This window comes from Schistocerca nitens, chromosome 2 (genome assembly GCF_023898315.1).
Source record: "Schistocerca nitens isolate TAMUIC-IGC-003100 chromosome 2, iqSchNite1.1, whole genome shotgun sequence".
Lineage (NCBI taxonomy): Eukaryota > Metazoa > Arthropoda > Insecta > Orthoptera > Acrididae > Schistocerca > Schistocerca nitens.
The window spans coordinates 951,010,941-951,083,029 of record NC_064615.1 but is presented as its reverse complement, the minus strand read 5'-3'; positions in this window follow the sequence as shown (position 1 = coordinate 951,083,029).

Here is a 72,089-nt window from a genome sequence, read left to right as displayed (position 1 = left end):
GTCGCAGTAAGATGGATATGAATAATTTACTGACGAAGCGCAGTATCGTCTAACAGGTGTGCGGCATCTCTGCTGTGGTCCGAATACGGTAAAATAAGCATCTCACTACATCACATCAATCCTCTTTTGAGGCCTCAGTTTTTTATGGGAAATGGGAAACGGAAAACGGTGTTGCAGTGCGTGTATCACCATCAGAGACGTTGCAGTATCTGATTCAGTGTGATATTTTGCATAGAATACTTGAAATTGTGTCGATTCCTGCATAATATCCAAGAAAATATCGATAATTACAGTATCTCCAGGTACTGATTGCTTTTTTGTGTAAGTTAACGCTTTGTTCAGGCAGAAGGAATTATTTATAATATAAAGCGAAGTATGGAAATTATGCTATCTTTGTATGATCCATCTTGAATACGAGGAGCTGCTGATAAGTCCTTCGCTTTATAAAGAAAAAATTATGTTATGGGTTTGAAAAAAAATTGTTAGTTCAACATATTCCCATTTGAGCTCAGCCGGTTATGCCAACAAATCGATTGGGCGGAAAATCACTCATGCGTACCCTTTCTGGTTTCCTCAACGTTCACAGTATATCTTCCATTGAGATGTTGATCGCTGTTTGGGAACAGTTTATAGTCCAGGGGGCCAAGTCAGATGCATAGCGTGGACGGTTGAGTATTTAAAAGCGAAGATCTGCCCGTTTTTGCTGCGTAATGGCTACCTTGTGTGAAGGGGCATGTCTTGCTGAAACAAGATTCTTTTTATCAACTTTCCTCGACGTTTGGACACCAATTGTTGCTTCAGATTGCAGAAACGTTGAACATAGTACTTTTACATGATGATCTTACCACGTTGTAAATAGTCAATAATTAGGATCTCATCGTTATTTCAAAAGATGGATGCGATCAACTTTCTGTTGGTATTTGGGTTTTGAACTGTTTTAGACGTGGACAATCGCTGTGTCTCCGTTCTTTTGACTGTACTTTGTCTCTGAATTCTAGGTGCATATCCATGTCTCATTCATGGTGACGATACAATCCAAACATCCAACGCGATCCCGGCGATGTTGGACCAAATGGGCTGTGAAGCAACCAACCATCCACGAGTTTGGTTTGCATTGAGACGTTTGGGAACCCAGAGCACTCTTATGTCCAAAATATTATGGACAATAGGACCCACACGTTCTGGGGTCTCTGCTATCTTTCTAGCAGTTATCCTCCGATCTTTCAAGATCATGGAATGAATAGCACCCACGGTTTCCGGAACTTTGACTTGAGCTGGCCTTCCATCACGCTCTCCGGCTCCAGTGCTGAAACGCAGCAACCCAATTCTTGATAGTGGAGTAGGAGGGGCTGTTACCACCGAGCGTACCAAATATACCGTCATAGTGGTACACTGGGAAGGACCCCTTTTCTTAAAAAAAAAAAGAAAAAATGCACTTAATCAGAGCCGACTCTCTTTCACTGTGTATTTCTCTATTTTCTTTAGCCATGTTCATTTCAAACTTGCACAGAAAAATGAAACCAATGTTACCATTGCTATCACATGTAATGTAAAGAACAGGTTTAAATCCCAAACATTAAAACTAGTCTCCATCAGTTTTAACTAGGAAAAGCCAAGGACTAATGAGCACCCCCTTGGCATGAAATCAAACACAAACAAAAGTAGCAAAGCACAAACACGCCTACAGACATAAAAACATACACCTGGACGTAAACTTTATGCTACACACATGTGCAATTGTCCAAAGCCAAATTGTTTACGTAGTGAAAGGTGGCACCTACTTGAGCCATTATTTTTGTGGCACGTTGCTTAAAAAATTTTTAACGTTTCATTTACTTATTTTTAGTTTGCATGCATTTGAGTATTAGAACCATTTTTAAAGATGCGAGGCACATACTCAATGTCACTACTATTGAAGAGATCCGACATGCACGTGATATACAGCTTTTACCATTTGACTTATATTTCATTTATACTATGAAGATGCAGCAAACATGTTAATTCTCTCGTTACACGTTTCTAAGCATTCGATACTTCAATATTATTATGAGACAATGAAATAATCGAAGACATTGCATCGTACTGACTTTTTAAGTACTGAAACAAATATATCGGTAGTTACTTCTATTAGTAATACTGAAACGTCCCTAATCACCACAAAAATCCACAGCATACGACATAGATGCGCCAACGACGGCAGTTACGCATTTGGTAAAAGGAATTACAGATCCTTTTGAATTTGAATACGTGCGAACAGAATTTTAAGATACGGAATAAAAACAATTCTATCAGTTTTTTTGGATTTATAAACATAAAATTCTTTTGATAAGCGGATGAGAAGAATATTTTTTCGCTTTGCAATCGGATTGGATACAAATACTCGGGTGCTGGCGTAGTAACACAATCACTGTCCATTATTATTATTATTATTATTATCCTTTCTTTTCTCAGACGTTATGTCTGGTTAAAAGTGTAAAGTGACGCGGATCTTGATCAAGCGTGACTTCCTTTTAACTGTACGGTGTATGTTACATTGCATTTAGGAACTTTCGCGTAATTGAACATGTATCAATAATTACAGATTTCTGTAGTTGTATATATAAGTTTGGATGTAGCTGTATTGCGTTGATGTATTGGTGGATATTGTGTGGTATGACTCCTTTAGTTGATAGTATAATTGGTATAATGTCAACTTTATCCTGATGCCACATGTCCTTGACTTCCTCAGCCAGTTGGATGTATTTCTCAATTTTTTCTCCTGTTTTCTTCTGTATATATGTTGTATTGGGTATGGCTATTTCGATTAGTTGTGTTAATTTCTTCTTTTTATTGGTGAGTATGATGTCAGGTTTGTTATGTGGTGTTGTTTTATCTGTTATAATGGTTCTGTTCCAGTATAATTTGCATTCATCATTCTCCAGTACATTTTGTGGTGCATACCTGTATGTAGGAATGTGTTGTTTTGTTAGTTTATGTTGTATGGCAAGTTGTTGATGTATTATTTTTGCTACATTGTCATATCTTCTTGGGTATTCTGTATTTGCTAGTATTGTACATCCGCTTGTGATGTGATCTACTGTTTCTATTTGTTGTTTGCAAACTCTGCGCTTATCTGTTGTAGTATTGGGATCTTTAATAATATGCTTGCTGTAATATCTGGTGTTTATTGTTTGATCCTGTATTGCAATCGTGAATCCTTCCGTCTCACTGTATATATTGCCTTTTCTTAGCCATGTGTTGGATGCGTCTTGATCGATGTGTGGCTGTGTTAGATACGGGTGCTTGCTGTGTAGTGTTTTCTTTTTCCAATTTGCTTTCTTCGTATCTGTTCATGTTATGTGATCTAAAGGGTTGTAGAAGTGGTTATGAAATTGCAGTGGTGTAGCCGATGTATTTATATGGGTGATTGCTTTGTGTATTTTGCTAGTTTCTGCTCGTTCTAGAAAGAATTTTCTTAAATTGTCTACCTGTCCATAATGCAGGTTTTTTTTTATGTCGATAAATACCCTTCCTCCTTCCTTCCTGCTTAATGTGAATCTTTCTGTTGCTGAATGTATGTGATGTATTCTGTATTTGTGGCATTGTGATCGTGTTACTCCATTTCACTACTCCAAATGAGTAGGTCAATATTGGTATAGCATAGGTATTTATAGCTTTTGTCTTGTTTCTTGGTGTCAGTTCTGTTTTCAGTATTTTTATTAGTCTTTGTCTATATTTTTCTTCTAGTTATTCTTTAGTATTTGTATTATCTATTCCTATTTTTTGTCTGTATCCTAGGTATTTATAGGCATCTGTTTTTTCCATCGCTTCTATGCAGTCGCTGTGGTTATCCATTATGTAATCTTCTTGTTTAGTGTGTTTTCCCTTGACTATGCTATTTTTCTTACATTTGTCTGTTCCAAAATCCATATTTATATCATTGCTGAATACTTCTGTTATCTTTAGTAATTGGTTGAGTTGTTGATTTGTTGCTGCCAGTAGCTTTAGATCATCGATGTTTAGCAAATGTGTGATTTTATGTGGGTATGTTCCAGTAATATTGTATCCATAATTTGTATTATTTAGCATATTATTATTATTATTATTATTATTATTATTATTATTATTATTAGTTGTAGTAGTAGTAATAGTAGTAGTAGTAGTAGTAGTAGTAATAGCTGCAGTATTGTAATAGCATCATTATTGTAAAGCATCTACAGTCTGTAAACTCTTTGCTCTGCGTTCACAGCATTTTGCCAAATTTGTCTGTTTCTACTATACTCTCTGCTACAGCTAATTTACACTCCAGAGCTTTTTCCACAGCGACTAAAAATATTCTTGGCCGTCACGGTGATCTTCGCTCTCATAAGGATTCTTTTACCTCAGTTTTGTGCGGGTGTCTTCTTGTGGTCTCGTTAAATGTCCAACCTACTCATTGCTTTTACGCTGAGTAACAGAATTAAACGATAACATTTTCGAATTCCCGTAATTTTTTCCCATTGAGACGTGTAAACTTGCAGAACTGGTAGGTCTTAGACGGACCCTTTGCCGTTTTATTCACGCAGTGTCAATGTCCTACCACTCGCAGATCACGCCACATAAAGGCGCAAACAGGAGGGCTAAGAAAGCATAAGCACGTTCAAATTTCAACGAACGGGTTTGAATTGTCCCTTGTCGCTCCGCAATGTACACCAGAGAAGAAATTGCGGTTGCACTGCATTCGAAAGGGGTTAGATCACGTTCATTGGGATTGCTAGCGACCGATGTACACACATCAGAAAAAGTTTTCATCACCTCCGTTCCGAGAGTTCCGGAACATGTAGAGAAAATTAGAATAGAGATCAACATAAACATCATTTCGGCCCTTTTTATTGCTCATGGAAAACACACATTCTATGTTATACCACCATACTGTGAGACCTTCAGAGGTGGTGGTCCAGGTTGCTGTACACACCGGTGCCTCTAATACCCAGTAACAAGTTCTCTTGCATTGATGCATGTCTGTATTCGTCGTGGCATACTATCCACAAGTTCATCAAGGCACTGTTGGTCCAGATTTTCCCATTCCTCAATGGCGATTCGGCGTAGATCCATCAGAGTGGTTGGCGGGTTATGTCATCCATAAACAGCCCTTTTCAATCAATCCCAGGCATGTTCGACAGGGTTCATGTCTGGAGAACATGCTGGCCACTCTAGTCCAGCGAAGTGATTCTGACGGAAGTCATTCACAAGATGTGCACGATGTGGCCGCGAATTGTCGTCCTTGAAGACGAATGCCTCGCCAATGTGCTGTCGACACGGTTGCACTATCGATCGGAGGATGGCATTAACGTATCTTACAGTCGTTACGGCGCCTTCCAAGACCACCAGCGGCGTACGTCGGCCCCACATAATGCCACCCCAAAACAGCAGGGAACCTCCACATTGCTGCACTCGCTGGACAATGTGTCTAAGGCATTCAGCCTGACCGGGTCTCCAAACACGACTCTATTGCCTGGTTGAAGGCATATGCGACACTCGTCGGTGAAGAGAACGTGATGCCAATCTTGAGCGGTCCTTTCGGCATGTCGTCGGGCCCATCTTTACCGCGCTGGATGGTGTCGTGGTTGCAAAGATTGACCTCGCCATGGACTCGGGAGTAAGGCTGCGCATCTTGCAGCCTACCGCGTACAGTTTGAGTCGTAACACGACATCCTGTGGCTGCACGAAAAGCATTATTCAACATGGTGGCGTTGCTGTCAGGGTTCCTTCGATCCCCAATCCGTAAATGACAGTCATCCATTGCAGTAGTAGCCCTCGGCTGGCCTGAGCGAGGCATGTCATCGACAGTTCCTGTCTCTCGGTATCTCCTCCATGTCCGAACCACATCGCTTTGGTTCACACTGAGATGCGTGGGCACCTCCCTTGTTGAGAGCACTTCCTGGCACAAAGTAACAACGCGAACGCGATCGAACCGCGGTATTGACCGTCTAGGCATGGTTTAACTACAGACAACACGAGCTGTGTACCTCCTTCCTGGTGAAATAACTGGAACTGAGTGGCTGTCGAACCCCCTCCGTGTAGAAGACTCTGCTCATGTATGGTTGTTTAGATTGTGGGCGGGTTTAGTGACATCTCAGAACAGTCAAAGAGATTGTGTCTGTGATACAATACCCACAGTCAACGTCTCTCTTCAGGAGTTCTGGGAACCGAGGTGATGCAAAGCTGTTTTTGATGTGTGTATTTAGAGAAGGGTTGAAGTGTCCATGGGTTATCAGCAGTGTCAAAGATTGTGAAGAACGCCGTCCTTACTCATCACACTGCGAACTGTCGTTATCGACTGCAAAATGTGTTGGGTGTCAACGCCGCAAGGGAAGCGGTGGTTTCATTGATGTTGATTGTACCACCAACACAGGCATTTTCGTGTCGATTCAGAATTGCGGTGTGTCTGAAACGTTTTTCTCGGCCAGACATTAGGAAACGGCGTGATTTCAACGCTGGGTCTCGTGGTTCTAACGTCCATAGCGGTGGCGTCAAAAGAAGGGGTGAAAAAGTGGGTAAGAGGGAGGCTGTGACGACCTCCACAGCGTGTGACACGTCCACGGCGGTGCTGGGCAGAATTGTGACGAAATTTGGTGCCAATATGACATCATTAACCCACCTTACATCGAACATAAACTGAGCTGTGTCTGTATTTCCACATGTGTGGGCACCATGTAGTTTGAAGCGTTGCGCAGGCCGAGGCGCTATGCTTTTGCACCATTGCAGAGGAAGTTTTTAGCTACTTTTGAGGCAAATTTCAAACTTACACATCGCAGAAGGAAATAGCTGCAAGGATTCGAAAAAAATTATCCTGTAACTGTGTTGTGCTGTGTATTTCGACTGTAACGCGTGGTTCCTTACAGTGATCACGTGCTCATACATTTTTGCGCTTTTCCCATTCTCCAGTGATAGGCTCACTTTTTACTCTCGAAAAACGTAAGGGCTTTTTCTTTCAGGCTTGACGTATGTATGTTAGAAATGGTCGTCTAAGTGTGTTACAGATACATATTTTGGTTTTCCTAGAAAATTTTCTGCTGTTTAAGATACATGAGTGAGTATAACACGTTTTACTTGTGTTCAGAATTATAATTTTAATTCCATCTTTTACAGTATCTAAGGAAGTCGGCAGATACGATATTCCATTTCGTTTACTTTTGGTTCTTTAAGTTTGGTCTTACTCTATGAAATTTTTCCATCACTTAATTAAATAATGTCAAGCGGCTACTAATATATGCAATTTCAGCAAGTCTAGGGCCGAATCGTCAAAGCATTGTTACGTCCGCTTCCTAATCACCACGACGAAGTCGAGTTTGTTCGGCACACGGGGCGCCATCTGATCCGTGTCCATCAGCGAAGCTGGAGTGGGCTGGACAGGAATAACGCTGGCGTCGCGCCAAGAGGTGTGCAAGCAGACGTTGCCCAACGACGAGGATATTGTATGGCTGAGAAGGCGCGACGGAACCCATCTGTGGCAGTGATTAGTGGCGCGTGTAGCTCCCAGACAAAGCGGCCGTGGAGTTGTGGCGACACAACAGCAGGAAGGCGGGCAGCCGGGGCGACACGCCGGCTCTGGAAGATTTGCGGCTTCAGTGGCCACCACTCCCACAACTGTGCGGATTACCAGCCAGTTTGTGCTACAAATACAGGGCGGGCAAAACAGAACCGGCAAGGATACCAAACACCAGTCTCGAGAGTGGAGAATGGAATGCCCTACCACAAGAACTCCTTACCAACCTGTTGATACAATAGTTTACCAACAGCTGTGTGTATTGTGGAAATTATTTAATGAACTTCTTATGTGCACCCAGTTTCGGCATTACATTGATGTCAATCACATCGCGATTACGGGCAGCATGGGGTTCACACCTGAGCCTCAGGACGTGCGCTAGCAGCGCATGTCGGGTGTTTCAAGCGTCAGCTTCGCGTCTTAATATCTCGGGATGTAATGGGAATATTGCTATGCAATCAACGCCATTGTGTATGTCCTTTGTCATGCTATGGATTGCTGAAGAAAAAATATAGGAGCTCCATTAAAAAAAACATAAGTTTGTGTTAAAAAACACATATGCTTTCGTTTTAGAATATTTCCAAATATGAACGTTCATGGGCCCCAGCCCTACATTGATACCGGCGAAAGTCATTTTCCAATAGCTGTTATTGTTCCAGGGATATTTTGGGTGGACAAGATAGCTGGGACACCCTGTATATAGAGCAACTGTTAGACATTAAATCAAACCATAACTGACAACTATAACTACCATTATCTGTTGGAAACCTCAGAAACTACTAATGTAAGAAATAGACTTTAATTTTCTCAAACTACAGCCCATGTAACTGATAAATAAACAATGCTACTAAACGAAAGGCTGAGGACTAATACAAAAAAGTAAACTAGAAACACACTTACAGGCTCAGCTACTTTTCCAAAGTCTATTACTGCTCATGATGGTTTCCATGGATCTCTGAAATATTTGCTTCTCGAATAACCGTAACTCGTATCATATTCGGAAACAGCGAAATGTCTGTAACACTTAATTCCTCGTAAATCGAGTCATATTCTGAACTAATTAAAACAAGCTCACAACGAACAAATCGGTAACATTAAATCGTTATTATGCTGTCAGCCAGTGACAATACTCATTCATAGATGATATCAGCTGCAGCCTCCTACTAATAACTCGTAGCTGAACCACGTAGTCGGAATATTCGGCATAGTCGTAGATACAAATAGGATATTGCGAAGAGCATTATATATCACGACACACGATACAGATCAACCTGGTACCGTACCTTCGCGTTCGTATCCGTTTCCTTCGAAATCGGACCAAAATTTGCACATTACACTTAAAACAGACCTCTCGCTACACTACAGGTGAGTCTTTTTAACACATGTAGTTTTCTTGGCTTTAACGAGAAAATTGGTCAATTATAAACTAACCTAGATCGCTGGCTATGCCCCAGATCAGTCTGTGACCACAGAAAGCTTTTCCACTGTCAGACTCGTTGGCAACTCACAAACTGACGGTTACATTCCAACCTAACCGAGACCTCGGGCTACGCTACAGGTTGGTCTGACCCACAAAGTTTTTCCGCTGTGATATTCATTGGCTTGGCCAATTCACAATTAAACTATTACATTCCAACCTAACGTAGACCTCAGGCTACGCTACAGATCAGTGGGTCACCACAGAAATATTTTCCATTGTCAGATTTGTTGGCTCCGGTTATTCACAAACTAAGTGTTGCATTCTAGCCTAACCTAGACCTCGGGCTACGCTAAAGATCAGTGTGTCACCATAGAAATCTTTTCCACTGTCAGATTCATGGTCTGGCCAACTCACAAGTAAACCGTTACATTCCACCCAAACCTGGACCTCGGTCTACGCCACAAATCAGTGTTTCACAACAGAAATGCTTTCCCCTGTCAGATTCGTTGTCTTCGATAACTAACAAAGTGTCGCACTCCAATCTAAGCCAGATCTCCGGTTACTTCACAGATCAGTGTGTCACCACAGATACCTTTTCCATCGTAAGATTATTTGGCTTTGCCAGCTCACATCCGCTTCGCCACATTTTATTCTGACCTAGATCTCCGGCTAAACCAATCCATTATCGTGACATTAAGCCGTTGTATTGCCTCGCGAGATAACCACTCTCTCGAAAATTGGGAACTATAATATTTCCTAGACATACATCTCTCTTTCCACACCACCGTCTCCTCGACATTTATCCAATTGCTATCTACAAAATCTCTAACACGAACGTCCAACAATTGCCAACATCAGCACACATTGCAAGAGCCGCCACACAGTAAGTCACTGTTACACAAAACTAGCACAGAAATGGAAATTACGGTAATAGGAAAGGCACCAGTACTTACCAACTGGAGATTAGTATTTTCAATTGATTGACGTCCAAGAAATCAAGGCTATCTATGAACTACTTAAAAAAAAACCATCCTAGTACTTCAAAACCAAACATGAAACAAAATTAACGAAACAGAGATGATTACAAAAATTATAACAAAAAACGAAAAACGCCCCTTCATTTCAAAACAGAAACTTAACTCTATTTCTTTGGCACATACGTCCGCCCCACATCTTCCAAAAAACCTCAAACAAGCACCAATTTTGTGGAACATTCTTCCTCGAGACACACTCATCTAAACGGCTCTGTAGTACTTTTCCTACGCCCAATAATACTTTTTATTGTCCCCCAATACCCTTCAGTTGTGTTTCTGCATGCCCTGTTTTTTGTCCCTAAATTCAACGGAATGATTCACAGCCAAAATGCATGTGCCCATTGTAGTCTAATGCCTTATAACCAGTACATCCATCTGACATTATGATTGACCCATCTGCTATATAACGTATTACTAACTAAAACATGATACAAGCCGTCCTATGTTTAATTACCTTAAAAATCGTGCATGGAGAAGAGTGATTCCCTGAAACACCTGCCCCCCACACACATAGTCCAGCAACATCATGCCGTCATTCACTTTTGAGATTCGTCAGTTTCCGTAAGAGCCACCAGCCCACCAATTTTGCCACTTCTCACAACAAAATCCGAAGAAACTTCTCGACAAAATGAATCCCAGTACTTTTGACTTCGAATCAGAAAGATCGATACAAATCAAGTAAAACAATCCTAGTATTACCTACTAGAGTTTTTATTAGATTTATTATCCCAATAACTGTTATAATCCTCGCAACAATCCTATGAAAAACTAGTTGATGACCGAGAAAAAAGATCACCATTTGAATATGGATTCGATCCAAAAAGATCGGCACAAATATCCTTTACCCTCCGTCTCTGTCTAACGGTCTGTTTCTGTCTCTTCAGCAGCAAGCCAAAAAGGAGACCTCGAACACAAAAATATGAAAGTAAAAAATATATTTCATAGGAAGCCTTGTTATATTAAAGCATGTCCCTCTAGACAGTCACACACCATCTTTTGCACAGCGCCACATGTACAAATAGCTCGTGTGTTTCTTCGAAACCTTGCACAAAGTCATCTGCTTGCTACAAACACTACACTTACAACAGCAAGCAATTAAGCATTTAAATTGTACTCTCTAGCAAAACTGATGACATTAACTGTTTCCCTCAATTCATTAGCTAATTTCACAATAGTGAAACGAACGCGAGGAAAATGTTGTTCCCCATTCCCACTATTTTCCAAATCAAAATCAGGAGCAGAACTTGGCCCCGCACTCGCCTCCATATTTCGGCGATGCCACAAATACTTGAAAAGCAATTTCAAATCCCGCGCAAAGATTAACAAATTACTTGTTGTATAAACCAACAAGATTACGATGGATGAAATGTAAGGCTACACAGAAATTCAACTCAAAATACGCACCAAAGCGTGACTTCACAGCAGCCATTACGTCACAGCTCACAGCCGACAGTCATTATCGAACACTCCTCTAGGCCCTCCAAAACCTTAATGTCTACTCGTAGCCTCGCCGTCCTTCAACCACTTTCCACAGTTGCTTACGAGGATAGTACACGAACAACCGACCAGCTTCACCATTTCCGAAATACTCGTTCCCAGGCAACGAACCATAACAATTCGCTCTTTGTCAAAGTATCTTATGTGAATGGATTTCCGCAATTGCAGCCCGTAAGGTCGCTAGAATTATTCTGTATTCGTCTCTGCTTCCCCTGTACGCTTTTCTTACTGCGTCATGTTCCCGCAACGCAACTAGACATTTAACATCGCCGTATGCTAGGGTCAAAATGTTTTGACACATCAGTTGGGAGAAGTACGCTATTTTCGTATCTGTTCCACAATTTTATCATTTACTGAACTATTGCTACTGTATATTAATTGTTCTATCAGATTCATATTTTTTCATGCCGATGCTTTGATGAGGGATTCCGTATGAAATTTCATTTTATTTGGTTTTATCTGTACAGTCATTTCTGATCAGCAGCGCCATGCTTTCACATGTAGCAATTCCCGGCGTAGTAAACTGCGGGAAATGTAAACACGGACGTGCAGGTCTAAATCAGCCGAAGACTCTTTTCATTTCTTCTCTGGGAGGCTGGGGAGAATTCATCTGGCTTTCTTTTCAAAATTAGTTGACTGGCCAAGCCTCAACGACGGAGCCGAACTTTCCCACCGTCTTTAAGATCTTTTAGTTTGATTGGTCCTGTAGTTTGCCATGTAAAACTTTCGAGAATATTATGGAAGCTTTCTCTCCCCTGAAAAAACTGTGACCAAGAAACTTCCGCGCTTTTCCAGCCCCCTCTTACTGGCTTGGTGCATAGAAATATTCTCACTGTGCTTTCTCTAAATTCTCTAGAGTAAACGAAGATGTTTCTTTATTCTATTCCGTGTCCAGTCGCATGAATGTGAACACCTGTCAAATGCCTGAATAACCTCATTTAGCAGCACGGATTGCTCAGAAACGTGCACCAAGAGAGCCATTGAGGTTCTGGAAGGTACCGGCAGAGATGTGGAACCATGGAGCCTCCAGTGCCGTGGACAGCTGCGACAGGTTTCTCGGATGAGGATACATGGCGCAAACAGCCCGATCGAAGTGGTCCAACACATTCTCGCCGGTTTAATTGTGTGTAGTTTGATGGCCATCGGAGTACGGTAAACTCACCGTGGTGCTCTTGGAATCAGCACGTACACTCCGAGCTGTGTGACACGCCGCTTTGTTTTGCTGGTAGATGGCGTCGTGCCGGGGAAAAACAAATTGCTTGTAGGGCTGGACACGGTCCCCAATGTTAGAGGCATTCTTGTGTTGATGCACTGTGCCTTCCAGAGCGACGAGATCACTGAGGGAATGCCACGAAAATACTCCCTAGACCGTTACTTTCCTTCCTTGTTTTGTGCTCAAACTTTCATTCCGTTCACGCCAACGGGTGTTCGATGGAGCATAAAACGTGATTCATCTGGAAGGGCTATCTGTCACCATTCAATAGACGCCCAGTTGCGACACGTGTGGAAATTCCAGCCTTCGCCGCCAACGAACAGCATTCAGCAAGGGTACGTGAACCAGGTGCCTGCTGTGAAAGCCCACATGCAGCAACGTTCGCTGAACTGTCGTTGAGGTCACACTGTTGGTAACCCCTTGGTTCATTTGGGCGGTCAGCTGCTCAACAGCAGAACGTCTATTCGCCCGTACACATCTCCGAAGCCGTCATTCACCCTTGTCAGCTACGGTCCGTGATGCACATCAGTTGCCTCGTGCGCTGGTTTTGGATAGCTCCATTTTACCATGCACGGTATACTTACTTCCATTCTTGCCCCGTAAGCAAATGATGATGTCCTTTTTGACGTCAGACAAGCTCTTTGTTTCGGCATTAGGAAAACGACTGCACATTTTTCTGCCTGCTAATATCAAGTACAACGGCGAGAAAATTTTCAAGACTTCGAAGTCCGAAAACTACGTTTCAAAATGCATTTTTTGAGGGGGAGGGATTAAAATATTATGGGGGTGGGGGTGTCCTGCAGCCCCATAACTCCCTTCCCCTCCCCCTCCGTGCTGATAATGTTCTTCTCGGCATTTTCTCTGTCAAAAAATAACTAGACTCCTGTGCGCTAAATTTATTGTCAAACAAAATTATGCCGAATCGATACCTTTTGCAGAGCAAAGACATTAAATGAGCGGCTTGCTAAGGACGGACAGTGAAGCAAAGCGCAACATGGTCGTCCAGGACTGCAGCGTTTGTAATGGATTTATTTTCCTTGGTATCATAGTGGTTGAATATTTCCCCTGTACGTCCAGTGAACAGTTAACTGATGCAGATACCTGGTAAAATCTGAATACCTAGGTGTTTCGTTTTAACAACTGCTCTCAGGATAGAAGCTGCGACATAGTTGGGAATAAAACTGAGATTGACCAAGTACAGAATAAATTTATTTTATTGCCGTCTATGATAACAAAATTTTTGGTCCTTAGATTACCGGTTACGATATTATACGAGGGTTGGAACCCAAATAGTGGCAACTATTTATTCACAACCGATACAAAAGAGTTACATGTTTGTACCTGTTAGTGTCCTTCAAAGTAGTCACCAGCGTTGGGAGGAACCCGTTGCCAGCGATGTGGAAGGCATAGTATACCGTTAGCAGAGGCTGTTCTGTTGATGGTGCGAATGGAGCGGTCTACTGCCTGTCCAATCTCTGGAATAGTTCTGAAGCGAATGCCACGAAGCCAAAACTGAAACGCCAATCCAACGAATGGCGTCATTATGGGTCGCCGCGAAAGTCTAAAGTGCGTCAGAGCCCCAGTATGGTGACAGTTATGGTGATTCACGTGTACTAGACTTATGGTGTTATCCTAACGCATTACGTTCCTACACGGCAGACCGTCAGTGCACAGTATTACTGTTCGTTTTTGGAGCATCATCTGCGACTGATTTCGGGAAAGTAGTTGCGACGCTTTCTGCGCAACCCACTCATCATTTTGCATGACAATGCGCGACCGCATACAGTGCAAGCTGTGGCTGCTCTGTTCGGACGATGGGACTGGGAAGTACTGTACCATTCAGCATACTCCCCTTCCGCCCCCGGTAGCTGTGTGGTCAACGCGACAGAATATCTATCTTCAGGGCCCGGATTCGATTCCCGGCTTGGTCGGAGATTTTCTCCGCTCAGGGGCTGGGTGTTGTGTTGCTCTAGTCATCATCATTTCATCCGTATCGATACGCAAGTCGCCGAAGTGGCGTCAGACATAAAGACTTGTACCCGGCGAACGGTCTACCCGTCGGGAGGCCCTAGTCACACGACATTTTTAACCATACCCCTCGAACGTAAGTCCTTGTGACTTTGATTTGATTCCGAAGATGAAGGAACCACTTCGTGGCATTCGCTTCAGAACTGTTCCAGAGATTTGACACGCAGTAGACCGCTCCATTCGCACCATCAACAGAACAGGCTTTGCTAACGGCATACTACGCCTTCCACATCGCTGGCAACGGGTTCTACACAAAGCTGGTGACTACTTTGAAGGACAGTAACAGGTGCAAACATGTAACTCTTTTGTATCGGTTGTGAATACATAGTTGTCACTATTTAACTTCCGACCCTCGTATTAGGGTCTGAAGACGGTCATCGCTGACCAAGACCGAAAGTCTAAGGAGTTAAACTTTTGAGGTCACAGACACTAAGAAAAGAAATTTATTCTACGGTCAGGATAAATTAATTAAAGTATAGGCAAGATAAATATGAGCACTCGGTTCATAGTGTATTTCCCTCCTCCTCGATGCCGCAGAGTGCAGTGAATGAATGAATGACGGGACAAGTGTCCAGTGAGCCGAAGCAGCAACAAGGAGTTTGAAGGACACGTTTCGCAGCACCTGAGAGCGGGCAGTGGCGGCGCCCCCGCAGAGTTGGCGCGCTTCTGAGCCTCACGCTTCGCCGTGGGCGCGGCCCGTCTCTCTCTATCTGGGCTTCTGGCGGAGCGCTACCAGAAGACGCGGCAGGGAGGGGCGGCCGTGCCCGGCACCAGGGAGAAGGATTACGGGCGGCGGCCGACGCCCACCGTCACAGCTATCCACGGCTCGCATCTCCCTGCCGCGCCGCGGCAGTTCCGCCCACGCTGACACGGGACCCCAGCCCCACTGGTCGCCGCCCGGAATGTGTGGGAGCGCAGCACCGCTGGACGAGATATGGTTGTCTCCACAGCTACAGAACAGGTACTGCCACTGCGTTGCGTAATCTCTCTGAGCACGCTACGTATTAATCCGTCGCCTCTTACAGTAAACATTATCAAATAAAACGAACATCCTTTTCTCTTTCTCTCGCTCCCTCTGTCTGCCACTCCAAAAAATGGCTCTGAGCACTATGGGACTCAACTGCCGTGGTCATAAGTCCCCTAGAACTTAGAACTACTTAAACCTAACTAACCTAAGGACATCACACACATCCATGCCCGAGGCAGGATTCGAACCTGCGCGCCTAGAACCGCGAGACCACCGCGGCCGGCTGCTGCCACTCCATTACGCATATTAATAAAAAAAATTAATAATAATTTTACTTTATTCACTCTCGATATCGTAGATTCCGCGCCGTTAGGGATTGGTGCCCCCCCATGAACCATGGACCTTGCCGTTGGTGGGGAGGCTTGCGTGCCTCAGTGATACAGATGGCCGTACCGTAGGTGCAACCACAACGGAGGGGTATCTGTTGAGAGGCCAGACAAACATGTGGTTCCTGAAGAGGGGCAGTAGCCTTTTCAGTAGTTGCAGGGGCAACAGTCTGGATGATTGACTGATCTGGCCTTGTAACGTTAACCAAAACGGCCTTGCTGTGCTGGTACTGCGAACGGCTGAAAGCAAGGGGAAACTACAGCCGTTATTTTTTCCCGAGTACATGCAGCTTTACTGTATGATTAAATGATGATGGCGTCCTCTTGGGTAAAATATTCCGGAGGTAAAATAGTCCCTCATTCGGATCTCCGGGCGGGGACTACTCAAGAGGACGTCGTTATCAGGAGAAAGAAAACTGGCGTTCTACGGGTCGGAGCGTGGAATGTCACATCCCTTAATCGGGCTGGTAGGTTAGAAAATTTAAAAAGGGAAATGGATAGGTTAAAATTAGATATAGTGGGAATTAGTGAAGTTCGGTGGCAGGAGGAACAAAATCAAATAGGGGTAATGCAGGAGTAGGTTTAATAATGAATAAAAAATAGGAGTGCGGGTTAGCTACTACAAACAGCATAGTGAACGCATTATTGTGGCCAAGATAGACACAAAGCCCATGCCTACTACAGTAGTACAAGTTTATATGCCAACTAGCTCTGCAGAGGATGAAGAAATTGATGAAATGTATGACGAGATAAAAGAACTTATTCAGGTAGTGAAGGGAGACGAAAATTTAATAGTCATGGGTGACTGGAATTCGTCAGTAGGAAAAGGGAGAGAAGAAAACATAGTAGGTGAATATGGATTGGGGGGAAGAAATGAAAGAGGAAGCCGCCTTGTAGAATTTTGCACAGAGCATAACTTAATCATACCTAACACTTGGTTCAAGACTCATAAAAGAAGGATGTATACCTGGAAGAATCCTGGAGATACTAAAAGGTATCAGATAGATTATATAATGGTAAGACAGAGATTTAGGAACCAGGTTTTAAATTGTAAGACATTTCCAGGGGAAGATGTGGGTTCTGACCACAATCTATTGGTTATGAACTGCAGATTGAAACTGAAGAAACTGCAAAAAGGTGGGAATTTAAGGAGATGGGACCTGGATAAACTGAAAGAACCAGAGGTTGTACAGAGTTTCAGGGAGAGCATAAGGGAACAACTGACAGGAATGGGGGAAAGAAATACAGTAGAAGAAGAATGGGTAGCTCTGAGGGATGAAGTAGTGAAGGCAGCAGACGATCAAGTAGGTAAAAAGACGAGGGCTAATAGAAATCCTTGGGTAACAGAAGAAATATTGAATTTAATTGATGAAAGGAGAAAATATAAAAATGCGGTAAATGAAGCAGGCAAAAAGGAATACAAACGTCTCAAAAATGAGATCGACAGGAAGTGCAAAATGGCTAAGCAGGGATGGCTAGAGGATAAATGTAAGGATGTAGAGGCCTGTCTCACTAGGGGTAAGATAGATACTGCCTACAGGAAAATTAAAGAGACCTTTGGAGAGAAGAGAACCACTTGTATGAATATCAAGCGCTCAGATGGCAACCCAGTTCTAAGCAAAGAAAGGAAGGCAGAAAGGTGGAAGGAGTATATAGAGGGTTTATACAAGGGCGATGTACTTGAGGACAATATTATGGAAATGGAAGAGGATGTAGATGAAGACGAAATGGGAGATAAGATACTGCGTGAAGAGTTTGACAGAGCACTGAAAGACCTGAGTCGAAACAAGGCCCCGGGAGTAGACAACATTCCATTAGAACTACTGATGGCCTTGGGAGAGCCAGTCATGACAAAACTCTACCATCTGGTGAGCAAGATGTATGAGACAGGCGAAATACCCTCAGACTTCAAGAAGAATATAATAATTCCACTCCCAAAGAAAGCAGGTGTTGACAGATGTGAAAATTACCGAACTATCAGTTTAATAAGTCACAGCTGCAAAATACTAACGCGAATTCTTTACAGACGAATGGAAAAACTGGTAGAAGCGGACCTTGGGGAAGATCAGTTTGAATTCCGTAGAAATGTTGGAACACGTGAGGCAATACTAACCCTACGACTTATCTTAGAAGAAAGATTAAGAAAAGGAAAACCTACGTTTCTAGCATTTGTAGACTTAGAGAAAGCTTTTGACCTTGTTAACTGGAATAATCTCTTTCAAATTCTGAAGGCGGCAGGGGTAAAATACAGGGAGCGAAAGGCTATTTACAATTTGTACAGAAACCAGATGGCAGTTATAAGAGTCGAGGGGCATGAAAGGGAAGCATTGGTTGGGAAAGGAGTGAGACGGGGTTGTAGCCTCTCCCCGATGTTATTCAATCTGTATATTGAGCAAGCAGTAAAGGAAACAAAAGAAAAATTTGGAGTAGGTATTAAAATTCATGGAGAAGAAGTAAAAACTTTGAGGTTCGCCGTTGACATTGTAATTCTGTCAGAGACAGCAAAGGACTTGGAAGAGCAGTTGAACGGAATGGACAGTGTGTTGAAAGGAGGATATAAGATGAACATCAACAAAACCAAAACGAGGATAATGGAATGTAGTCAAATTAAATCGGGTGATGCTGAGGGAATTAGATTAGGAAATGAGACACTTAAAGTAGTAAAGGAGTTTTGCTATTTAGGGAGTAAAATAACTGATGATGGTCGACGTAGAGAGGATATAAAATGTAGACTGGCAATGGCAAGGAAAGCGTTTCTCAAGAAGAGAAATTTGTTAACATCGAGTATAGATTTAAGTGTCAGGAAGTCGTTTCTGAAAGTATTTGTATGGAGTGTAGCCATGTATGGAAGTGAAACATGGACGATAACTAGTTTGGACAAGAAGAGAATAGAAGCTTTCGAAATGTGGTGCTACAGAAGAATGCTGAAGATAAGGTGGGTAGATCACGTAACTAATGAGGAGGTATTGAACAGGATTGGGGAGAAGAGAAGTTTGTGGGACAACTTTACTAAAAGAAGGGATCGGTTGGTAGGACATGTTTTGAGGCATCAAGGGATCACAAATTTAGCATTGGAGGGCAGCGTGGAGGGTAAAAATCGTAGGGGGAGACCAAGAGATGAATACACTAAGCAGATTCAGAAGGATGTAGGTTGCAGTAGGTACTGGGAGATGAAGAAGCTTGCACATGATAGAGTAGCATGGAGAGCTGCATCAAACCAGTCTCAGGACTGAAGACCACAACAACAACAACAGGGATTGGTGAAGCACCAACCAGCGGCAAATACCTTAAGGGGAGCCGGAACGATGAAAATTACCAAATTAACGTTTTTGGTTAAGCAGACATTAGGATCCCAGAACCATAGTGATGGTAAGACCCTCGGAGAAAGAGGAAGATTGACAGATGAAGCAATTGATAGATTCCAGAGGTATTATGGGTGTGCAATTAGGCAAAATACAAGAAGCATTGAGCATGTGAGGAGAGCAGTATGGACGTTATTTTTTCATACTGAATCAACAAATGAGCACCCACAACATGCACTGTGCCCCACAGGTGATGACTCATGGTGTAAGTACCGATAAGGAAAGGCATATGCCCATTAAAACAGTTTGCCAAATGCTGTAATTCATGTAATTAAGCCCATATTCAGAGATTTATCACAGCCAAGTTTATTGGAAAAGTGTTTACATGGGAAAACACAAAATTCAAATGAAAGTGTAAATAATTTAATTTGGATTAAGATTCCCAAAAGAGTGTTTGTACAGATAAAAACATTGAATTTTGGAGTGTGTAATGCAGTGTCAACATACAATGAAGGAAACATTATCAAATGCGATGTGCTGAAACGTTTAGGTTTCCAACCAGGACACAACACCATTTCCACAATGCGCCTAATTGATGAACAAAGACTAAGAGGTGCAGGAAGAAGAGACAAAAGCCTACAACATGCAGCAAAATGGAAGAAAAGACCAGTGAAACGGAAACTAATACTGCAAAAAGAAGATGATGCTGATAATCCATCACATGGGGCAGGAATGTATTACAAAACACTGGAAGCCATTTCCTGTAATCTTAAAATTTTCATCTTTGAGGAACATTTTCTCAAAAAACTGCTAACAGTACACCAATGAAGTTTATACACAATATTGTTTACTTCTTTTACTTCATTTTTGTAAGAAAATGTAAAAAAAAATTCTATAATTCAAGCGTTATAGAAGAAAAAGTGCAAAATTTTAGAGAAAAGAAATAAGCATCTGTTTAAAAAAAATTGTAAAACAAAAGCCAATAAATATTTCCTAACATGGCACTATAAATTTGTAGAGAAATATTCACTGAAAATGTAGTACAAATTTCAGAGCAATATGTTTAATGGTTTTAGAAAAAAATGATCCTTCTATTTGCTGAAATTAACATGAAGGAGATGGATCGTTCCGGCTCCCCTCAAAAGCTTTATTTTAACTCCATAACTGGTAGCGGATTGTCATTCCCATCTTAAGACGTCTACCTTTTCCAATTACATTAACGTTTTCAACAGAGCGATTTTCGCTCCTGCACTGCACAAGAATGTTTGAATATTTACTGCTCACTTTAAGCCAAAACACACTAATGTGCTTACGTTTGATTAGATGTGGGACAGCTAAATACACTTACATACTTCGGACGGTGTTTGTCATGCTTCGGTCATTATGCTTTGCAGTATTGAATGTTGCAACAAATACTACAGAAGAAAAGGCAGAGATACTGCAATCAGCTCACCAGACTGACTCTTAGAGCAGCTTAATAACTTTTTTTTAAATTTTTCCTTTAAAGAATGTTGTCTGCAGCACAAGCCCGTGATCATGCTGCTGGCCCGACTGCAGGCAAGTGCAGCCTTTCTTTGCCGCGGCACTAGAACGGGGTGATGGAGGGCTCACCGTCCAGGCAGTCTTTTATATCCGTAAAGAACCGCTGTACTAACTTCATAGGAGGCGCTGTGGATGTGGAGCCGTCCTAGATGGAGTGGAACCAGGGAAAATCCCCGCCCCCACATGGGATTGAATTCTGGACTTCGGGGACTGGATTATAGTGGTCTATCCACCTGACCACCACGTCCTCAATTTTTCCAATAACATGCTATAACTGTGTTAATTTATACTGAAAATAACCTGTATATGATATCGCTAATAAGGAAATTAAATTTAAACTCACTCATTTGGCAAATCAAATGCATTGCTCCCCCTCCCCCTTTCCCTTTGCAAGCCCAACATCCCAACTAACTTCTACACTGTAGTGATCATCAAATGTTACACACACACACACACACACACACACACACACACACACATATATATATATATATATATATATATATATATATATATATATATATATATATTCTGTCTTAGAGTAGATTATTTTTCTGTTATTAACAATCTACACCTCTCATACAGTTCATTTGCGTAGTATAAATCTTTGTTTAATACCGTCTAAGCTATATCTCTGCATTAATCGATGGTCTTTGCTTTGTAAGCGAAAACATCGAATGTAAGCACATGTCTGAGCCTTAAACTGACATAAAGAATATTATGAACAGTTTGAATGCCACATGATTTATTTAGAATATGTGTGCTGGTTACACTACAACAGTTTGCGCATCGTTTTGAAAAAGCGTAAGGAGTAAAGCAAGACAAAGGTCCATCCACTGGAACTTAGGGTAAGTGTATACAACCGCTTCATTTTATGTCGTATCAAATGCATGTACATTATGATGTTCCTTTCTATCCAGACAACATATATGGTGGGACTAAATATTCAAATATGCACGTGCAGTGCGGAAGCGGATGACTTATTTCTGACGAAAACAGTAATGTAATTGCAAAAGATAGCCATCTGAAGAAGGGCATAATAGTCCGAAATCGGCTAAGACATTAAAGTAAATCTTTTTTTAAGTTATTTGTGACTGGTTGTGTTCTTAAGTGACTATTTAGTATTTATTACACGAACAACTCTGATCGTGCCAATGGAAAATGAGCCACACTTACGTGTATTGACAAAATTTAAGCAATAGAAATTCGACTGTTTTTATGCCAGGGAGGCAGATGACAGAATAAATTGCCAAAATGAAAGAGTTGACTGAATCCAACCTCTTTAAAAGTGCAGCTGTACTATATCTCTTAAATAACGCAGCCCAGCGAAAAGAAAATGTTTACTTTTTGTTAGGTAATAGCTTAATCGCACGCTTTATTTGATAATGAATTCTATATATCATCTCAGTGTCTGTTGTATCATGTACAGTCATGTCCGGCCGGCCGCTGTGATCGAGCGGTTCTAGGCGCTTCACTCTGGAACCGCGCTGCTGCTAAAGTCGCAGGTTCGAATCCTGCCTCGGGCATGGATGTGTATGATGTCCTTAGGTTAGTTAGGTTTAATTAGTTCTAAGTCTAGGGGACTGATGACCGCAGATGGTAAGTCCAAAAGTGCTTAGAGCCATTTTAACCCTTTCGTTTTCAAATCACTAACCTGCTGCTTCACACTCAACTGATGATATTTTCGTAATGTTATCATTTTGAGCCGTTGTCCTTCGGAGCTGAGTGGGATAGCTAAAAATGATTGAAGTGAATTAAAACAAATGCTCAAGAACTTTTGGACCTTCTGCATGTCTATGAACGTGTATCGACATTGGTTCAAGGGGAATAGGGAATGAAAAAATAAGCCTTGCGAAACTTTTCTGTGAAACTGAAACGAAAGAATAACCAAAGTAAAGTCAGTGTTTTTCAAAGTGTGCATTTCACACATATATGAAATCATGTTATGGAGTTAGTATTCAATACCGTGTTGTTCCACTCCATATTGTAACGTGCTTGGAACCTGCCTATTATGCTGTCCACGTGATGGTCATTACTGCTCAGGCGTGAAGCACTGTTGGACAGAGTCCTTCAGATATCATCCATGGCGTTAGGATGGCGTCAGTCTGGTCCGAAACGTGCTCAGTCGGATTTATCTCACCAGACACTGCAGGCCATCATTCTCCCTGCTGAACGCGCGTAAGATGCTTGCACTGGCAAATGGCAGTTTCCACCCTCTTCTGGTCGATCCTCAGAAGTCACACAAGCGCTAAATTTTTCGCCTCTGATCCAGTCCTCATTCCAGGAGTTCCCATACCCACTTTCTTCGCACGTCACGGTAGTGGATACAATGTTTTATATTTACCGCATTAACAACATCGATAACATTTTAGTTATTTATCGTGTGCTGTCGCTAGCTTATAACAACACTTGCTCCGTTATTAGAAACTGAAAGAGGTAGCACAGTGGTCAGATACTGATTTGGCATTTTGGAGTACGGAACTTGAAATACTCAGCATTATGGATGTTGTGGAGGTAGTTGAGTACTGTCTGCGTCCGAGCAGACTCATAGTTATCTCCAAAGAGGCAGCGCACAGTTTTATTACAGTTCCCTCAGTGTAACTCGGGGTAATTCATAGTTACGGTCATCAACCGGTGTCTTGAACGCAGGAGGTGACATCTAGGCAGATATGCCATGTTTTGAGTCTCTCAGTAGCGTTTCAACGTTAAAATGACGTCGCCGTGGTATAAGTGCGTGAATTCGGCGTTTCTACAGCCCTTCCTGTCCTTAAACCACCATGGTAAAATGTTTATTTTTTTTATTATCCTTCCCGTCTTTTGTGGACCACGAATATAGTGGTTATAGAATGTCCCATCAGTCCGATTGACATGTTCACGAGATTTACGAAGTACAATCTCCATTTCATAAACTAACAGTTTTCAGTACAAGAAAAGTGTGGATAAAATTTAGACAACAAATTGGTGTTAGCACAAACCTAGTGAGGGTACTGAAGTGACGAGTGGTGCAGCAGATTTCGGCGCGTACCTAGAACAGAACGAATACAAGTTGTCAGAAGAGATTGTACAAGGCAAATATAGATATGTACTATTTGTGTTCATGGTAGGCAATGCGTGGAAAAAGAATAAGTGTTATAAAAGTAACTGCAAGAAAGTAGCCAACAATTTTCTCTCACTTTAAGTAAATTATAAAAACACTTCTCGAAACGAATGGTCAAAATTTTTCTTTCTTACCAATATTTATTTTCCATCCCTTTTCATGGTTGACACTCTCACTGCCGCTGTCGTACATAATGTTTTAGTGATTTAACTTGTACTGCCGCTAACTAACAATAACACTTGCTCCATTATTACAAACCGCTAAAGGAATCTCTCTAGTTAAGATACTGACCTCGCATTTGGGAGCGCGGCACTTGAAATACTCATCCGAAAAAAAGAAAAAAACAGCGATCAGGCCCTGAATACCATGCGAATGTCGTCCGACCGCCGTGTCATCCTCAGCATTCATCAATGGATGCGGGCTGGAGGGGCACTAAGTCAGTACACTGCACTCCCGGCCGTTGTCGACGATTCGACCTTGGAGCCGCTACTTCTCAACCAGGTAGCTCCTCCGTTGGCATCAAAAGGCTGAATGCATCCCAGTCCAGTTCTCCCACCAAGGAAAAACGCCTGGCAATAACGGTAATCAAACCCATGTCCCCCAGTTGAGAGTCTGTATCTTTGACCTCTCTGCTACGAAGGCAGGCGAAATACTCATCTGGATATCCATCTTCATATTTCCCGTGATTTCCATAAAGCGCTTAAAGGAAAATGACTGGATGGATCATTTGAGAACAACAGGACCAATTTTTTTTCGCATTTGCCCCTGTCCAAGCATGGACTTCTTCTGTAAAAGTTAAACGTTAATCTTCCTTTTACTTGTCGTATTATAAGGCATTTTCTATTTAAATTGCTGGAAGATCAGTGATACTAAATACCGTTCAATACAAGCTTCCCTGAAGGAAAACACTGTCATGCCTTCAAAGAACGATTAGAGAATAGCAGTTTACCAAAGAGTACAACTTACACGTGTAGAGGATCTAAACGAAATAATTTGGACATCTATCAGTGGACATTAATATACGTCCATTCTTCGTCTTTACAGCGGCTTGAATGCCACGGTTCGCGCGGCTACCCCGTCGGAGGTTCGAGTCCTTCCTTGGGCATGGGTGTGTGTGTTGTCCTTAGTGTAAGTTAGCTTAAGTAGATTAAGTAGTGTGTAAGCCTAGGGACCGATGACCTCAGCAGTTTGGTCCCATAGAACTTAACACAAATACAGCGGCTTGGAATCTGCTGGGGACACATTCAATGACGTGTCGGAATCTTGGTAGAGGAATGGGAGTAGACTCTTCCTTAAGAGCCGAAACCACAGGTATTAGTATGTCGGACATCGAGGTCTTCAGCGTCGTTGACGTTCTAACGTATCCCAAATGTGTTCCATTGAGTTCAGGTTGTGACTCTGGGCAGCTCAGTACATTTGAGAAATGTTGCTGGCCTCAAACTATTGCCTGGCAGATCCTGCTTTTGATAGGGTGCATTTCCATACTGATACAAATAATCGTCGTAGCCGAACTGTCCTCTGCTTTACGTACTACACAAAGCTGTACAAGATGTTCATATCCTTCTGCACATAGCGTTTTTTTAAGCACAATAAGGGGACCAAACCCCAATCACGGAAAACACCCCCATATCGTGACACCACCTCCTCCGTACTTCACTCTAGACATTACAGTGTTAGGTAACGTTTTTAGGCATTTGCCAAACTCAACGCCGTGAGTACATTGTGATTCATCACTCAAAATCAATCGTTTCCAGTCATTCTTTACATCACAATGCACACCGCCTCCTTTTCTAATGACGCGTCTGCCTCTCATGAAATCTAGTAATCAATTCCCCATAATATAGGGGTGACCAGATACTTATGATGAGGTACCGTATAACAGTACTTACGTAAATGAGTACATCTGCCTTTACAAGTACGACACAACATGTGGTTCATGCACGATGGAGCTCCTGCACATTTCAGTCGAAGTGTTCGTACGCTTCTCAACAACAGATTCGGTGACCGATGGATAGGCAGAGGCGGACCAATTCCATGGCCTCCACGCTCTCCTGACCTCAAACATCTTGACTTTCATTTATGGGGGCATTTGAAAGGTCTTGTCTACGCAACCCCGGTACCAAATGTAGAGACTCTTCGTGCTCGTATTGTGGACGGCTGTGATACAATACGCCATTCTCCAGGGCTGCATCAGCGCATCAGGGATTCCATGCGACGGAGGGTCGATGCATGTATCCTCGCTAACGGAGGACATTTTGAACATTTCCTGTAACAAAGTATTTGAAGTCACGCTGGTACGTTCTGTTGCTGTGTGTTTCCATTCCATGAGTAATGTGATTTGAAGATAAGTAGTAAAATGAGCTCTAACATGGAAAGTAAGCGTTTCCGGACACATGTCCACGTAACATATTTTCTTTCTTTGTGTGTGAGGAATGTTTCCTGAAAGTTTGGCCGTACCTTTTTGTAGCACCCTGTATAATTATCGCTTCAGTACTTCGCCGGACTTAGATAAAGTTGTTTCCCTTATTCATAAACAACTTACGCATTTACCAATAATAACTGGACGTTCTTGCCATTGATCCTGATGAAGAATTTTCTAATAAGTACATCATTATTACTATTATATATCTTTATGTTTGTGCAAGTAAACCGTGCTTGCGTCAGAAATAATTGCTTTGGTTACATAAAAGCGCAGAAGTTCCGCAGTCAGGTATTTTTTATTACTTATAAAATGAAATTTATATTCTGTAAGGATATAAAATATATAATGGACTACCACTGGATTATGTGTAGTTCTAATTATGTGCAAAACAAACAAGCAAATAATAATAATAATGAAACCCATGGAGTCCCGAGAAAAGAATAGGCCTCCAGTATGTTTTGTCAGTCGTAAAAGGCGACGAAAAGAACAAACCACTAACAGGGCTAATCCCCCCTTTTAGTGTGATTAGTTGGATCAGGACAGAACTAATGAAGCCTCGGACAAGCGCTGTCATGGTCGGGGACGACGCTTGAACCCTATGCCCGTCCACAATGGTAACGACACTGCTAGCCACACGGAAAATGATTTAAATCCAAATAGAGTCGTTTTGCAGGATATGCTTCCTGCAACCACTCTAGAAGGAACACAAAGACAGAGGATGAGATGGTCAGATGAAGTTAACCGACACCTCATGTTCTGTTATTACCAAGCAACAAACTTAGGAACCAACACAACTGGATCCAGATCACAAGTATACACAACATTCATTACCAAATACCCAGAATTAAAATTTTTAACAGAACAACGGCTAGCTGATAAGATCCGTGTAATAATCAAAAATAACAAGATACCCCAGTCAGAATTAGAAAACATCAAACAACAAGTACAACAAATACTGGAACAAAATAATGTGGAACCAGAAGAAGAAGAAAATACAGTAATGGACTCAAACATCCCAGAGCAAACAAACAAAGAACAACACGCATCAATGAAACAATCAGAAGAAAACGAAATGTTAAGACAGCCACCAGAACAAGCACAAATAGAACACGAAGTGACACACATGTTAGATATAGAAGAAAAATTTCAGCTGACATATATAGAATACAAAGACACAAATACAGACATTAGACCATTCTTGCATAGACCCCCAAATAACCCACAAGTCGTAACAACAATAACAACTATCAACACAATCATACACAACAAAATAAATGAAAATACAACTATGGAAGAGTTACAACTACTGGTTTATATAGGAACACTCACTATACTAAATATACACACTAGGCAGAGATCCGAAACAACCAACACACAGAAGAAACCCACAAAACCAGCATGGCAACAAAGGCTACAGATCAGAATAGAAAAATTGAGAAAAGACATCGGACAGCTAACACAATCTATAAGAAATGAAATATCAGACAAAAAACGAAAAAGTTTGGGTAAAATCTCACAACAAGAATCGATAGAGCAATTAGATGAAAAGAAGCAGAAATTACAAGCATTGGCCAAACGACTTAGAAGCTACAAAAAAAGTGAAAATAGAAGGAAACAAAACCAAACATTCAACACAAACCAAAAGAAATTTTATCAGACAATGGATAACACACACATTAAAATCGACAATCCACCAAACATAACAGTCATGGAACACTTGTGGAGCAACATATGGTCAAACCCAGTACAACATGACAGACATGCACGGTGGATACAAGCAGAAACAGACACATACAAGATGATACCACAAATAGCTGAAGTGATAATTTTGCAACATGAAGTCAGTCGAGCAATTAATTCTACGCACAATTGGAAAGCCCCTGAAAAAGATAAAATAGCAAATTTCTGGCTAAAGAAGTTCACCTCAACACATTCACATCTAACTAAATTATTTAACAGTTACATTGCAGACCCATACACAGTCCCTGATACACTTACACAAAGAATAACTTATTTGAAACCTAAAGATCAAGCAGACACAGCAAACCCAGCCAAATATCGCCCCATAACATGCCTACCAACAATAAACAAAATATTAACGTCAGTCATTACACAGAAATTAATGACACATACAACACATAACGAAATTATAAATGAAGAACATAAAGGCAGCTGCAAAGGAGCACGAGGATGTAAAGAGCAACTGATAATAGATGCAGAGGTGACATATCAAGCTAAAACTAAACAAAGGTCGCTACACTACGCATACATTGATTACCAAAAAGCTTTTGAAAGTGTACCCCACTCATGGTTACTACAGATATTGGAAATATACAAAGTAGATTCTAAATTGATACAGTTCCTAAACATAGTAATGAAAAATTGGAAAACAACACTTAATATCCAAACAAATTCAAATAATATCACATCACAGCCAATACAGATTAAGCGTGGAATATACCAAGGAGACTCTGGTGCTGCCTTGCTTTGAACTCACTATTCAACATGATAATTAATACAAATTATGGATATAATATTACTGGAACATACCAACAGAAAATCACACATTTGCTATACATGGATGATCTAAAACTACTGGCAGCAACAAATCAATTACTAAAAATAACAGAAGATATAAATATGGCTTTTGGGACAGACAAATGTAAGAAAAATAGCATAGTCAAGGGAAAACACACTAAACAACAAGATTAATTATTGGATAACCACAGCGACTGCATAGAAGCGATGGAATAGATAATACAAATATTGAAGAAGAACTAAAAGAAAAATATAGACAAAGACTACCAAAAATACTGAAAACAGAATTGACAGCAAGAAACAAGACAAAAGCTATAAATACTTATTCTATACCAATATTGACCTATTCATTTGGAGTAGTGAAAGGGAGTAACACAGAACTAGAAGAACTCAATACACTTACACGATCACAATGCCACAAATATAGAATACATCACAAACATTCAGCAACAGAGAGATTCACATTAAGCAGAAAGGAAGGGCGAAGGGGATTTATCGAGATAAAAGTATACACCACAAAATGTACTAGAGAATGATGAATACAAATTATACTGGAACAGAACCATTATAACAGATAAAACAACACCACATAACAAACCTGACGTCATACTCACCAATAAAAAGAAGAAATTAACACAACTAATCGAAATATCCATTCCCAATACAAAAAATATACATAAAAAAGCAGGAGAAAAAATTGAAAAATACATCCAACTGGCTTAGGAAGTCAAGGACAAGTGGCATCAGGATATAGTTGACATTATACCAATTATACTATCAACTACAGGAGTCATAGCACAGAATATCCACCAGTACATCAACGCAGTACAGCTACATCCAAACGTATATATACAACCACAGAAATCTGTAATTATTGATACATGTTCAATTACCTGAAAGTTCCTAAATGCAATGTAACATATACCGTACATTTAAAAGGAAGTCTTGCTTGATCATGGTCCGCGTCACTTTCCATTTTTAACCAGACATAACGTCTGAGAAAGGAAAAGAAGTAATAATAATAACAATAAAACAAAGAGAAACCGTCGGCTCTCATTTTCTGTCTTACTCTGTCATTTATGTCCTTTCCTCCTTTCCCTACCAATTCTATCCACACTACCACTAAACCTACAATTTAGTACGTAATCTATGTAGTGTACCAAAATTACTGAACAGTAGTTTTGACAGAGCGCAACTCTAAGCTGCACTATTGCTGTTGTTTTGATTAACCTGCCTGACGAGTAAGTTGCTGCTCACTTTGTCCACACCCGTGTTCTCTGTCTGCCACTGTCATAGACACTGATGTCAGTGTTTCAGCACTACGTCGCCACAGCAGCTCCGGCGCGAAGGGCAGATCATGCTATAAACACTACTAACAACACAAATCTTGCAGTACATAGTCTGAACATCTTTCCTACAATGTTGGGTTTTCCGTCCACACTGGCTCAAGTAGCGGAAGTTTAATTATAGCTACCCTGTACATTAAAGGTATTTGGAAGATACTGCTAATTCTTTAGTTACAGAACTTTATGGTTAATAAAATTCTATATATTTTGTAACTAGTTATATAACGTGTGAACAGTTATTCAGTACTGTCAGCTGTACGCCACTTTGTACCTTGAAATGGAAGGAGGTATTTTGCCATCATTTACAAATAAACTGAAATTGTTTAACATATTAACAGTTTTGCCTATCTTTAAAATGAAATTTGCATTAGTTTCCAATAGTTTGCACCTACAAGTGTATTTAACTTTTAACCGATTAACTGATTGATAATAATATTTCTTCTTAATTTGATTTCGCTTACTGACTACTGACGGACAATGGAGTAAAACTGTAACATACAGAGCCGGCCGGTGTGGCCGAGTGGTTCTAGGCGCTTCAGTCTGGAACCGCGCGACCGATACGGTCCCAGGTTCGAATCCTGCCTCGGGCATGGAAATGTGTGATGTCCTTAGGTTAGTTAGGTTTACGTAGTTCTACGTTCTAGTGGACTGATGACCTAAGAAGTTAAGTCCCATAGTGCTCAGAGCCATTTGAGCCATAAAGCTTCTATCAAAGCTCTGGCTACAGGCGAAGCTCTGAAAACTATTCCAGCTCCCTACTAACATTACAGAAGGAAAAATGTTTTCAGAAATTGCGCCAACGCTTGTGAAACGTATAAATTGTAAGTAAAGGCGGTTATTTTGAGTAACAATAAAGTGATTTCTCCAAAATAAATATATTTCTTTCATTGTTTTTGTAAAAAATTAACAATTGGCCGGTATAGTATGACTCCGTAACAGGTGGGGACGCATTTTTTTCTCTTCATAGCGTTAATGTTCATATGGCGAAATACTGCGATAGTTACGTTGCGTGTCGTGCAACAGGATATCGATACGGAAGGAGATGTGAACCCTTCAGCACATTGTAAACGAAACGTTTCGTGATGAAAGATGAGACCAGAGGAGAGGCTTTTGCCACCGCAACACCGTGTTCCCGTCTTGCTTGCGGCTGTTCGTGCAACGTGAGAATCGATATACCTGTCATAGCGAGGAACAAGAACACGCCACGGGAACCAGTGAGGGAGAAAATAGAACCACACCGCCTGTAAATCTAGAGGAACAGATCCGTTGAAGCGGAATTTTCTTTGGGAAGGCGTAAACAGTGTCTACGTGCAACAGGTAAGGTGAATACACTCTATATAGCCTGTATAGTCCTCTCTGCAAAATCTTAAATTTTGAAATTTCGTTTGGAATTTAATCTAAATAAAAAATTGATTAAAGCGAGTCAGGTCAAGACAGTGCTATTAATTTGATTCCAAAACATAAATAATAAAAGAAAGTCAAGGGCGCAGATTTCCATTTTTCAAAAATATCGTAATTTCGTTCCCTCATTCATTTAGTTGTCAGTTTATAGATTATTGTGGGTAATTTGATGAAAACAGTGATAACGTCTCTCATAATACATGTTTCGGGATGGAAACGTGTCACAAACAAAACTTTTTACTTCTCTTGAAGATGAACACGCATCATGACGAAACCTGAATAATTTCAAGAATTTTATCCACTTTTCCCCAAGCTTGTCTTCGTAAAAATCACTTTCCATGTACGACATAAGATACATCTCCACCTCTTCAACTGTCTTCGACATCAGTGGAACTAACGGAACTTCTGTTTCATACTTTTTATGCTTTGAATCTCTTCAGCGTAAATTATGTTTCTCTTTTTTTCATTTGTAGAATACTGTCCACTATTTTGGCCTTATCTTTATAATGAAAAGTTTCTTGGACTTTGGTTGTGTTCGTTTTCTTCTGTCGCTCTTCAACCATTTGTTTTCGTTTCAGAGACAGCAAATGGGAACCTACTGCTATCAAAGATTAAGTCTCGACTGTAGATGGTTTGATTATTGAACCTTTTGGATTGACTACTTGAGTTCGAGAAACAACATTCTGGTTGTCGTCGTACCTCGTCTTGTCAGGTATCTCTGGATCTTCCAGTTGTGTACCTATTTATGAAGGTTCCAGATCGGTTCCCGGAATCTTAGACGAGACGGATTTAGGACTGCTCCCCATGAAAGGGTTGCAGCTAAACGCCAGTGATAACTGGAACGAAATTAAAAATCAAGGGTCTGCCATGTGCTGTTAATATAACTGCGTAAACATGATTAAGGACTGTAGTACGTTACAATAAAGCTGTTTGACAAACATTGAAACGTACATTGACAAATCCAAACAACTGTGCCACTGCCAACAGGCGCTAAATTATTCTAATAAGTTCCCTACACCTCTTGTAAGTTTGCAGTACAGCCGAATTGTATTAAAATGAGAGACGAATTTACGACAAGGAACAGATTTCACGCTCTTTAGTATACAACTTTCTTGCATTTTCTGTTAGTGTTTGAGATAAATAAAAAGTGATGGCAGTATTAACATAAAGCAAGGATTGAATAACAGGCTACATCTATTGTTTCATATTTCTTCACAAAATAAGTGACTCCTCGCATTAAAAAGTGTTCTTCGAGTCGTGTGTGTGCACGGCTGCTTATCAATACTGTCAATACTGAAATTATGCCCATATGCTGTGCAGATTAGTTGGGAGCCTATCAGAACGTGAGAAATGTGGCGGGATGAAGTGTATTGTGAAGAACAGAAAATAATAATATACTTCTTGAAAGATAAACAGAAACCAATGGTAATTATTTAAATCTAAAATATTAACATGATGTATTCAAATCTGCCGAAGGATTTAAGGTGCTTCAGGAAGTTGTTCAACAACTGGCTACCATGAACTACCGCCGACGTCGAGAAAAATTAGGTAAGTACGAATTTAGCTGTACTACTTGTTTTCAATCAATTTTTAGTGTTTGCAACACAATAGTTTATTGGGATCAGTTATAATCAACTGTATGTTTTACCATGGATAGGCTAGAACGAATTGCGTTACAACAGACAGGCACGACCAATAAGTCAGCAATAAACGTCGACAGGAAGACGCCCTACGCCATTTGGTACCGGCAGTTCTTATCTATAGTAGAGCAACCGAACATTATACAGGGTTATTAAAAATGATTGAAGCGATTTCACAGCTCTACAATAACTTTATTATTTGAGATATTTTCACAATGCTTTGCACACACATACAAAAACTCAAAAAGTTTTTTTAGGCATTCACAAATGTTCGATATGTGCCCCTTTAGTGATTCGGCAGACATCAAGCCGATAATCAAGTTCCTCCCACACTCGGCGCAGCATGTCCCCATCAATGAGTTCGAAAGCATCGGTGATGCGAGCTCGCAGTTCTGGCACGTTTCTTGGTAGAGGAGGTTTAAACACTGAATCTTTCACATAACCCCACAGAAAGAAATCGCATGGGGTTAAGTCGGGAGAGCGTGGAGGCCATGACATGAATTGCTGATCATGATCTCCACCACGACCGATCCATCGGTTTTCCAATCTCCTGTTTAAGAAATGCCGAACATCATGATGGAAGTGCGGTGGAGCACCATCCTGTTGAAAGATGAAGTCGGCGCTGTCGGTCTCCAGTTGTGGCATGAGCCAATTTTCCAGCATGTCCAGATACACGTGTCCTGTAACGTTTTTTTCGCAGAAGAAAAAGGGGCCGTAAACTTTAAACCGTGAGATTGCACAAAACACGTTAACTTTTGGTGAATTGCGAATTTGCTGCACGAATGCGTGAGGATTCTCTACCGCCCAGATTCGCATATTGTGTCTGTTCACTTAACCATTAAAAAAAAATGTTGCTTCATCACTGAAAACAAGTTTCGCACTGAACGCATTATCTTCCATGAGCTGTTGCAACCGCGCCGAAAATTCAAAGCGTTTGACTTTGTCATCGGGTGTCAGGGCTTGTAGCAATTGTAAACGGTAAGGCTTCTGCTTTAGCCCTTTCCGTAAGATTTTCCAAACCGTCGGCTGTGGTACGTTTAGCTCCCTGCTTGCTTTATTCGTCGACTTCCGCGGGCTACGCGTGAAACTTGCCCGCACGCGTTCAACCGTTTCTTCGCTCACTGCAGGCCGACCCGTTGATTTCCCCTTACAGAGGCATCCAGAAGCTTTAAACTACGCATACCATCGCCGAATGGAGTTAGCAGTTGGTGGATCTTTGTTGAACTTCGTCCTGAAGTGTCGTTGCACTGTTATGACTGACTGATGTGAGTGCATTTCAAGCACGACATACGCTTTCTCGGCTCCTGTCGCCATTTTGTCTCACTGCACTCTCGAGCGCTCTGGCGGCAGAAACCTGAAGTGCGGCTTCAGCCGAACAAAACTTTATGAGTTTTTCTACGTATCTGTAGTGTGTCGTGACCATATGTCAATGAATGGAGCTACAGTGAATTTATGAAATCGCTTCAATCATTTGTAATAGCCCTGTATATATATAGGATATACAGGACTCTTAACAAGTGCTGATACGTTCTATTTGCTGCGTGATATGGGACACTTAAAAAAAAGTCGTGTGTACACTGACAGAATCGTTAAACATCTCCAATAATGAGTCTAGTTCAGGTAATTTCTAATACATCCACCAAGTCAGCCAACTCTATTGAACACCGAAAGCAGAGCTGTGAAGATGGGTCTTGAGTCGTGCTTGGGTAGCTCAGTTGACAGAGCACTTGCCCGCGGAAGGCAAACGTCCCGAGTTCAAGTTTCGGTCCGGCACAGAGTTTTAGTCTGCCCGGAAGTTTCACATCAGCGCACACTCCTCTGCAGAGTGAAAATTTCATTCTAGGTCTGCTGAACATTATTTATCACAATCTACCAGCCGCAAGCCCACTAAACATTCTTCTTCACACTGCTACAGATTATCTTGTTACTATTCAATATGCTCTAGATAAAGAACTGTTTTGTGCGCCGCTACACTGACTACGTAAAGAACAGTTCAAAAGATTCCAAAATTCGGCACTCAAGATTTAAAGTGGACACGTAATAAGAACTGTTCAGAGCACGTCACATGTAAAACAATACGGTGTGAGTGACTCTATAAAGATTATAACCGTATTATCTGAATAGACAGACAACCAAAAATGAAACATAATTAAACACTAGACATTCTTCTCAGTACTCCCGTTGTTACTTTATCTCTCTCTCTCTCTCTCTCTCTCTCTCTCTCACACACACACACACACACACACACACGCCGTTCTGCGTCTTGAAAAGATAAATTATCTAGGACAAGCAGACGGTAATTCCTTCGCAACTAACCGTTATTTCTCCAACTTACACCCATGTAAATCTAATTACATACAGTGGCATAAGACTCGGTAGAAATATCTCTGAAGAGCTATAAACGCGGTGTTGAAACAGCTACAGTCTGTTTATGTAATTAGGTTAAGACAGAAACACAATATTTTCTTTAACATGACATTCAGTTTCACCATTCTGCGTTTCAGACGCTTGAGTCGCGTTGCTACATCAAGTAACTGTCTTTTGTTATTCAAGACTTCTAACAACCCCAGAGGCAACTATCTCGCAACAACTGTTTCAGAGATATTACAAAAGTTCACTAATTTGTCAGTGCTTACTGAGATGACATAAATGCTTCAATACTCTCTTAAAAATCAAATAATTAAGTAAAATGTGAATTATCAGCGTTCTGGAAGATTTTCAAGGATTAAACATTAGGCTTTCATAACCTCTAAGTAGCTTCTTTTCTGTTTTCAAGTTATAGATTAATACAGTAACTCGACATTTAGTTCTTGTTTCGCCTCATAGATATATCAGTATTTTTGAGAGCGATTAGTTCTATACCAATTCATTAATGAAAGATGACTCTTTAATAACTGCCTTAAGTATTACGATGAGGATTATGAAATTTTCTGTAACGATTTATTAGATGCCTGTCCACATTAAATTCGATAATTATCATTTAATATGCAAATGAATAAAAAATTAGAACTCAAATTTTCTTTTGGCTTTAACTTTTCTCTCCTTTTTCTTCACCGTTTATCAATTTCGTTCTATTTTTTTTCTTTAGATAAAACTTACAGAAATTGTAGCGTTATGAGTGTGTCAAAATTCTTGTTATCCACTAACCTACTCACAAACCTCGGCTGTTAAAAATTAAAATCTGGCGCCACTTCGACTTTTAGCGGAAAGTTAATTACAACAGCAATAATTATTTCTCTCTTCAGGTACTTGATTCTAGCATATTTAAAATCCCACTGTTGTTACTGAAGGAAGGACACTACTCATGAAGTTGAAAAAAGGTTTAGAAAATGCTGTTATGTTTCGATTAATGGTCTATAATTATCAGGTCTCTCAAGGGTGGCTTACGTCACAGGACTCGTAGAACACGGCTTGGAAATCGCCTGAATCACTACTCGAAATTCCGCAAAATATGGAAATTACACTGCATAAAATATTACCAACGCTACTGAGACTACAACTCGTATTCCTGCTCCTATTCACAGTATTTAATCATCGACATCATAAACTGGAAGCCACACAATTAACTTAGAGCGTTCCAAGCTGCTCTCCCCTCCTAAACAATCGGTATCATGTATCGGTCCGTGACCCGACGCCATAACATTAGCGGGAAATTCAATATTGCCTCCTCCACTCATAATCATCTTTGTTCCACATTAAAAGGTCAGATCCTGAATAAAACTAACCCAAGCTCAATGTTACCTATGGCCGAAATCCCAAAACCATCCACGCGTCTTTAACCGCCATGGAGAAGATCATCAGCTTTAACAACGGCCTCACAAACATCAGTTCTAAATGTATTCAGAGAGAATATTTGACTCACCCCCTGCTCCCATTACGTTCCGGCTTGCAGTGTAGCATAGATCTTAATTAATTAGATACAGCGGTGGAAATTCAAGAACAGCCACTCTCTTAAGTCAACGTAGAACCCATTAGTGGACCATTAAACGAATAAAAGAATAGCGCTTCGGTCATTTTTAATAATAAATGCAGTTTAGATCGAAGCCATCGGTCGCTGCCATGACGACCAGCTGCTTCCCATTCTCTGTTCATTGGGACCGCTCTGGCTACGGTTAACGCTCATTTCACTAGACTTTCTGCTAGCGTAACGTCATTTTGACATCAGGCGCAACATCGACTGCCGCAGGAACTGCTATCAACTTAGTGTCAAGTAAGAATGTGTGTGTTATTGCTCCTCGTTTCACTCGCAGCACTTAAAACTATCCTCTTATGTTTCTGCCTAACCACACACTCGGAAATCTCCACTTATTTATTTCGTCCTCCTTCGTTCTCTAACTAGACAGAAACGTAAGTATCATCGAATATTGCACAATGTACTTGTATTATATTCGTAAGAAAGTCACAGAACTTGTTAAAAACGCTAAGATGAAAAAGAAATTTACATGTAGCAGGATGAGAACATACACCCTTCCTTCCATAAATCACGATGTTATCCATGACGCTAGAACTTCCTCAGGGGTCAGTAGTCTCCTGTCTTGGTTATCATTATACTTCTTGAAGCAATTCCCTTGAAGAATTTTTCTCGTGATGTGTTATAGATATCAATGTCAAATTTGGTCAAAATGTTTATTGATAGTTTCTCTACAAACTGAAATTTTTCTACCAAAATGTCGAAGAGCAAAGGCAAAAGTTCCGTCGGAAAGAAACAAAATTCGGTGTAGACCTCCACGCGCGGTGTGTCACAGGTCAGCCGGCTCGTCTGAAATCAAAATTGAGTTGACGTTAGCAAATTATATAAGCTTCTTTAGGAGTTGTACCTCGCTTAAGTCATTTGGACCGTAGGAAACAAAATGACGGCCATTTAAAGAAGCAGGTTTTTTTTCATCGATTTTCCGATTTAGTCGGCCAAGTAAAACTATTTATAGTTGATGGATCGGAATAAAAGTGGTACAACTCCTAGCTTCGTCGGAAACAAAGAATCATGCCAATCGGTTCAGTAGATTTGAAGTTACCACACCGCGCGATAAAAAAAAAAAAGAAAAAAAAACATTTCGAGAAAAACGCGTTTGAAGTTTTGACTACATATAAATGCAGTATTATGCAACGTACCTTCAGTCTGCTATTCCAGGTCCATTAACTAGTCCTTCCTCTCTAGAATGAGATTTTCAGTCTGCAGCGGAGTGTGTGCTGATATCAAATTTCCTGGCAGATTAAAACTGTGCGCCCGACCGAGACTCGAACTCGGGACCTTTGCCTTTCGGGGGCAAGTGCTCTACCGTCTGAGCTACCCAAGCACGACGCGCAACCCGTCCTCACAGCTTCAATTCTGCCAGTACCTTGTCTCCTACCGTCCAAACTTCTCAGAAGCCCCCAAGCATTTGCATTCTGGTGCGAAGACTGTGGAGATAGCGACTTTCCTGGCAGTGAGCAGCTTAAACGAAGGGTATTCAGCAATTCTGAAGACCATGACAACGATACAACGATGGACGTCACTTTTCGACGCTGTTCGCCAAGCATTCGGACGACCACAGGATTCAAGCGGCCGAAAACCGCTTGTCACCGGCCGTACGATAGGCTCTGGAGCAGCGCAGGATGGCCCAGATCGAGCAGAACGTCCTCTATGAGGAAGAGGAAGGATTAGTTTAAGGACCCGGAATACCAGATTGATCGTACGTTGAATAATATTACTTTTATATGTAGTCAAAACGCGTGTTTTTCTCGTTTTTTTTTTCTAAAGTCGCGCGTTATGGTAACTTCAAATCTACTGAACCGATTGTCATGATTCTTCGTTCCCGACGAAGCGAACTAAATTGTCTAGGAGTTGTATCACTTTTATTCCGATCTATGAAATATAAATAGTTTTACTTGGCCGACGAAGTCGGAAAATCGATGAAAAAAAAACCTATTTCTTTAAATGACCGTCATTTTGTTTCCTACGTTCCAAATAACTTAAGCGAGGTACAACTCCTAAAGAATATTATATACTTCGCCAACGTCAACTCAATTTTGATTTCAGACGAGCTGGCTGACCTGTGACATAACGCGCGTGGAGGTCTACATCTAAATTTTGTTTCGTTCCGACGGAAGTTCCGCCTTTTCTCTTCGACATTTTCGCTCGAAAAAATTCCAGTTTGTAGAGGAAATATCAATAAACATTTTGACCAAATTTGACATTGATATCTACAACACATCATGAGAAAAATTTCTCGAAGGACATGCTTTTTTCGGGCCAAAGATAATTAACCTCCCCTTAATATACGTCCACAACAATAGTTTGCATATAAACATCAGTACAATATAATCATAAAACACAACAAACACACTCTTTTAAAAAATTTACCTAACTTATAATACTTAATAAGGAAAGACGAACAGATGAATCCTGACGCTCCAACAAAAAATATTTTGGCGCACCACAAGCTTCACGAGGAGGGAAAAATGGTTCAGCTGTTTTGCGAACATCACAGGAAAGAGAAGCAGAAATTTTCTGAGCACCGGGCACTAATGCAAGCGTGTGTGTTCTCTAATGGGGCCTGATTCACTACTCTCATATTTAGTAAGTGAGCAAATTTTCACTTTGAGTCTCCTGGGTTTTCTGTCAGAATTCTTAGCCGAACAGGTGTTTAGTAAAATGCTCGCTCTATACGACGATGTCGATGGGTTTCATGAAACTAGTCACTGTGTAACAACGCAGTTCAAAGTCTAAAACAGAGTGTTCGACAATTAACATCAGTTTTTAGTAACCTAGGCATAGCAGTTATATGGCAGTCAAAATAAGACTATCCCACTTTACGATAGGTAACCAAACATAAATCATAGGCAAGCAGGGTGGATGATTAAGTTAGGTTGCCTACCTTAACGTGAATGAAATATTTTTGGGACACTTGTCCTCCATGTACTTAAATATTCAAAGCAGTTATAATTTCGTCTCCCATTCTAGTTTGATCCTTGATCTATTTTTGAACTTCTTATTTCTCCTAGAAATTCGAAACATGCATCGCTCCACAGCACGCTTGGCAGGTCTCAAGTTCCGAGTAGTTTCCGCGCTAAAAGGCCATGCCTCACAGCAACAACTCAAAACTAGTAATACACACACGTTGTACACTTCCCATTTCAGAGACATTGGAATCTTTATTTCTCAAAAATCCTATTTGGATTACCAAAACAATTACAGGCCATTTTTGTCATTCTATTTATATCTTATAGGGCTCTTATAGTCATGTTCTTCAGGTGCTCTAAATAAACAAATCAGTTTTAAACTGTAGCATTTTTTCGATAAGTTGGTTATCTATTATTTTGGTCTTATAAATCTTCAGCCCTATTCAAACATCTGCAATACTGATGTTTTTCTATTTGCTGATGAAGGCTGTCAGGCGAAGACGCAAACAGAAAACGACTCTGGATGATTGTTCATAATTGAAACTCCCACTCGAATTGTACAAAATTTTTGTTACTGAAGTTTTTCCGCGCGGGATTAGCCGAGCGGTCTAGGGCGCTGCAGTCATGGATTGTGCGGCTGGTCCCGGCGGAGATCCGAGTCCTCCCTCGGACATGGGTGTATGTGTTTGTCCTTAGGATAATTTAGGTTAAGTAGTGTGTAAGCTTAGGGACTGATGACCTTACCAGCTAAGTCCCATACGATTTCACACACATAAGATTTCACACACACACACACACTGAAGTTTTACACAAGCGGATTTCGTTATCTCGTCCCCATCTTGAAGTGCAAATAAGATCAGTACAAGCTATACATGTCCATGTTAAAGGCACGTCATCTGCCATGTATGGCTCTTCAGAGGGAGTATGGAAAAGTGACCACGCTCAAACCACCTTTCAAATGTCGTTGACATAAGTTAACCACATGTTGCAAGCGCCGGCGAGGACTCACACTGGAAGACCAACCGATGACAAGATTGCACAGTGCTGTCATTGACGAACAGCACCCAAACTGAAGTAACAATTTCTCGGACAAGGCGACAATGCGATCCGCTATCAATGGAACGGAACGGTAGAGGAGCCACAATGCCCTTTTCTACGAGAAACTGTACCGTCTGTTTCCATCAGTGACAGCTATGTACAAACTTGGCATCGGTTGGTCTTCTAATGTGGGCTCTGGCCGGCGCTTGCAACATACTGACTTATTACATTTGAAATGTAGTTTTAGTGAGGTCTCTTTCCCATACTCCCTCTGAAGAACCATGCACGGCAGATGATCTGCCTTTTAACTTAACTTCGACGTACACGCTTTGTACTGAGTTTAGTTGCACCCGAAGGTGGTGCTGAGACACCAAAACCTGTTAGTGTAAGACTTCAGTAATAAAATTTTTTTACAACTGTAGCAGAAGTTTCAACTTCCCTATACCTTCTCTGAAAGACCTGAGTCGAAACAAGGCCCCGGGAGTAGACAACATTCCATTGGAACTACTGACGGCCTTGGGAGAGCCAGTCCTGACGAAATTCTACCATCTGGTGAGCAAGATATATGAGACAGTCGAAATACCCTCAGACTTCAAGAAGAATATAATAATTCCAATCCCAAAGAAAGCAGGTGTTGACAGATGTGAAAATTACCGAACAATCAGTTTAATTAGCCACAGCTGCGAAATACTAACACGAATTCTTTACAGACGAAAGGAAAAACTGGTAGAAGCCGACCTCGGAGAAGATCAGTTTGGATTCCGTAGAAATGTTGGAACACGTGAGGCACTACTTACCCTACGACTTATCTTAGAAAATAGATTAAGGAAAGGCAAACCTACATTTCTAGCATTTGTAGACGTAGAGAAAGCTTTTGACAATGTTGTCTGCAATACTCTCTTTCAAATTCTGAAGGTGGCAGGGGTAAAATACAGGGAGCGAAAGGCTATTTACAGTTTGTACAGAAACCAGATGGCAGTTATAAGAGTCGAGGGACATGAAAGGGAAGCAGCGGTTGGGAAGGGAGTGAGGCAGGGTTGTAGCCTCTCCCCGATGTTATTCAATCTGTATATTGAGCAAGCAGTAAAGGAAACAAAAGAAAAATTCGGAGTAGGTATTAAAATTCATGGAGAAGAAATAAAAACTTTGAGGTTTGCCGATGACATTGTAATTCTGTCAGAGACAGCAAAGGACCTGGAAGAGCAGTTGAACGGAATGGACGGTGTCTTGAAAGGAGGATATAAGATGAACATCAACAAAAGCAAAACGAGGACAATGGAATGTAGTCGCATTAAGTCGGGTGATGCTGAGGGAATTAGATTAGGAAAGGAGACACTTAAAGCAGTAAAGGCGTTTTGCTATTTGGGGAGCAAAATAACTGATGATGGTCGAAGTAGAGAAGATATAAAATGTAGACTGGCAATGGCAAGGAAAGCGTTTCTGAAGAAGAGAAATTTGTTAACATCGAGTATAGATTTAAGTGTCAGGAAGTCGTTTCTGAAAGTATTTGTGTGGAGTGTAGCCATGTATGGAAGTGAAACATGGACGATAATAGGTTGGACAAGAAGAGAATAGAAGCTTTCGAAATGTGGTGCTACAGAAGTATGCTGAAGATTACATGGATAGATCTAAGATTAGATGGATAGATCACATAACTAATGAGGAGGTATTGAACAGAATTGGGGAGAAGAGTAGTTTGTGGCACAACTTGACAAGAAGAAGGGATCGGTTGGTAGGACATGTTCTGAGGCATCAAGGGGTCACAAATTTAGCATTAGAGGGCAGCGTGGAGGGTAAAAATCGTAGAGGGAGACCAAGAGATGAATACACTAAGCAGATTCAGAAGGATGTAGGTTGCAGTAAGTACTGGGAGATGAAGAAGCTAGCACAGGATAGAGTAACATGGAGAGCTGCATCAAACCAGTCTCAGGTCTGAAGACCACAACACAACAATACCTTCTCTCCATTCTGTGTGCCTGCTATCCTTATTTTAGTCTAATGGACGCTGTGGCGTAGATATGTATATTCTTCAGTCAAATAACGTACGCTGTCCTTCCTAAAAGATCCGAGGTTGAATCAAGCGTTCAAGACATTTTTCAGAACGTTTTGAAGACGAGAAAATTGGGTGCAATATTTGTTCTTCATTCCTTGACTTACGAACAAAATCAGGACGCGTGGGTGCATGTCGCGACTTGATTGAAATGCCAAACGCGGACAATCCTAATCTGGAAATAAAAGAAAAATCATCACGGGGCACGAGACTTGGTATTACCAAATAGGATTTAAAAAAAAACACAATGTGACACGCGAGTTAAGCAACATCTCAAAGATGTATATTCCTAACAGTTTGATATGGTTAAAAGGACGTTCTGTGCGTTGTACTCAAGTGTGGAGATGACTATGTAGAACAACTAAGGGATCAATCAGAACGCCTTTTCTCCTCTTAGGGTTTCGTAGCTCAATTGGTAAAAGCAGAATCGTTAAAGTATCACTTTGTTACCCGTTTGTCTATGTGTCTGTCTGTCGGTCCGTTAAAAACATTTTATCTCAGGAACGAGTAGACGCATAAAGCTTAAATTTATGCCACGTACTTTGGTGATGTGAAGAATTTAAGTCAATGCAATCAGAACATACGGCCATAGATATCACATGTTTTAGTACTCACAAAGTCACTCATCGTTTTAACCTAGCCTTTTCCTATCTTCGATGTGAGGAGTTGCTAGAAGCAACACGGGGTTGGGGCTCCACCTTAACCTGTTTGTCTCCTTTCCCCGGTTGCATGACTGGGGTAAGTTGGAAAAGACTTTCATTAGACCACTGAGCCACGCAAAGATGATATTATTGTCTATATGAATAATTAAGTTTGTACGAACCCTCAGAGCGAATCTTATTTGCAGTTCTCTCTCTCTCTCTCTCTCTCTCTCTCTCTCTCTCTCTTTTTTTTAGTCATTCTCGAATCTTTATAGAATGACAGGGGTAAACCTGGATGGAAATACACTCCTGGAAATTGAAATAAGAACACCGTGAATTCATTGTCCCAGGAAGGGGAAACTTTATGGACACATTCCTGGGGTTAGATACATCACATGATCACACTGACAGAACCACAGGCACATAGACACAGGCAACAGAGCATGCACGATGTCGGCACTAGTACAGTGTATATCCACCTTTCGCAGCAATGCAGGCTGCTATTCTCCCATGGAGACGATCGTAGAGATGCTGGATGTAGTCCTGTGGAACGGCTTGCCATGCCATTTCCACCTGGCGCCTCAGTTGGACCAGCGTTCGTGCTGGACGTGCAGACCGCGTGAGACGACGCTTCATCCAGTCCCAAACATGCTCAATGGGGGACAGATCCGGAGATCTTGCTGGCCAGGGTAGTTGACTTACACCTTCTAGAGCACGTTGGGTGGCACGGGATACATGCGGATGTGCATTGTCCTGTTGGAACAGCAAGTTCCCTTGCCGGTCTAGGAATGGTAGAACGATGGGTTCGATGACGGTTTGGATGTACCGTGCACTATTCAGTGTCCCCTCGACGATCACCAGTGGTGTACGGCCAGTGTAGGAGATCGCTCCCCACACCATGATGCCGGGTGTTGGCCCTGTGTGCCTCGGTCGTATGCAGTCCTGATTGTGGCGCTCACCTGCACGGCGCCAAACACGCATACGACCATCATTGGCACCAAGGCAGAAGCGACTCTCATCGCTGAAGACGACACGTCTCCATTCGTCCCTCCATTCACGCCTGTCGCGACACCACTGGAGGCGGGCTGCACGATGTTGGGGCGTGAGCGGAAGACGGCCTAACGGTGTGCGGGACCGTAGCCCAGCTTCATGGAGACGGTTGCGAATGGTCCTCGCCGATACCCCAGGAGCAACAGTGTCCCTAATTTGCTGGGAAGTGGCGGTGCGGTCCCCTACGGCACTGCGTAGGATCCTACGGTCTTGGCGTGCATCCGTGCGTCGCTGCGGTCCGGTCCCAGGTCGACAGGCACGTGCACCTTCCGCCGACCACTGGCGACAACATCGATGTACTGTGGAGACCTCACGCCCCACGTGTTGAGCAATTCGGCGGTACGTCCACCAGGCCTCCCGCATGCCCACTATACGCCCTCGCTCAAAGTCCGTCAACTGCACATACGGTTCACGTCCACGCTGTCGCGGCATGCTACCAGTGTTAAAGACTGCGATGGAGCTCCGTATCCCACGGCAAACTGGCTGACACTGACGGCGGCGGTGCACAAATGCTGCGCAGCTAGCGCCATTCGACGGCCAACACCGCGGTTCCTGGTGTGTCCGCTGTGCCGTGCGTGTGATCATTGCTTGTACAGCCCTCTCGCAGTGTCCGGAGCAAGTATGGTGGGTCTGACACACCGGTGTCAATGTGTTCTTTTTTCCATTTCCAGGAGTGTACATATTTCATTGAAATCGTTTCAAAAGATTTCGCGTAACAAGCGAGTTTCCAACAAATCGGCCATTAATTCTCCGGTATATAATTCTCTTCATGAGTTACAACTCGTGGTATTATGCTATGTATATGCGTTTCAAAAACCAATTTTCTTTTGCTTCGTCTAAATCCAGTGGTCTTTTTCTATGAGATTAATATTGTTAGATGATGAACCTTACCCAGATGTCGCTAATAACACTGAAATTTGTTTATGTACTGTAATGTCTATAGTTTTTTATATCTTATTAGTTTCAGGTACAATAATTACAGCCATAATGAATTTTTACTCTGCAGCATAGTGTACGCCATTTTGAGACTTCCTGACAGGTAACTACTCTGTGCCGATCCAGTACTCGAGACCAGAACCTTACCTATGGCGAGAAAAGCTCTTGCTGACTACGACAATTTCGTGTGGGTCAACTGCCTGGTGGAAGTCTATTAATTAGACGGAATTTCGGAGACTTAAGTGTCCCTGACCTATTCCAACATTTCTTTTACCGGAGAAGGGGACCCAGTGTTTAACGTGGAATCCGATCTACGTGTCGTTCCTGGCGAATCTTCACATCGTGCAGGGGTGAAAGCTAGGTTAAAAGCAGACTAAAAAATCGGTTAACAGGCATGCTCATTACCACGAGACCACCTCACCCTACCTGTTGCCCTCTGAACTACATAGATGTGCCTCACTACTCGATCCCATAGCTTCTACACTGTCAGTGTACTGGATTCCTGAAAGCGTTTTATTGCTGAATAACGCTCAGTTCATCGATATCTCTAAATATGAAAACTGTCCTGCGCAATTGGGTCGTGAGTTTTCTTGATCTAAGGCCCATTAATTGTGCATTCAAACTACCATGTTAGCCCTCAGCAAGCCTAGGGTCCCATCCCTATGACCTGCACCTAGAAAGGCTTGCTGGTATTCATCTACATCTACATCTATATCTATATTTACATCTTGCAGCGTGTCTGGAGACTGCCTTTTTGTATTGGTACGTGAGTTCATGCACCAGCATCCCAACTGCTGGCATATCGTTTTTGGCCTCTGATTTATGATACCTTGCAGTGTGTCTGTGGCCTGCATTTTTGTATGGGTAGGTGAGTTCATGCACTAGCATCCGAACTGCTGGCATATCCTTTTTGGGCTTTGATTTATGATACCTTGCAGCGTGTCTGGGGGTTGCGTTTTTGTATGGGTAGATGAGTTCATGCACTAGCATCTGAACTTCCAGCATATCAATTCTGGCATCTGATTTATGCAACTTCGATGCCAACTTAACCTGCAAAAGCCAATGCTGTGGCCGTCCACTACAGACATCGTAGCGCCTACTGCATCGGCATCCCACTTCACGTCCAGCCAACATGGGGTGCCTGCATCACAGGGTGTATATTCACCAGGAAAATCCAGTCGTCTGAGTTGTCAACACAAATATTTACCGGCGGCCACAACACAGCACCAGGTCTCCACCAACGGCCACCAGAGACCGCTACCCGTTCGCGGAGCCTGCAGAACAGCTTCACCAGAGGTCGCAGTTAGTCCAGGAACTATTTTGTTACGCCAGACACGTGATCGCAAATAGTTCCGGCAGAGACATCCGCCAAACGGGCTTTATAGGGTGGCACATTGCAGGCAAACGGCAGTCCGACGCACTTCTAGGAAGTATACAGAGCTGCCATTCCGGCAGCCACGGCCAGACGCTTCTTCTAGCTGGCCAATCTCTTGCAGATGGACTTCGTATAGTCGACGAACAACTTGACACTGTAGAACTGTTTGATTGTGATCTCTTTCCGTAAAGAGTCGGGTCGTTTCTATTGTTATTTGTTACTTTAAATTTGTGACGATCCGCAGTTGGGATCGAATCTGTTGTTCTTTTAGAGATTGTATTATTGTTTCGTTTTGGTGAGTCCAATAAATTATTTTTGGACTTGTGTTTTCTGCATTTCTAATCTGCTAGCACAGGTACGCTCCCCATCATATTGTTATATGGTAATTCTAGATGACTGCCAACACAAGGCTGGGCTTGATATTATAATTACAAATGAAATGCATGCTCGTAATCAGTACTTAATTCCACCGACCCAAGTAGTAGCATAGCAGTGTCAGCTTAAGACGTAACAAAATAACAATAAGATGCAGGGTGCCCAGGGAAGGAGTCATTGATTTCAATATCGAAAACTAAGGTCGATAAACGATTCAACAGATGGTATATTTATGTGAAAGCAGCAAGAATTATAGGAAGAAATTTCATAGAAGTTTGGAAATATTTCTAAAAGCTGCTAACAGGTGTCTGTGTACTCGCAATAAATATGGCTTATACACTGAGGTAACTAAAGTCATGGGACAATTCCTAATATGGTGTACGATTATGTGCACGAACTGACGTCTCGATTACGTATGATAAACTTTCGATGGTATTCACGTCGGGCGATCTGGGTAGACAAATCAATCGCCCGAACTGTCCGCACTGACCACAATGTTCTTCAAACAACTCGTTAACAGTTGTGGTCCGGAGACATAACTCATTTTCATGAAGTCAGTGAATGGCTGCGAATGGTCTCCAAGTAGCCCAACATAACCATTGCCAGCCAAAGACTGACTCATCTGGACTGGAGAACCGAGTCTATTCCGTGTAAATACAGGCAACACCATTGTGGAGCCACCACCAGATAGCACAGTGCGTTGTTGACAACTTTAGTCTGTGGATTCGTGGGGTCTACGCCATACTGGAACCCTACCTCAGGTCTTACCAACTGAAACTGGGGCTCATCTGACCATCCTATTGTTATCCACTTGTCTAGAGTCCAGCCAATGTGATCACGAGCCCAGGAGAGGGTCTGCAGGCGGTGTCATCTGTCAGCAAAGGCACGCGTATCGATTGTCTGCTGCCATAGCCAACTAACGCCAAATTTCCACGCACTGTTCTAACGTATTCTTCCGTCATTTGTCGTACATTGATTTCGGTGGTTATTTCACGCAGTGTTGCTTGTCTGTTAGCACTGACAGCTCAATGCAGACGCCGCTGCTTTAGGTCGTTAAGTGAAGACCGTCGGCCACTATGTTGTCCGTAGTGAGAGATAATACTTGAAATTTGGTATTCGCGGCACAGTCTTGACACTGTGGAGTTCAGAATTCCCTAACGATATTCGAAATTAAATGTCCTGCACGTCTTGCTCCAACTATTATTCCGCGTTCAAAGTCTGTTAAGCCCAGTCGTGCGGTCATAATCAAGTCAGAACCCATTTCACATAAATCGTCTGGGGACAAACGACAGCTCCGCCAATGCACTGCCGTTATATACATTGTGTACGCGACATTACCGCCATCTGTATATGTTCATATCGCTATCCTATTACTTTTGTCATCTCAGTGTAAACATTGTAGTGCGCTGCATCTCAGAGCGAGCCAGTTCCACCGTTGAAACGTGAAAGGGGGTTAGCGTATCGAAGGAAGAAGCTGAAAAGAAGCTGGAATCATTTATTCCACCAAATAACCTGTTTTTCTGGTATTGTAATACTACAGGCTAGAACACAATCTTACGGTAACGAGGCGCCTTTTTCCAACACGATGTAATTTCCAAATGTTCAAATGTGTGTGAAATCTTATGGGACTTAACTGCTAAGGCCATCATTCCCTAAGCTTAGACACTACTTAACCTAAATTATCCTAGGGACAAACACTCATGCCCGAGGGAGGACTCGAACCTCCGCCTCCATGACTGCAGCGCCCAAGACCGCTCTGCTAAACATGCGCGGCAGTAATTTCCAAAACGGCTCAATACAAAAATCATGTGGCAGGTCTTCGCCAAATTCCAACGGACACGCAGCTTGGCTGATGTTATAGCGGGGAAAGTTGCTACAGGCAAACTGTAGTTACTCTTGAAAATATCATCACGGTTGGCGACATTATGTTCAAGGAAATCTTGCCAAGAATTGTAGTAGAGACTAGTCTGAAACATTCAAGCGCGTAAAACAGTAGCCGAGCGGTTCTAGGCGCTACAGTCTGGAACCGCGCGACCGCTACGGTCCCAGGTTCGAATCCTGCCTCGGGCATGGATGTATGTGATGTCCTTAGGTTAGTTAGGTTTAAATAGTTCTAAGTTCTAGGGGACTGATGACCTAAGAAGTTGAGTCCCACAGTGCTCAGAGCCATTTTTGAACGCGCAAAACATACTGAGTCAGAGCCTACACATCCTTACATTTAAAATCCAAAACTACCAGGCCACACCTGTATGAGCTGTGCGGTGGAGGGTGACTGTGAGAACCAGACTCTCATAATGATTGATAATGGAGCTTTTGATGATGGCTGCGCTTGGTCCCCGGATGAAGCTCACTTCCACATGAATGGAGTCGTGAATAAACAAATCGGGTGATTTTGGTGCTGAAGATCCCAATTTGTGTGAAGCGAAACTTCGGTATTTTCCCAAAGTTACTGTTTTCTCTGCGGTGTGCAACAAAGATGTTACTGAACCTTTTTTTATGTGAGAAACGATAAATAGTGAACGTAATGTTGCCACCTTGAAACAATTTGTCAGCACACATCTAGTGTTGGAGTATCGACCAGACACCGAATGGTTCGTGCAAAGTGGGACAAGATCACGTCGCAACGAACAGCTGTTTCGCTTTCTTGATGAATAGTTCGGAAGTAGATTTACTGTCTTCAGGATGTATTGGTCTCCATATTAGGCCGATCTGTCTCCTTGTGACTACCTTTTGTGGGGCACATTAAAGGCCACTGTTTACCGGAACCAACCCACCACGCTGGGCGAGCTAGAATCGGCGATCTGTGTAGCATCTGAATCCATGTCCGTTGAGACGCTACAGTATGTGATAGCAAAATTCACTGATCGTTTGCATCATCTCCGCACTGCGAACGGTGTATATTTCAAAAATATTGTTATTTGATTGCAAAGGTTGCTTGCAGAGGATAAGTTTAATTATGCGGGCTGGTACTGTATGAGCTGCGCCGCCATCTGTTAGCAGCTTTTCATACACTCCTGGAAATTGAAATAAGAGCACCGTGAATTCATTGTCCCAGGAAGGGGAAACTTTATTGACACATTCCTGGGGTCAGATACATCACATGATCACACTGACAGAACCACAGGCACATAGACACAGGCAAAAGAGCATGCACAATGTCGGCACTAGTACAGTGTATATCCACCTTTCGCAGCAATGCAGGCTGCTATTCTCCCATGGAGACGATCGTAGAGATGCTGGATGTAGTCCTGTGGAACGGCTTGCCATGCCATTTCCACCTGGCGCCTCAGTTGGACCAGCGTTCGTGCTGGACGTGCAGACCGCGTGAGACGACGCTTCATCCAGTCCCAAACATGCTCAATGGGGGACAGATCCGGAGATCTTGCTGGCCAGGGTAGTTGACTTACACCTTCTAGAGCACGTTGGGTGGCACGGGATACATGCGGACGTGCATTGTCCTGTTGGAACAGCAAGTTCCCTTGCCGGTCTAGGAATGGTAGAACGATGGGTTCGATGACGGTTTGGATGTACCGTGCACTATTCAGTGTTCCCTCGACGATCACCAGTGGTGTACGGCCAGTGTAGGAGATCGCTCCCCACACCATGATGCCGGGTGTTGGCCCTGTGTGCCTCGGTCGTATGCAGTCCTGATTGTGGCGCTCACCTGCACGGCGCCAAACACGCATACGACCATCATTGGCACCAAGGCAGAAGCGACTCTCATCGCTGAAGACGACACGTCTCCATTCGTCCCTCCATTCACGCCTGTCGCGACACCACAGGAGGCGGGCTGCACGATGTTGGGGCGTGAGCGGAAGAAAGCCTAACGGTGTGCGGGACCGCAGCCCAGCTTCATGGAGACGGTTGCGAATGGTCCTCGCCGATACCCCAGGAGCAACAGTGTCCCTAATTTGCTGGGAAATGGCGGTGCGGTCCCCTACGGCACTGCGTAGGATCCTACGGTCTTGGCGTGCATCCGTGCGTCGCTGCGGTCCGGTCCCAGGTCGACGGGCACGTGCACCTTCCGCCGACCACTGGCGACAACATCGATGTACTGTGGAGACCTCACGCCCCACGTGTTGAGCAATTCGGCGGTACGTCCACCCGGCCTCCCGCATGCCCACTATATGCTCTCGCTCAAAGTCCGTCAACTGCACATACGGTTCACGTCGACGCTGTCGCGGCATGCTACCAGTGTTAAAGACTGCGATGGAGCTCCGTATGCCACGGCAAACTGGCTGACCTTGACGGCGGCGGTGCACAAATGCTGCGCAGCTAGCGCCATTCGACGGCCAACACCGCGGTTCCTGGTGTGTCCGCTGTGCCGTGCGTGTGATCATTGCTTGTACAGCCCTCTCGCAGTGTCCGGAGCAAGTATGGTGGGTCTGACACACCGGTGTCAATGTGTTCTTTTTTCCATTTCCAGGAGTGTATTATTTCGATACTTCTGTATAACTTGGTGTACAATTCTTATGAAGAATGAAATAACAGACAGTTATTTTAGCTTATCTATTGTTGGGCTTATGTAAGTATATTTAGCTAAAAATATGGGCACGATCTTCAGAGGTCACTATGGGTCATAAAGTAAACATACAATCGCTGACACCTCTGAAAGATATTAAAGTTCGAAGGAATTTATTGATGTCGTGTCTTAGCCACGAGCTTGTCTTGCATGAATCATTTGCCTTAACGACCGTCGGTGCAGCGATCGCTGTAATGTTATAATTTATGGCGGCAGGTTTTCGTTGAAGCGATCCGAACATACTGTCTTGTCGCCTCGTCACTTACTTTTTAAGGCAGGGCATATGTCAAAAAGTAATAGCGCAATTTTGGGAAGAACATACCCTGACTTAGAAAAGAGAGGAGAAACATAAAAAAAATACTGATACGTAAACATAATATGTTCAGTTAGTTTAATATCTTACTGAGAGTGTCATGTTTATGAGCATTATGATGTAATATTATAGCACTGCCACGTGTTACTATGATAGTTTACTGTATGATCTTAAAAGTATCCTAAATTCACGGACAGGGAAAAAGTCTATTATGTAATTTAATTACGTATGTACATTGCACCCTGGCCAGTTTTTATGTCTTGTATTTTGCCCCCGTCGGTTTCGTATAATTTTGCTCGTCTCGCATTATTTGCATTAGCGTTCGTGCATACAACGAATAAATATGGTACAAAAGAAGTGACACATTCTCAACACATGAGTCTAGTTGAAAAAAATGTAAGCTGTTCGTGGGCCATCTTCACTGTTCGGAAGGTAATGTATAATGTTTGTCACAATATACTTGCCACTTGTGAACAGACAGTTATCAGCAAGAAACCAACAATGAGCTGAAAAAGAATTCCCTCAGCTACAAAGTTAACAAATTAGTCTCTCTGTACACTGCTGTCGTTTAACTGAGCCCTATGACACTGCCTCTTACATGTTAGTAACCACATGAAAAGGCAAAACGATTGTGGTAGCAGAAGAACCGTCTGGCATACACCAGGAAGTGACTATGCGTAGTGTACGTGTAGAAGTAGAAGAGTGCACTATTCTGAAACGATGACTGTGTGCAGGACAGGCAAAGTAGGAGTGAGTTATTGAAGGAGTAATAGCTGTGTAGGTTAATCGTTAGTCATACCCGGATCGCCTGAGAAAGGTAAGATTCTGGGTTAGTGTTCCACACCAGCACGAAGTACTGATCTCTCAGAAAGTTTCGTAACAGCCCACACTCCACTGGAGAAAGATGAATTCGAGGGGATGATACCGCAGGTGGCACTAGGCTGAATTATAAACAGTCTCGACCACATAAACATTTATTTCGATGGTAACTGGTTTCGGTCAATATTTGACCATCCTCAGGCTCTTATACCATGATGGTAGGTGTTACCTGTGAATGGAGCGTGTACTGTATTTTTTTAATGGTTCAAATGGCTCTGAGCACTATGGGACTTAACATCTATGGTCATCAGTCCCATAGAACTTAGAACTACTTAAACCTAACTAACCTAAGGACATCACACAACACCCAGTCCTCACGAGGCAGAGAAAATCCCTGACCCCACCGGGAATCGAACCCGGGAACCCGGGCGCGGGAAGTACTGTAATACCACGAGCTGTTGACTTTCGTGGAGCTACAACACCCGCTCCATTCACCGCCACTGCCTGCCATCATGTTACGAGGGTCTGAGGATGGTCAAATACCGACTGAAATCGGTTAACATCGAAATAGTGACTTTATAATCCACTTTTAGAGTGCTTATAGCCAGATCGCTGTTTCTCCACGGTAAATGTTCTCAAAAATTACTGAGCTACTTGTTACGCCGGGCAGCGCCCAACACGACTCCCTGTCCTTCGCGAGCGCGACAGCTCATCGATCCTCTTAGCAGTAGCCGCAGGCAGAAGGCAGGGCATCGCTAATTGCTCGCTTAAGACAGAGACGAAGTTCCTCGGAATGCCCTCCGCCCCTTTGAAGTGGAGGAGGTATCCGTCCTTCCGTCCACCTCTTTCTTACTCTGTACACTGCATCTCATTCCGGACAAAGACACTCTCAACGTCCGATTAGTTTATTATTTTTGTAGTCGTCATTCAACGAAGAGTTCTAAGAGTAATTTAAAACAAAGTACATTATAAGCACGCTGGTCTAAGAAACTGTCATCGCCAGGAGGCTTCACTCTGGCCTAGATAGTGATCTGAATTCAGCAAGAAAGAGTGTAATGCTCCATCTAGCTGTAACCATTCATTGATGGTCAGATCCCGTACTTACTCTTACCGCTGGCCCCACAAACCGCAGTCGGTTTTTGGTCTCGTCACGCGTGCTGTCCCTGGCGTGTTCTTCCCTTGTTCCAAGCGTCTGTAGATCCTTGGCCATCTAGTCTCTACATCTTATTTTAGATCGGCGTAAAGGTCTTTCTCTCAATACTGATCCCTCCTTTCTTCTACATAAGTGACTGGGCCATTTCTGTCTCTTTGTCTTGGCTTCCAGGACATGTGGTTCATTAAACACTCATGGAAAAAAATCACTGCGCCGTAAATGATAATTAATACTGCGTTTCTACATCTCAAAGATGACGTATCTTCAAATTTCGTACCAGTCGCGCAACAGTGGCGCTAAAAAAAGTCAATGTCGTGTGACTAGGCCCTCCCGTCGGGTAGACCGTTCGACAGGTGCAAATCTTTCGATTTGACGCCACTTCGGCGACTTGCGCGTCGATGGGGTTAAAATAGTAGCGCCACTATCGGGATGCAAATCAGGTCTGCTTTAAATACACACCTGACGTGGGCGTTACATACCTTTGGGAATAGACGTGGTGAGTTGATGTTAGTCATGAATGCATTTGAGGCGACAAAGACACCATTATCACACCCGAATGAGTGTGAGCGAGGTCGGGTAATAGTGTTACGCGTAGCTGGATGTTCCTTCTGCGATATTGCAGCTGCAAGAAGATCGGGCTCCAGAGGGCCACGTATCACTACAGACAGGGACGACCATCGTGTTCGGCGAATGGGTACGGATATGGTGCATCGCACTGCATCTGTAGCATTAATTTGAGCAGCAGTTGGCACCACACTGACGCAACGCACCGCTACAAACCAGTAACTTCAAAGGTAGCTCTGAGTCAGTCGCCCTGGAGGGTGCTTTCCACTGACTCCAAAACGCCGCTATTTGCAACTTCAGTGGTATAAGCGAGACCTCAATGGATAGCAGGATGGAGGTCTGTTGTGTTTTCTGACGAAAGCTGATGGCCGTGTGTTAGACAGAGGGAGCCCAGTTGAGGGCCTGCAACCAACTTGTGTGTGTGCTAGACACACTGGATCTACACCTGGAGTTATGCTCTGGGTTGCGATTTCGTATGACAGCACGAGCACTCTCGTGGTGATCTCACGCATCCTAACTGCAAAAGTATGCATCAAACTCGTGATTCGATCTGTCGTGCTGCCATTCATCAGCAGTATTCTAGGGAATGTTTTCCAACAGGATAACGCTCGCCCACATACTGCTGTTGTAACCCAGTATGCTCTACAGTGTGTCGACATGTTGCCTTGACCTGCTGAGTCACCAAATCTATCTCCAATGGAACGCAAAATTATGTAACATCATCGGATTAGAACTCCAGTGTCATCCACAAACAGTATTAACCATAGCTGTATTGACCGATTAAGTGCAATAGGTATGGAAATCCCTCCCAAATCCGGCACCTGTGCAACGAAATGCATGCACTTTTTCATGCTTGCTTTCAACAGTCTGGCGGCTACACCGGTACCAGCATTTCACATTTGCACTCGCCTATCTCACACTTACATTAACTTGTGATCTTTCAAGGTTAATCACTTAAATGTGGTACCTATTCAAATGTATTCCCAAAATGTCATTACTCTAAATTAATTATTTATTCGGTTTTTCGAGTTTTTTTCGTCATTTTATATCTCCCTGACCACCCTGTTCTTTCTTCTTCGCCATTCTCCCTCTTTCAGAGTGGTCCAGATATCTTTTGTAGGGTTTTACCTCTCAGTATACTCCATATTTCTGCCGCCATATGGTGATACTGGTCTGATTATAATTATATACATTTTTTTCTATACCTCGTGAAAAAAATTTGGACGACAGTTACTTGATGAGTGAAAATGACGCTCTGTATGCCGCTTTGAGCCTCGCTTATGTTTCTAGTTTTCCATCATTTGGGTCGTTTACTACGACCCAAATATATTTAAACTTATCTGCTTCTTGATGGTTCTCAATCTGCAGCGTTTGCCTCCTTATTGTAATTTCCTTCTATCCTTATGAGTTTTGCTTTCTTGTCATTTACGTCTAATCTAGTTTCCTTTGTTTCTTTAATTACCTTCCTTGCGAGTATTTTAAGATTATCTACATTTTCAGCAGTGACGGCTCATTTAATGGGGCTAAAGTCTGGAGATAAGACTAAGCTAGATACTGGTCATGCTTCAATCAAGACAGGGGTGGGATGCATGCTGCTTCGGCTGCGAGTAGAATGTCTGGCTGGTTGGCGGTTTCCGGTGACGGATAAGGTGACCGGCCATTCGCTCGGGGACAGGAGCCAACGAAACGCTGGTCACAAAGAAATTGTCCCGTTCTCGGTAGTGTTTGTCACGACGCCTTGCGATCCCTGGATTCGCTGTGGATCCATGGCCGCTCTGGCAACTCAGAAGGTGTTTTGCAAACCCGGAATGGAGATGTGTCGGCGGCTACCAAGGGTTGCTTTCCCGTAGACATTAATAGCGGTCGTTCTCAGGCCACCGTTATACCGAGAAATTCATCAGGAAGTAGTAAGAGAGGCAGTGACAGGGAGCAGAATGACCAATGACTGCTCGTCGCTGAGGCTGTTTATGAGAGAGACAATCACGAAAAGGCAGAGGCCAGAGTGTTTAATGGAGTACAGGAGTGGAAAGCTGTAATGGCAGTGAGTGCTGGTCCGGAGACGGGACCGGCAGTGTAATTGTGACGTGAAGACAGCGGCGTGAGGAGTTGGAAGCAGCTGGAGGACGAGAGGGCAGCTCAACAAGGAGCGCCACTCTCAAAGATAAAGCGCCGTGGTAAACTTTCTGTAGTTTCATTTACGCGTGGGAGCAAATAGTTGCGGTTGGCCGAAGACTGGAGGACGGGTGGCTTCTGGGCTTTACTGTCAGGAAGTACTGGAAGTGTCTACGGCTGTAACAGAGGCTAGTAAACATTATTTGCATAGTGTAAAGAAGGGGCGTTTATTAGACGATATAAATGCAGAAGCTACAGGATACCTTGCAGAGGAAGCAAGGAAACGGATGTTAAAGGATGTGAAGAGAAACCCTTTTCACTGTTATTTTTTATTGCCATATCCATTTAACAGTTGGCCTCTGCACCTGTTAAGTGTTGAATGTCTTCTGTGCCGTCATTCGCTTTTCAGTGTCCACCGTAATCTTTGTGTGATGATAAGGCTAGGCATGTGTGTAGTGTTGGCATTTCTGCATTGGTTTCTCTACTCTTCGACGATCCTTACTAACGGACGCTGGGACTTCGGGACCATTAGACTGATTCCTGTTTAGAATAATTCTCCTTGTCTCAAGTGAGACTGTCGATCCAAAATAATTAGAATTACCGGTGATGGGAGAGTTGTTATTAAAAGCTGCAGAGAGCCACTGACTTGATTAAGTAGTACATCATTACACAACGATTAATGCTAAATCATCTGAAAGGCCCAGTACACTAACTTCTTATTTCTATGCTTATTTCCTCTTCTGCTTCGCTTGCTTCGTCCAGTGCTTTCTCCGTTATTAGGTCCTGTATTATTACGTTGAACAACAGTGATGACATTGCACCTCCTTGCCTGATTCCTGTTTTTATGTCAAAAACTATGGAGTATTCTCCATCCATTTTCGCTATCCCTTTCGACCCTTCCATTGTAACCAAATTTCGAGGATGCACATTGCTACGTTTTGCCCACTGTTTCAACTAGTCAAAGAAAATTAATATGGCACTAAGACCGTCTGAAATAGCTGCCCAGTCGAGGTGCATTATTGTGCCCCAATGTTAGTCAAAAAAAGGAGTCTGTGAGTATGCATGCAGCCCTGTGAACAGGGATATTGGCATCTAGCAAGACGAGAGTGACCACAGTACACTGCGAAGATGTAGAAAAAAAGGTTGATATATACACCTCGGTACATGTTCATGGTAACTTCCATGAACGGGCCCAAGTCATGGTAAAAAATACACACCAAAACCATCACATAGACAAGGTGCGACATTGTTTTTTTACAGAATAAACATCAATAAAACTGAAAAACTGCAGGGACGGATTCCTGACTGGTAATGAGGTAAAATAGGTCCTATGATCACGTGTCCGGAAAGGGATCATTGCCGCGGTGGATGGCGTTGACGAATGAAAGTTCCTCTCACCACGTGCCGTGTGTTTCTTCCGTGTTTCAGGCTCTGTGATTGACGCAACGTACTATAAGCAGAAGAATGGTCCGGTATTCAGGTCGGGAACAAGCTGAGATGGTCTTTGTGTACGGCCAAGCAGATGGAAAAGGTCGAGAGACAACACTGTTATATCAGAAGTAGTACCCTCACAGACACCAACCACATCGCACAAAATTTCAGGCCCTTTTTTGCGCGACTGTGTGATCATCGATCCTTTCAGATAGACGTGCAGGGAGGCGGCAGACTGCGCGTACACCAGATTTGGAGGACTGAGTTGTACAGGATATTGAGCCTAAACCTAGTACAAGCTCCAGGCAAGTGGTCCTCCAACCTGGTGTAAGCCATAGTACGATTGTATGTATCCTGCATGACAACCGTTGCTGATCACCTGCAACGAGGGTAAGGATTATCAGCAGCGGATTTCCCTCTACTGGAAGGATTTTGTCGATAGTTTTTGCACCAGACCATCACAATCATGGTATTTATGTCATTAGTCTTCTTTACCGACGATGCAGTCTTTAGCGGAGCTTGCATCATCAGTCTGCATAATTGTTATCTGTGGGCTACAAGTAAGTCTCGGGGAATGGCTGAGGCGTTTCATCTGCATCGGTTCTGCATCAATGTGTTGGCAGGCATTCTTCGCGACCACTTACTTGGAACTATTATTATTCCACAACGCCTCGACGGAGGAACGCACCTGGACTTCCTGCGGAATATCCTGCCTGGCATGCTAGAGAATGTGCCTTTGGCAATACGACAGGTTACGTGGTTTCTCCATGGCGGAGCACCACACCACTTCCGCCCACACCTCAACAACATCTTACCCGGACGTTGGGTAGGACATGGAGACCCTATGACGCGATCTGCTGCGTCACCGGACTTAAGCCCCCTGGATTTTAACTTCTGGGGGCGTCTGAAAAGCGTTGTGTACACTGAACCTGTTCCCGACGTGTAGACCCTTCAACGGCTTGTTCAAGATACCTGTGACGCTATTGGGAGAGAGGCCGGAACACGCGAAAGAGTTGTGAACGCGCGCAAAGTATCCCATGCAGGCCATATTGAATATCTATTGTGATCTGGATGCGATGCAGTTCTGTACTGTGTTCTGGGACGACATGTCGTCGCATGCACGTTCTCCGTTTCCGGACACTCATTCATAGAACCTTTTTCCTCCATTTCAAATCAGGAATCCGTTGCTGCAGTTTGTCGGTTTTATTACTGATCATTCTCTATATTTACATCTACATCAAAATCTATACCTTAAACTGTGTGGCGTAGGGTACTTTGTGTACCAGTGTCACTTCCCCTATTTTCATGTTCCAGTCACATATGGTTTGCGGGAAGAACTTTTGCTGGTAATCCTCCGCGTGGACTCGAATCTCTTTAATTTTATCTTCATGGTCCCTTCGCGGGACGTACGTAGAAGTAAGCAATATACAAGCTGAAACTTCTACGAACGTACACTCTCGGAACTTTAACACGAAACCAAGCCTTGATGCAGAACGCCTCCCTTGCATGTCTGCCAGTGGCAGATAATTTCTATGACGCTTTCGTGTTTAGTAGATGATTCTGTAACGAAACATGCTGTTCTTCTTTGTAACTTCTCTACTGCCTCTATCAGTCCTATCTGGTACGGACCCGAACTGACGAGGAACATTCATTGGTTGAACGAGTGTTTTATAAGGTACTACCTTTGTGATGGACTACGGGACTACAATTCCTGAAGATTCTTCCAATGAATTTCACTCTTGCATCTGTCTCATCACGATTAATTTTATATGGTTGCTCCTCTTAAAATCGGTCCGTACGGATCCTACTAGATAAGTAAATGAAGTATTTGCTTTCAGTGATTGTTCTGCAATTTTGTAATCATGCAGTAGAGAGTCTTAGTGATTGTTTTGAAATTTTGCAATCATGCAGTACAGAATCTTTCTGTCTATGTATTAGCGATTCTTAACACTTATCCATGTTGAGAATCAGTTGTCACTCCGTACACGAAGCGTCAATGGTCTGTAGGTCTTCAAAAACTTCGCAACAATTTTCTAGCGTCACGACTTCCCTGTGTACAACAGCATCATTTGCTAATATCCTCATGCAACTTACAACGTTATCTAGTAGATCATTTATATGTACATACATCAAAAATATCACCCCAGTTCCCAGAACTCCTGAAGATAGACGTTGACTGTGGATAATGTGTCACAGGCACAGTCCCTTTGACTCTTCAGAGATGTCACTAAATCTCCCCCCCCCCCCCCCCCCAAAGATGTAAACAACCATGCATGAGCAGCGCCTATTACACGGAGGGGGTCCGACAACCGATCAGTTCCAGTCATTCCACCATGAAGGAGGTATACAGCTCGTGTTGTCTGTAGTCCAACCACGCCTAGACGGTCAATATCACGAGTCGATCGTGTCGCATTGTTACTTTGTGCCAGGAATGGTTCTGAACAAGGGAAGTGACCAGACCTCTCGGAATGAACCAAAGCGATGTTGTTCGAACATAGAGGAGATACAGAGAGACAGGAACTGTCGATGACATGCCTCACTCAGGCCACACAAGGGCTACTACTGCAGTCGATGACCGCTACCTAAGGATTATGGTTCGGAGGAACCCTGACAGCAACGCCACCGTGTTGAATAATGCTTTTCGTGCAGGCACAGGACCTCGTCTTACGACTCAAATTGTGCGAAATAGTTTACATTATGCGAAACTTCACTCCTGGCGTCGACGGCGAGGTCCATCTTTACAATCACGACACCATGCAGTGCGGTACAGATGGGCCCAAGAACATGCTGAATGGACCGCTCAGGATTGGCATCACGTTCTCTTCGCCGATGACTGTCGCGTATGTCTTCAACCAGTCAATCTTCAGAGACGTGTTTAGAGACCACCCGGTCAGGCTGAACGCCTTAGACACTGTCCAGCGTGTGCAGCAAGGTGAAGGTTCCCTGCTGTTTTGGGGTGGCATTATGTGGGGCCGACGTACGCCGCTGGTGCTCATGGAAGACGCCGTAACGGCTGTACAATACGCGAATGCCATCCTCCGACCGCTAGTGCAACGATATCGGTAGAATATCGGCGAAGCATTCGTTTTCATGGACGACAATTCGCGCCCGCATCGTGCATATGTTGTGAATGACTTCCTTCGGGATAACGACATCGCTCGACTAGAATGGCCAGCATGTTCTCCAGACGTGAACCCTATCGAACATGCCTGGGGCAGATTGAAAAAGGCTGTTTATGGACGAAGTGACCCACCAACCACTCTGAGGGATCTGTGGCGAATCGCCGTTGAGGAGTGGGACAATCTGAACCAACAGTGCTTTAATGAACTTGTGGATAGATGCCACGACGAGTACAGGCATGCATCAATGCAAGAGGACGTGTTACTGGGTATTAGGGGTACCAGTGTGTACAGCAATCTGAACCACCGCCTCTGAAGGTCTCGCTGTGGTTTTCGTGAGCAATAAAAATGACGGAAATGATGTTTATATTGATCTCAATTCCAATTTTCTGTACAAGTTGCGAAACTCTCAGAACCGATATGATGCAAAACTTCTTTTGATGTGTGTATTTAGAAAAATGATGGTCCTGTAAGACGCACCTGGGGCAAGTCATACGCTACTCTTACGTCTGAGGTCTTCTCTCAGTTCAGAGTGACAAACTGTGTTGCGTTTGTTACAAACTATTCAATCCAATCACACAGTTGGTCCGATATTCCGTTTGTTCGTATTTTGTTCATCACGTGGCCGTGCGGACCTGTATTGAATGCCTAGGCGCCTGTATCTATTGCCTTCTGAGTCTCGTGGACGAACTGAGTCACCTGATTTTTCGCACAGTCGTTGTTCTCCGAACCCATGTTGGTTTCTACAAAGGAGATTTTCGGTATCCAGAAGTGTCAGAATATGTGTGCATGAAACATGTTCCAAAATTATTCAATTGATCGACATCACGGATGTCGGCCTATAGTTCTGTGCCTCTGTTCGACGACCCTTTTTGAAAATGGGAATGACCTGTACTTTTTTCCTACCACAAGGAACGCTTTGCTCTTCAAGAGATCTACGGTACACTGCTGTTAGAAGAGGGGTACGTTCTTTCGTATACTCTGTGTGGAATCGAAATGGCATCCTGCCAGGTTTGTGGCTTTTCCCCTGTTGAGAGATTTAGCTGCTTTCCTATCCGTTGGTTCCTTATTTTGATCCTTATTTTGATATCGGTCATTTTTTCGTTAGTGCGACAGTTTCAGAGAGGAGCTACAGTGTGATCTTCCTCTGCGCAACGGTTTTGGAAAAATAAGTTTAGCATATCGGCCTTTTGCGTGTCATTGTCTGTTTCAGCACCATTATGTTCACTGAGATAACGTCTGGAATCTGCCATGATTGCTGAAATAGTTGAAATGTTGTTTTTATTTTCCGACACAGTTACAACTATCTTTTCAGAACAGAGGTTCTGACCGCCTCAGTCCGCCATCTTTAGATCCATTTGCCTTACAGCAGGACCATGCGTTGTCGTGTGCACCAATTGTGTATGAAGATGGCGGGGTGAGCTGGTCAGAACCGATGATATGAATAGATGGTTGTGATTGTGTGGTAAAATAAAACCAACACTTTCACATCACAGAAAAACCACTGTCATGCTACCTACCCTCTCCACACCTTGACAGTAACACACCTCATAGCGTGCACTCTGCTATTAAAACAAGGCGAAATGGCGACTCGTCTGACGTCAATACACGTCAGCTACTGTCCAGTTCCAGTACTGTTTCGGCCACTGAAGAGGGGCAGCTTTCTGTAACGTTGTGGGCAATAACCTGTAGCACGATGCCCGACTGCAAATGTGTATCTGATGCTGTTCTCTTCGGGATGTTTGCTCGGAAACTACGAGGGCAGTTCAATAAGTAATGCAACACTTTTTTTCTGAAACAGGGGTTGTTTTATTCAGCACTGAAATACACCAGGTTATTCCCCAATCTTTTAGCTACACAACACTATTTTTCAACGTAATCTCCATTCAGTGCTACGGCCTTACGCCACCTTGAAATGAGGGCCTGTATGCCTGCACGGTACCATTCCACTGGTCGATGTCGGAGCCAACGTCGTACTGCATCAATAACTTCATCATCATCCGCGTAGTGCGTCCCACGGATTGCGTCCTTCATTGGGCCAAACATATGGAAATCCGACGGTGCGAAATCGGGGCTGTAAAGTGCATGAGGAAGAACAGTCCACTGAAGTTTTGTGAGCTCCTCTCGGGTGCGAAGACTTGTGTGAGGTCTTGCGTTGTCATGAAGAAGGAGAAGTTCGTTCTGATTTTTGTGCCTACGAACACGCTGAAGTCGTTTCTTCAAGTTCTGAAGAGTAGCACAATACACTTCAGAGTTGATCGTTTGACCATGGGGAAGGACATCGAACAGAATAACCCCTTCAGCGTCCCAGAAGACTGTAACCATGACTTTACCGGCTGAGGGTATGGCTTGGTAGGGGAGTGGGTGTGGCGCCACTCCATTGATTGCCGTTTTGTTTCAGGTTCGAAGTGATGAACCCATGTTTCATCGCCTGTAACAATCTTTGACAAGAAATTGTCACCCTCAGCCACATGACGAGCAAGCAATTCCGCACAGATGGTTCTCCTTTGCTCTTTATGGTGTTCGGTTAGACAACGAGGGACCCAGCGGGAACAAACCTTTGAATATCCCAACTGGTGAACAATTGTGACACCACTACCAAGAGAGATGTCAAGTTGAGCACTGAGTTGTTTGATGGTGATCCGTCGATCATCTCGAACGAGTGTGTTCGCACGCTCCGCCATTGCAGGAGTCACAGCTGTGCACGGCCGGCCCGCACGCGGGAGATCAGACAGTCTCGCTTGACCTTGTGGCGATGATGACACACGCTTTGCCCAACGACTCACCGTGCTTTTGTCCACTGCCAGATCACCGTAGACATTCTGCAAGCGCCTATGAATATCTGAGATGCCCTGGTTTTCCGCCAAAAGAAACTCGATCACTGCCCGTTGTTTGCAACGCACATCCGTTACAGACGCCATTTTAACAGCTCCGTACAGGGCTGCCACCTGTCGGAAGTCAATGAAACTATACGAGACGAAGCGGGAATGTTTGAAAATATTCCACAAGAAATTTCCGGTTTTTTCAACCAAAATTGGCCGAGAAAAAAATGTGTTGCATTACTTATTGAACTGCCCTCGTACTTCAGATGGACCTACATTCGCTGGCAGCGACAATTCATGTCAAGTTTCAAACCGATTGTCAGTGACAAGGACTCACCTTCTTCTCCGGTCAATGCCGGTTAGAATTGTTTTACGACTACTGTTGTTACGCCGTGTTAGAAAGCTGCGAGTGGTACACCATGGCTTGTTGACAAATTGGACAGTATAATGCATTCATACACCAACAAAGCGGGTAACTTCACTCCCGGCGTGCTCACTGGCATTTCCAAACAAGACAGGTCCATGCTGCCAATGCGGCACGTTCTATGTTTTTATTTTTTGACCACGGCAGGTGGTAAATTGCTTTCATAAAGTCAATGAACAAGTGTTAATGTGGAGTTAGTGTATATTTATGTTCTTGCTATTTGAATGAAGTGTATTTTGAATAATCTAGCAAGTACATTTTTTACTTTGCCCCTTTAGCACGATAACCCTTCAATAGAAGTGAAAGAATTAGAGCCGGCCTGAGTGGCCGAGCGGTTGTAGGCGCTACAGTCTGGAACCGCGCGACCGCTACGGTCGCAGGTTCGAATCCTGCCTCGGGCATGGATGTGTGTGCTGTCATTAGGTTAGTTTGGTTTAAGTAGTTCTAAGTTCTAGGGGACTGATGACCTCAGAAGTTAAGTCCCATAATGCTCAGAGCCATTTTTGAAGAATTAGAGATGAGAAGTAGACTGCCACAAGAGACGAAAGCTTTCTTCAATACAAATGTTCTAATCCCATGAATTTGACATCAAAATAAGAAAAAAAAATTGGAAGAATAGCGTTCAACGAAAGTGACATATGGACCGTCGGAAATCCGGGAAAGGTGAAAGAGGAAGCTTTTAAAACGCGGTGCTATGGAACAATTTTAAACAAATGGAGTGCTAAAAGAATCTATGCAAAAGGAAAAGGAGGGAACGAGTATTGTGCTTTTCGTCACGTTGATGAGGAGGCCACATGGAGCAAAATCTCCGATTAGGCAAGGATGAGGAAGCAAATTGGTCCTACCCTTTCGAAAGATACTTTTGTATTCAACAAATACTCTTGGTATCAAACATATGTATGTGGCATGAAGAGCACACTAATCATCGAAAGTAATTGCTGTTAAGAGCTCCGTAGGTTGCACACGACAACTATGCGGCATCGACACAACGTCAAATTGGATGAGGCAACATCTAAAGAAAAATGATGGGAAAAAAACACAATTTAGAATCATTTACTAACACTACTGGCCATTAAAATTGCTACACCACAGAGATGACGTGCTACAGACGAGAAATTTAACCGACGGGAAGAAGATGCTGTGATATACAAATGATTAGCTTTTCAGAGCATTCACACAACGTTGGCGCCGGTGGCGACACCTACAACGTGCTGACATGTGGAAAGTTTCCTACCGATTTCTCATACACAAACAGCAGTTGACCGGCGTTGCCTGGTGAAACGTTGTTGTGATGCTTCGTGTAAGGAGGAGAAATGCGTACCATCACGTTTCCGACTTTGATAAAGGTCGGATTGTAGCCTATCGCGATTGCAGTTTATCTTATCTCGGCATTGCTGCTCGCGTTGGTCGAGATCCAATGACTGTTAGCAGAATATGGAATCGGTTGGTTCAGGAGGGTAATACGCAACGCCGTGCTGGATCCCAACCGCCTCGTATCGCTAGCAGTCGAGATGATAGGCATCTTATCCGCATGGTTGTAACGGATCGTGCAGCCACGTCCCGATCCCTGAGTCAACAGATGGGGACGTTTGCAAGACAACCATCTGCACGAACAGTTCGACGACGTTTGCAGCAAAATGGACTATCAGCTCGGAGACCATGGCTGCGGTTACCCTTGACGCTGCATCACAGACAGGAGCGCCTGCGATGGTGTACTCAACGACGAACCTGAGTGCACGAATGGCAAAACGTCATTTTTCCTGACGAATCCAGGTTCTGTTTACAGCATCATGATGGTCGCATCCGTGTTTGGCGACATCGCTGTGAACGCACATTGGAAGCGTGTATTCGTCATCGCCATACTGGCGTATCACCCGGCGTGATGGTATGGGGTGCCACTGGTTACACGTCTCGGTCACCTCTTTTTCGCATTGACGGCACTTTGAACAGTGGACGTTACATTTCAGATGTGTTACGGTCCGTGGCTCTAGCCTTCATTCGAGTCCAGCGAAACCCTACATTTCAGCAGGATAATGCATGACTGCATGTTGCAGGTGCTGTACGGCCCTTTCTGTATACAGAAAATGTTCGACTGCTGCCCTGGCCAGCACATTCTCCAGATCTCTCACCAATTGAAGACGTCTGGTCAATGGTGGCCGAGCAACTGGCTCGTCACAATACGCCAGTCACTACTCTTGATGAACAGTGGTATCGTGTTGAAGCTGCATGGGCATCTGTACCTGTACACGCCATCCAAGCTCTGTTTGACTCAATGCCCAGGCTTTTCGAGGCCGTTATTAGGGTCAGAGGTGGTTTTTCTGGGTACTGATTTCTCAGGATCTATGCACCCAAATTGCGTGAAAATGTAATCACATGTCAGTTCTAGTATAATATATTTGTCCAGTGAATATCCGTTTATCATCTGCATTTCTTCTTGGTGTAGCAATTTTAATGGCCAGTAGTGTATAAATGTCATTTAAAATTTAGTATGAAGATGGTGCGTTGTAATAGTTCAGTGTTCACTAGCACTGACCTGTCTTCAGGTCTGGTCTATTGCTGAATGCAGTGAACAGTAGCTATGATTGCTGATGCTGTATTGATGCCAACTTGAAAGGAACTGTGTGTCTGCTTATACTGTGATAAGCCAAAACATTATGACCACTTGCCACCGTGACGTAGGAAGCCGACTGGTGGCGTTGTGGGGACGTGACGTGGTAACAAATTTGTGTAAGCGGAGCAGACCCTAGCGAAGATGTGGGCTGCAACTGGGGGAATCGAAATAAGCGATTTTTACATAGGGCAGATTATTGCTACGCAGAGCCTGTGAACGAGTATCTCGAACGGCGAAGCTAGTCGAATATTCACGTGCTACTGTCGTGAGCATCTATGGAAAGAGGTAGAAGGTCTGTGAAACTACCATTAGGAGCTAAATTGTTGGACGTCCACGACTCTTCGCAGAACGTGCGGTTTGGAGGTCTGTCCACTCTGTAAAGTAAGACAGATGGTGATCTGTGGCATCTCTGCCTAAATAGCGCAATGCTGGTGGAGGTACAAGTGTTTCGGAGCACACCGTTCATGGTACATTGTTGAACATGAAGTTCCACAGCCGACCACCCCTACTTGTTTATATGCTGGCCCAACGACATCGTCAGTTACGAATTCAGTGGACACGGGACCAACGGGATTCGACTGTCGATCAATGGAAACATGTCGGCTCTTCGGGTGAGTCACATTTTTGCTTCATTAGGTCAGTGGTCATCTTCTCGAACGCCATCATCGATGTGAACGGCGGCTCGAATGTGCAGCGCGCTACGGATGCAGGCCGATGAGAGCAGTGTTATGCTATGGGAGACATTCTTCTGCCGTTTCTTGGGACTTGTGGTAGTAATTAAAGACAATCTGAAAGCTGCGAACCAGGTGCATCCCCTCACGCTTGATGTATACCCCGACAGTGATGTCATCTTTCAGCAGTATAATTGTACATGTCACCGAAACAGAACTGTGCTACAGTGGTTTGAGCGGCATTATACTGAATTTACATTAATGTCCAGCCAACCAAATTCTGATGTAAATCATGTGGAACCGATCGGGTGCCATCACGGCATGTGCTAGTCAGAGGATCATTCTTTACGAGAATTACATGGCCTTTGCTTAGATTTCTAATGGCTCATCCCTCCACAAACATACCAACACACTGTGGTATCGCCGCGCGGGATTAGTCGAGCGGTCTAGGGCGCTGCAGTCATGGACTGTGCTGCTGGTCCCAGCGGAGGTTCGAGTCCTCCCTCGAGCATGGGTGTGTGTTAGGATAATTTAGGTTAAGTAGTGTGTAAGCTTAGGAACTGATGACCATAGCAGTTAGGTCCCATAAGATTTCACACACATTTCCTTTTCTTTTCCAACTGTGGGATCCCTGATAGGCAGAATCAGTGATGTATTTCGTTCCAAAGACGGATAAACAAGCTGTTGAGCAGGTGGTCATTACGCTTTGGTTCATCATTGTATCCACGATTGGCGGAACTATGCTGTCCACTCACATTAATGTGACCACATCTTTTTTTGACGTCAACGTGCAGTAACCACTCACAGACGGCCGGTGGCAGCACTAGTGGCGCAGGGTACATAAAATGTGTCAGGCGGGATGCGTAAAACAGTATAGTCGTTGTCGTAATGTGGAAACCGAGTGACTTACCTGACGTTCAGACGGGTATGATCATCGGCTGTCGGGCCGAGAGTGGAAGCATTTCCGAGACAACTGAGTTTGTAAACTGTTCACATGCCGTTGCGGTTAAGGTATACTGTCCATTGCAATATGGCGCTCTCCAACACCCGTAGCTAGACAACTGTGTCGCACCATGGCACTGTTCACTTGCCGCCGCATTTAAGGTATACTGTCCATTGCAAAATGGCGCTCTCCAACACCCGCGCCTAGACAACTGTGTCGCACCATGGCACTGTTCACTTGCCACCGCATTTAAGGTATACTGTCCATCGCAAAATGACGCTCTCCAACACCCGCGCCTAGACAACTGTGTCGCACCATGGCACTGTTCACTTGCCGCCGCATTTAAGGTATACTGTCCATTGCAAAATGGCGCTCTCCAACACCCACGCCTAGACAACTGTGTCGCACCATGGCACTGTCCACTTGCCGCCGCATTTAAGTTATACTGTCCATTGCAAAATGGCGCTCTCCATCACCCGCGCCAAGACAACTGTGTCGCACCATGGCACTGTTCACTTGCCGCCGCATTTAAGGTATACTGTCCATTGCAAAATGGCGCTCTCCAACACCCGCGCCTAGACAACTGTGTCGCACCATGGCACTGTCCACTTGCCGCCGCATTTAAGTTATACTGTCCATTGCAAAATGGCGCTCTCCATCACCCGCGCCAAGACAACTGTGTCGCACCATGGCACTGTTCACTTGCCGCCGCATTTAAGGTATACTGTCCATTGCAAAATGGCGCTCTCCATCACCCGCGCCAAGACAACTGTGTTGCACCATGGCACTTTTCACTTGCCGCCCCGGTGAAGGTATACTGACCATGGCAAAATGGCGCTCTCCAACACCTGCGCCTAGACAACTGTGTCGCACCATAGGCACTGTTGATTTGCCGCTGCGGTTAAGGTATACTGTGCATGGCAAAATGTCACTCTCCAACACCCACGCCTAGACAACTGTGTCGCACCATGGCACTGTTCACTTGCCGCCGCATTTAAGGTATACTGTCCATTGCAAAATGGCGCTCTCCAACACCTGCCCCTAGAAAACTGTGTCCCACCATGGTACTGTTCACTTGCCGCCGCATTTAAGGTATACTGCGCGTGGCAAAATGGCGCCCTCCAACAGCCGCGCCTAGACAACTATGTCGCACCATGGCACTGTTCACTTGAGGCCGCATTTAAGGTATACTGTCCATTGCAAAATGGCGCCCTCCAACAGCCGCGTCTAGACAACTATGTCGCACCATGGCACTGTTCACTTGAGGCCGCATTTAAGGTATACTGTCCATTGCAAAATGGCGCCCTCCAACAGCCGCGTCTAGACAACTATGTCGCACCATGGCACTGTTCACTTGAGGCCGCATTTAAGGTATACTGTCCATTGCAAAATGGCGCTCTCCAACACCCACGCCTAGACAACTGTGTCGCACCATGGCACTGTTCACTTGCCGCCGCATTTAAGGTATACTGCACGTGGCAAAATGGCGCTCTCCAACACCCTTGGCTAGACAACTGTGTCGCACCAAGGGCACTATTCACTTGCCGCTGTGGTTTAGGTATACTGTGCATGGCAAAATGGCGCTCTCCAACACCTGTCCCTAGACACATGTGTCGCATCATGGTACTGTTCACTTGCTGCCGCATTTAAGGTATACTGTCCATTGCAAAATGGCGCTCTCCAACACCCGCGCCAAGGCAACTGTGTCGCACCATGGCACTGTTCACTTGTCGCCGCATTTAAGGTATACTGCGCGTGGCAAAATGGCGCTCTCCAACACCCTTGGCTAGACAACTGCGTCGTACCAAGGGCACTATTCACTTGCCGCTGTGGTTTAGGTATACTGTGCATGGCAAAATGGCGCCCTCCAACACCTGCCCCTAGACAACTGTGTCGCACCATGGTACTGTTCACTTGCCGCCGCATTTAAGTTATACTGTCCATTGCAAAATGGCGCTCTCCAACACCCGCGCCTAGACAACTGTGTCGCACCATGGCACTGTTCACTTGCCGCCGCATTTAAGGTATACTGTCCATTGCAATATGGCGCTCTCCAACACCCGCGCCTAGACAACTGTGTCGCACCATGGCACTGTTCACTTGCCGCCGCATTTAAGGTATACTGTCCATTGCCAAATGGCGCTCTCCAACACCCGCGCCTAGACAACTGTGTCGCACCATTGCACTGTTCACCTGCCGTCGCATTTAAGGTATACTGTCCATTGCAAAATGGCGCTCTCCAACACCTGCCCCTAGAAAACTGTGTCCCACCATGGTACTGTTCACTTGCCGCCGCATTTAAGGTATACTGTCCATTGCAAAATGGCGCCCTCCAACAGCCGCGCCTAGACAACTATGTCGCACCATGGCACTGTTCACTTGAGGCCGCATTTGAGGTATACTGTCCATTGCAAAATGGCGCCCTCCAACAGCCGCACCTAGACAACTATGTCGCACCATGGCACTGTTCACTTGAGGCCGCATTTAAGGTATACTGTCCATTGCAAAATGGCGCTCTCCAACACCCGCGCCATACAAATGTGTCTCACCATGGCACTGTTCACTTGCCGCCGCATTTAAGGTATACTGTCCTTTGCAAAATGGCGCTCTCCAACACCTGCCCCTAGACAACTGTGTCGCACCATGGTACTGTTGACTTGCGCCGCATTTAAGGTATACTGTCCATTGCAAAATGGCGCTCTCCAACACCCGCGCCTAGACAACTGTGTTGCACCATGGCACTGTTCACTTGCCGCCGCATTTAAGGTATACTGTCCATTGCAAAATGGCGCTCACCAACACCCACGCCTAGACAACTGTGTCGCACCATGGCACTGTTCACTTGCCGCCGCATTTAAGGTATACTGCGCGTGGCAAAATGGCGCTCTCCAACACCCTTGG